At 35.4% G+C, this 72,089-nt stretch overlaps 1 protein-coding gene and 1 long non-coding RNA gene across 3 annotated transcripts; both read left to right on the forward strand.

The window, feature by feature from the left end:
• Window positions 1-1,416: 1,416 nt before the first annotated feature.
• Window positions 1,417-36,739, forward strand: LOC149786635 (coadhesin-like). Of its 2 annotated transcripts, XM_089977150.1 has the most exons (16): window positions 1,417-1,548; window positions 2,301-2,327; window positions 17,841-17,990; window positions 21,481-21,651; window positions 22,946-23,095; window positions 26,887-27,051; window positions 28,134-28,304; window positions 28,845-29,015; window positions 29,666-29,836; window positions 30,504-30,674; window positions 31,325-31,495; window positions 32,099-32,269; window positions 32,839-33,009; window positions 34,725-34,891; window positions 35,850-35,963; window positions 36,586-36,739. In XM_089977150.1, the coding sequence occupies exons 1-16, from the start codon at window positions 1,488-1,490 to the stop codon at window positions 36,670-36,672; spliced, it is 2,289 nt and encodes a 762-aa protein (XP_089833276.1). In that variant the 5' UTR covers window positions 1,417-1,487; the 3' UTR covers window positions 36,673-36,739. The 2 variants fall into 2 exon arrangements, with proteins under 2 accessions (XP_089833276.1, XP_089833277.1); XM_089977151.1 differs by lacking the exon at window positions 32,099-32,269.
• A 16,281-nt stretch (window positions 36,740-53,020) lies between these two features.
• LOC149786636 (uncharacterized) lies at window positions 53,021-60,681 on the forward strand. Its single transcript, XR_016425215.1, has 3 exons — window positions 53,021-53,095; window positions 54,215-54,241; window positions 60,525-60,681. It is a non-coding gene; the product is annotated as an uncharacterized LOC149786636 (long non-coding RNA).
• The last annotated feature ends 11,408 nt before the right edge of the window (window positions 60,682-72,089 follow it).

Below are 72,089 nucleotides of genomic sequence, written 5' to 3' on the forward strand. Positions count from 1 at the left end.
TCTTGTTTCATCAATGCTGCTCCGTACGGACTTACCGATGTATGTCAGATCATCATGGACCATTGTCAGGATCACGGATACAAGCCTTTGGAAAAGAAGAATTTATGTGGAAAGACAAGGCTGTTTGAAGAGGACCATTCTCTACGGACCAGAAGTCAGAAGATGTTTAAGGAAAAGAAGACGACCTATGCAATGCCCTCTATGTAATGGAGAAATGTTAACATAAACCCAAAGCCCCTTTTCAGAGCCACTCATATGCCTCGAAACGAATTGCTTTCTTGCCTCAATTTTGTTTTCTTCTGTTGAATATGTGTTTGTCTATTGTCTGTGTTATATAAATCTAAGTCCCATGGAGGTCAGTCCGGTGCACACCTGTTCCTACCCTTGTTGCAACCTTGTTACCAATCTCGCCTACAGTGGCGTCAGACGCTATACAAACTCCACTTTCCCTTGTCTGTCAACAAGCTCAATATTCCCCATGTTAAATTTCCATTGTCCCTGTACAGGCCCAGGGTGTTTTTCCTTCTTTGCTCTCTTTTGCCCTCTACAGTTTTGCCCTATACAGGCCCAGGGCATTTTTCACTCTCTGTTCTCATTTGCCCTAAATCGCTCCACTTCACTATTTTTATATCTCAAAAAAATATAATTTTAAATGTCACTGAAAACATCTAATAAAGATAAAGCGGTCGACCACATTAACATCAACAACTAAGCCTTAAAAAACGAGGGACAAGCCTGCACCATATCTCTTTGAAGTTCATGATACTAACTACCATGGCAACCAGTGACAAAACTGTACAAATATTGAGTGCTGGTTGCAAGCTGATATTAGGTGACAATCGAAGATTTTGGTCTAGCGTTTTTTATCGAATTTTATTGCAAAATCAATCTGAAAGAGAACTAAACTCATAGTGGATAAACTAATGCTAGTTACAAAGTTCTTATAAGACGTTACGCTCTGAAATCTGGCAGGAACAATCGTCCTAAGGTGTTTCTATAATGCCAACAATTCATTGCATCAATCCGAAAAATACTCTATATAAGATAATGTAACTGGAATATATCCAATTAAAAGTAGTTTAAATCGTGTAGCCAGGTTCTTGCAAAGACACGATCTTCTGATAAGGATAATACACTCCCACGTTTAAAGGTTAAAGTAATTATACTAAAAATGAACCAAGCGATTAAAGGATTCTTTTTTTCCAAGTCATTTACAGATAAAAATTAAACAATCTAGAAGCTTTAGGACTTACAAGATATTAGTTTTACGTTGGTATACTCTATCATGACCCGAAGATATCGTGAGTAACAATTCATTACCAAAGATTAGACACTGAAGACCTCAGACTCGAAGAGTTTGGGAACCACTGTACTGAAATGCCGTAATATATGCTATATATAGTGTGCCGGAAGATAATGTGTGCTATTTAAAACAAAGAATACAACCTAATTATGCTTGGTGAGGGTGGTTATGTTGAACAAGCCAAATGGTTTGGTTGGAAGTATTGATCATTCTTGCTGCATCAAGGGCTGCTTGCTTGGCTTCAAGTAAGTGTACACAAACATACAAATGTTGATTCGAAAGATAAAAAAATCCTCAGATGAATGAAACATGTACACTATTTAACATACATACATACATACATACATACATAGAAATGCATACATGCATGCATGCACAATACATACATACATACATAGAAATGCATACATGCATGCATGCACACATACATACATACATACATACATACATACATACATACATACATACATACATGCATCCATACATACATACATACATACATACATACATATAGAAAAAGCGTCAATCTATATATTAGTCATTATATATTTCTATATATCTGGAGCATTGTATCTTCACACTTTTGATCTCTTCTTGATCTCAAACTTCATTACAAAACTCTGTTAGACCTATCCAACGATTCCTTGATAGCAGAGGACTAAGTTACGTCTGAATTCAAAGAAACAAATAAATTCCAACATATCATTTCATATCACAATCGAATGATGTTCATAAAATCCGTATGTCGCTTGAATAAAACAGGGAAAGTTTTCTTTGATCGATAAAGCTTGGGGGTGGGGTAGTAAACAAAGAAAATGCAATCCTGCAATTTTATATCTATTCTCTCTCTCTCTCTCTCTCTCTCTCTCTCTCTCTCTCTCTCTGTGTACATATGTATATGTGTGTGTGTGTATGTCTATTTTATACAATATTTGTTTATGGTTATATATATATATATATATATATATATATATATATATATATATATATATTACAGATGCTGACACTGCTAAGCGTGTAGTTCGTAAGTATAAATATGGATATTTTATATATTGTTAATTATTTTTTCGATACTAAATACAATTATGGGATCCAGAAATGAATTCGGTTTTGTTAGGTCAAACATAACCCAAATAATGCAAATAGCAGTTGTATAATTTATCGAAAACAAGTAAAGGGATTAAAACAAATTTTGTCACATAAATCTGTAAAATATTGTGCAAATCTAGATCTACAAGAATCTAGCTGACTTTAGTCAAATACCAATTACAGTAAGTACGTCTACCTGGCAGGCAAATGGAAAAGTGTAAGATAAGACAACGGACAGATTATTTAATCGTTATTATGAAATCTGCATGAAAACGGTACTTTTAATTGTATTACAATTATTAAATTAAATTAAATTAAATTGAAATCGGGTATGTTAGACCGATTACAGAAGCCCCACAAGGACACTTGAAAAAGTCTTTCAATTTCAGAAAATTTCAAAGTTATTAGTATTGGATAGGACGTTTCAATTTTGATAGCTGATATATGCCAACTCCTTCTATATCGCATAACTTTATTACTGAATATCTAAAAGTAAAAATAATCATGCCAATAACAAATCAAATTAGCGACATCAATACAATACAACTTGCGTTACGGAAAGTTTCGGCTCACTTGATGTGGTTTTATGGGCTTATGAATTTCTGACCTAAGAATAAAACGTCCCAGCATGGCAGTGGGACCCTGTACAACACAACGCAGATTACATCCATGCTAATGTATTGAAGTAAATATTTCAGACCTTACTAGTGGGGCTAAGTATCCGACAGCCTTTGCATCGTAGAAAACATTTACTTTAATAATTTCATACCTATGCAAATTAACCATGTAAACAATTGTGCAAAGCATAATCTGCTTGCATTGTGGCTTATAATGTTGATTGTGATCATACCGCATATATTGGAATTCCATTTTTGTGCATTAAAAATCGATGAATATGATTATTGATCGCTGCTATAATATGTATTAAAGATATTCCATTGTTAATAGTTGTTTTGTATGTATTGACTGTGACAGATATAGGATGGGGTTATTCTATTAAAACCCCACACGACGAAATGGCAACAAAAAAACCCAGATTGATGCATACAGTATTCTGAAAACAATTATCAATAGGTACACATTTTGGATCATTTTACCTGAGCAGTACAGCATTTATGTGTCAGCCTAGATTTTAAACAACACTGTTTCGTTTAAATGCATCACTGAGATTTATCAAGGAGGCCCTAAAGGTCTTGTATTATTTTTCAAATAGTATCATGATGGTCTTGAGACATTAATCGACTTGGAAGTTATCTTACAGCAGTAACAATGCAAACGTGGCCCATATTATCAATAAATAACCGTAAAAAGTCATTATTTTATATTGTATCTCAAAAATATGAAGCTGCTGACGCTCACTAGACCACTCAGAATGGATAAAGCGAGTAGCGAATTATTCGCTAATGATTATATTTATAATGATTATAATGTAATTAGTAAATACAGTAGTGTCAAACATACATTAATTCAAAAGAAGCCTTTAGGATTATATAATCAGACAATATACTTAGATATTCGCAAGAATATAAACGTTTAGAAGATGAAAATGCGATTGGCAAACTTTTATGAGTTTGGTACGTAGATATTCTCATGACATGACACATAAACTATGGGGTCAGTATACAAGCAGTGCCAGACAGTTTAGGTCATAGGACGCCACTTTGTAGGCTGCGGTCATTTACGAGTTTGTATAATGCTTTGAACTGAAGAAAATTACATTCAAACATAAACGTCTATTTGATGATATACCTCAAAGTTTCTTTACTACAAAGTGTCACGAGTTTGGTCATATATATTTTAGATGAAACTTATTTCAGAGCTAATTGTCAATATATATTGCGGACACCATTGTTCGAACGCATTGATTATTGCTTAGAGCATATAATTTTCATTTACATAAGAAGTTCAAATGCATCAAAACGCAATGAATGACAGTATGTATGCTTGGAAAACGTAAAGATACAACAGAACCCGCCCTTACGAATGTTGTAAATTGCATTTATTTGCGTTAGGTTTTGGTCTAGGTGCTCGATTATGCCTTAAATATGGTATATTGGAGTAAAGTCTCAGATCTTTTCGCGAGTATTGTCGTGTACGCCGCCAGTAACAGCTGCATCTATGAGTATAGAAATACTGTACTAAAGCGCCGTAAGATATGCTGTATATCGTCTGCCAACAACGTCGATCAAAAGGATACAAAAGTGAATGAAATAATGGCCGTGATTTTAGATATGTCAGTTTCTAATTCTAACAATGTAGCGCAGTTATTGACAATTTTTGCAATTAAACAATGATTTCCATTATGTATCAGGGAGCGTACCGCCAATCGCTAGTTTGGAGCACATCTTCGTAGGAGGATGAGTCGACAATGGATGGTTAGACTGGAAACAACCCCGGTTCTTAAAGTCAAAGCGCGGACGTGAAGGAAAACATCCCCCACACGGTTTTTGAGTCACAACGTTTAGTGAGTGTCATGAGAGGGATAGTAAGAAATGAAAGAGCATCAATCCAACATTCTTATAGCTAAACAAAAGACAAAGGCATCTTTTTCAAAACACAACATTTTTTATTCAAAAATCACTTAACACTAAACAACAACTCTAACATTTTTAACAATAATCCAACACTATAACATCAAACAATTTTTCCAAAACACAACATTTTTTATTCAAAAATCACTTAACACTAAACAACAACAACTCTAACATTTTTTAATAATAATCCAACACTAAAAGTTTCTCCACTAGGTAAAGAGGGATAACAGTCTTCCATGGTTTCTAGTAATCTAGGATGACTTCTCTCAAACTGTTGATTTCTATGGTATTATCGAATTCTGCATACAGGATGACGTTCACCGTTTCATCAGGGTCTCGGTCTTTAAACTGAATTTCCACACGAATCTGGCCGGATTTTATAGGGTGGAAATGTCCCTCGTCGCTGCCTTGGTCTGGAGTGAAATCGAAAGCCCACAAAGCGTAGCCTCCTGCATAATCCTCGTACGTAATACCGTGACTGGTATTGGTTCCTAACTGTCCGGTGGCTTCGTACAGGGACAAGTACGATCTCAAGTAATTCTTCTTGGTAAAGTCAGGTTCGAAAGGTCGGGTACACAAGGTCTTGCCATCGCGACTGACTTCGATTTTGGACACGCCAAAGTGTTGAAAGTAGAAAGGATTTTTTTCGGCAGCTCCGTTGAAGGCTGTATTCTCGACGATACCAACGATCAAACGTTTGGGTAACTGTCCTTGGAACAGATGATCTTCGATCATGGATCGCTGTCCCTTGGGAATGGTGAAGGTTTTCACTTCCACGCGTCGTATGGGATACTTGGCGGTCGTTCTGCTCAACGTCTGACTGATGTCGTTTCCCACTTTAGGTAACACTTCCACATGGCGTACGTAGAGTCTGGCTTCTAGGATTTTGGTTTTGTAACCGTCACTATCAGCCAATAAATGGAAAGCGGTACTGCTACGATTCAGTCTCAGGCGGACATCCACCCCGTTCAGCAAATATTTTTCTTGCAACCACATGTCCAAATGCAAACGATCCATCAGTTCTAAACTTGTGTCGGCTCCCGTGATTCTCTTTCTTCGTTCTAGAAATCCATCATTGTTGTCTTTCTTTTCATCAGTTTCCAATATTTCAAACTTGGTAGGTTCGTCAGCTTCCCATACCACACAATCATTGAGATGAGTGTTCTTGGCATCTATTCCGTACGTCAAGAGACTTTCCAGGTAGGCACGATAAGGGTAAGTATCCATGCTGCTACTGACCAGTTTGTTATTCAAGTACAAGTCCACTCCACTGAACAAGGAATGCATGAAATTGTTGACGGGAGCTACTGCTTCATCGTCGTAATATACAAATATCATCATAAAGCTGACATACGCGCGTTATTAGGTCTTACGGTTGAACCGCGTCTTTCTGTTTGAGATCTTCATGCAACATCAAACTGTACATATTATACATGCAAAACGAGCATAAATTTGCACGTTGAATTAAGGATGAACAAAACCGCCGACGTATAATAACCACTATCTCTGCTGAGTTAAGTAGGCTAGTCAGTGAAGCTATATGTCTTAGTTATAGTTTCTAAAACGTCATGGTGATTTTAAAATTTATAATGCAATTATTCCAAAAACATACGCCCCTTGCAAACACTCTAAAACATCACTTATTAAAGATTGTTCCTGTAATCAAGTCAGTATTACAGAGCTCTGGTATTTCAGGAGTTAAATCAGATATTGTTATTTATGCACATTTGACAATGACAGTTTAGCATAGGTCATCAGACGTGAATGCGTTGAAAACCGTAATCCTATGGATTCATGGAAGTCCACTTGTCATCTTAAACCGTGAAGACACCAAGGTTATGATTGAGGAAATAACCAAAGGCATTGAACAGATCCTCGAGACGTTTGAAATCAAATCAACTCAGACACAGGATGGAGTTTTGACACATGCGTGAAGGTTCAACTACATACGTTCACAAATATTTTATTCCGAGGAAAGAATTATATAGTAACGCCAACGGATGTTCCACATCAGTCGGTAATACATGTGGCAAAAATAGCAAAAACTGTTTACAATGGGAAATTACAGCAATATCTGATATAACTATATTTTGGTCACAGAATTTTCTGTAAAAATCAATAATACCACTATCGAAAAAAATTTAAACCTTAACTCCGACATACCACCGTTAATGTGTTGCATGGAACAATGTCTTTTATGCGTTTGCATTATCTCCACTTGTATAAAATCAAACTTAGCCTGGACGTATTCAGATTGATTTGCTGTTGTTAAGAGACATCAATCGATCAGAGTCACGGTAGTGTGGATAAAGATCTTTCCCGGATACATAACCAACACAGCATGTACCATGGTATTATGTTTCCTTGCAGACAATGTCTGCATTAATTTGCCATAACATTTCAGTGACGACCATAACTTTTACTACATTGTAATTAGTGAAAAAACGCAGAGTACAACCATGCTAGAACCCGGAATGTTTTGCAATTCACCACAGAGCAAAGCATGATGACCGTTCCTTGTGTTATTTACGCGAACTTTGAATATTTGAATGTTCTCGTGAGAAGTGAAGGTTCCAACGACGTTCAGTCTAAGACACCGGAAGTTGCTGAATAAGTTTCATGTAGTTTTGTTACAATGCAGTTAATAATATAGAGCAACTGAGCCAGAAATGGTGTATTTTGGCCAGGACTCAGCTGAGGTGTTTCTTAAATCGCTTGATGTTACTGTGAAATAAATCAAACAACGGCTTTCATTTAATCATGAAGTTCGTACGTTTTCTGTGGCCACTCATTGCTGGATCCGCAATGACGCTTTCAATTCCACTGATACCAAAGTTCATGATTATTTTTATACAGCTACACTCAACTCATTTCAAAATCACCGTAGTGATTCATAATATCTTGGAGTTAATGTCCACGATAATGTAAACAATACAAACAGTGTCAAATGCACCAATATTGTCATGTTAACGATGCACCCTCAGTTTACTCACACGTAAATGAATCTATAATTATGGGCACTATGTTGCCTGCCTTCCGGTTCAGTTAGTGCATTTATGTACCGATCGAAAGTGTTTTTGAATGGATTTAACGGCAATGAAGATGAAATCATTGTATATGTAACGGTGACAGCCTTCTGCTGAATCGTTTCAGTATGTTTTAACCCAACTGTTTTGAAGAATCTTCAAGCTAGGTACCACGAATGTGTAACACGATATCGTTAGTCTTTCGAACACTAAAAAAATGAAATCACAAGCAGTTTCTGCGCTTGCTGAATGTTCGAATAACCGTTCTGCAAGTGAAAGGTTAAATCGTTATAACAATAGCTTGGTCGCAATATACATTAACATGCTTAACATGAGCAAGCACCTTAAGCTTTGAGAACAATGCAGAAACAGATCCAAGAAAATCTTTACCTTGAGCTACTTACAATATCCGTGGCCTTCCTAGTTTAAACCAATGAGCACACTAAACCTTTCGACGTTAACGGATCCGTTTCTTTGCATCTGCTGACAACATCTACACTAGTTAATGCGTACTTGTATTAGGTCCTCGTACACTATCATGTGGAAGAAAGAAAAGATGATGCTAATGAATTTCGTTAGGTGTTCTAACATTAAATCATCCACGAAAAAGAAACAACCTTGGTGCTGATAAATTTACCACAACGCGGAACAGATGGCAATGCTGAGCCAAACCGAAAATTCATTATTTCATTTCTTCGTTGTCACGTTTGCACGCGATTACTTAAGTCAGGAGCAAAGGAACGGGTTAGCCTTGTGTATATTTAGACCCTGCGGCTATCGTAACGATTCGTGTTTGTACAAGAGCCCCGCTTCGTTGGGTGTCAAAAGTCACATGTAGACGTTGGAAGCTGTGTTCTAGAACAAAGGACCCTTGTTTCCTTGGGAAGCTACTGGTGTACTGGGGGGAAAACCCTCAGTACATTCTAAGGACAGAAAGCTTTGTAAATGAAGCTTTTGGGGACAGAACTACCGGGTAGTTAAGTCCCGAGTCTCAGAGAGGGGAGACAGAATAGAACAAGGCAGTAGGCAGAGAACAAGCCTAGTCGCTAGAGAGAGAGAGAGAGAGAGAGAGAGAGAGAGAGAGAGAGAGAGAGAGAAGGAGGAGGAGGAGGAGAAAAGGAGACAAGAAGAGGAAGAGTACAGGAAGAATCGTTAGTACGGAGAACGCCAGAAGGAGGACAGGAATTGGCAGAGTAGAACACAGATGCGTAGAAACCAATTACCGGCGAAAGCCATCTCACACTATAATCACTTGATGAAATAGGTTGCTCCATGGTCGAGAGGAAGAAGATTGATTGAGAAATTAATATCGTTTAAATTATTATTAAATTGTTATTCTTTTGAACTTTACCTTTGTGACCTCAATAATTTAATTGTCGGCATTGCTGACTGTGGGTTGTCGGAGCTTTATCTCTCTCTATCACTAATTTCACTTCCTACATAAACGAGCCAGGGTGGTAGTTCCAAAGAAAATTAAATAAAATATTGGGAGCAGCCAAACCCAACTCATAGCAGAATGTCATAAAACGCCACTTTCGTTAGTTCCTTTCGTTCATTCATTCGTTCATTCATTCATTCATCATTCATTCATTCATTCATTCATTCATTCATTCATTCATTCATTAATCAATTAATTAATTAATAATTCACTCATTAATTAATTAAGCAAGTAATTAAATAATGATAATAATAATAATAATAATAATAATAATATTCTAATGATTTCTAATAAGGATCGCCAGTGGATCATTCACATTCCTTTATATGCCACTCTTAACTTACTCCATACCCCATCCGCCATCCCCCCATGAAAACAGTATGTGTTGAAGAAACAATCGTCATGTTTGGCCAACATATCTACCAGCTGGGTGTTCAAGGAGACTGAACGTTACAAGCAAGTTGCTCGCGATGCGTAAGAATATTAAAAGAAAGTGATTGATACATATCAGTATTTAGACTTAAAGAAAGACGAAGCAATGTTTGCTCCCAACACGAATTTGAATATGTAATGGAAAAACTGTCTAAAGACCTAAAGCGAAGAACAAGCAAATGAGAAGGTTCTGGTGAATTGTGTATCCTTCAAGACTTTGCAAACAGGCTGGATCCGCATCTATTCTGTCAGTGGATGCACACCAATGACATTCTGAACCCTAGGACGTTCGCGTGTTGATTCATGAACTTGCATAATATTCATGACGAATACAACACCGATTATGAACTCTGATGAACGTCTTATTCACACCAAATCAATGCTAATTTGCAGCGTGTTATAAATGCCATTCTGAATGTCACCTCTCTGATTACAATCGCATCAACCAACCCATAATTCTACACCAATCACCACATGGGAATCACGTACACTGCTCATTGCAGCAGCATCGTTGTGCTTTCGTTACAGTTGGCCTAATATTCAATCAAGGCCGTTTAGTGGTCTTCATGCCACCTGGAATTAATATGAACTTGACACGTAATCAAGTAATGAAGAGAGTCGAAGAGAATTTCGTTACTCGCTGACAAAGACTAATACATTTTTATACGCTATCACGAAACCAGACTTAGCTCTATTATTTCAATTGACTCTGCATCGTAATCGGTTGACACCACACTGTCGTCGAAAAGAACATGTATAGGTTGGCCTAAACAAAATAATTTAACGCAAAGGATACCACATCGCGTCTGTCACTGTCGGGATTCTCTCAACGATTCAGATTAGTTTAACGTGCGACCGCCTCTGTGGTAATTATGAAAGATCTTCTGACAACGTAGCATTTCAGCGCTACATACTGTTTTAGTTTTTAACAAGAGTGGAACCAGGTTATTTGAGATAAGCTACTCCTGTTAAATCTGTATATCTTACATGCCACAATCTCTGGTTGATTCGCCATCGTTTAACTCTTATTATGCATGATGGGCACATGATTGATTTCCTCGGGAAAACATTGGCAATATAATTGTACATGAGAGATCGGCCTGAAATTAGTATGTAATGACTGAGTTACATGATCGTGCGATACCCGTGCGTGTTGGCAACACTAGAAAATCTGCTTACATGGAATATTACTGAATTGGTCTTGGCGAGATACTTTGTGGCTTGTTTACAGGCGCACCAAACTGCTCACGTACTTACCAGAAATGGTATCATGTCCTTGTTTAACAGCGCACGCTATTCCATCGATGGAAAAGAAATTGAAGAAATTCTTGATAACGTTAACATTTACACAATGATTATCTGATTCTACAGATACAGAGATGACTACGCGAGACCTGCTGACCCAACTATGATCGTGATGCAGATCCTCGACCGTAAACAATTGCGCGAAGTCAGAAACATATGGATGCCTGGTGACCCTTATGCTGACCAAAAGGAGACCGTTTATATGGGTTTATAAAATCTGGATCATCATCATAGCTGTCATATCACAGACTCTCAGGCGTTAATCGCATGTCTAGGAAACGTTTACGTGGCAAATAAGTACTCAGCACAGTCTTACCGCAAGAAAGCTCCGAAAAATTTTTGCCTAATGTCATGAACAAACGAGTTGTACGTGCATCTCACCAAATGTTGTCTTACGTTGTCCTGTATCTAAAAGCTGGCACAGGACTGCAGATTTCCCATCACGATTATTATATATTGTACCCGAGTTATTACTTTTCCTTAGAAGACATGGAGTTGTTCAGATAGTCCGTAGTTGACACGTACTTTCATGCAACCGTGTGTTCGGCTCCTGCTGGCAATTACAGACGCTTTACTGTGCTACTCAAGGACAAGTCTCTGCATGTGGCCGCATGAGAGTCATTGATACGCCAACAAAAATTTGAAACTGGAAATATTAGGTTTTCAAATAATAACGTCATATCACGAAATTAATGTTGGCCTTAACCCTAAGTATCTTATAAAAGTAAGAAGCGCAATACCAAACGATTGCGGGTCAAATTGAGGCTTTCTTTGAAACAATTAACTGAAGCTGACTCCCTACTATTGGCCCAAAACCACGTAATCAGCTTAATACAGTGAAACATAATAACACCACGGTGTCAGTAAACGTATCCATGACTTAAGTGACACCAGTATGAAACACTGGTGGAGTGGCTCCATTAATTGCGGATATCCGAACGTTGTTAGCTTCTTTGGCTCCTGCGGTTCCACAAGAAGCAGTGGGAGCACCACCCGATATAGCATAGCGTCTCGTAAACGAATGAAAGGAAAATGCCTTCATTTACTAGGGATAACTAGTTGAATACCAACAGGTTAAGGTCTTCGACTAACCGGTACTAAGTCAGTCAGGCATGTCTGTGGAGTCTGTATGCGGCATGAACTTGCATCGATGATTGACAACGCTTGGGGAACCGTCATCATCAACCTTCATTGGACAACATGACCTTTTACTCACTGGGTTGCATATGCGGTTGCACATAATCAGCTGATGTATCTTGACTCGTACGTGTTTTGCACCACCAAATAAAGTTGTCGATTATGTATCATGAGGCTGCCAAACGCGCCTACCACAGTTTTATTCAACACTACCGTTACTGCCTTGTCTGTATTTACAAATATGTGGAAATCTTGTTGTCATGCATTTGGGTGCTCACCAACATCACAAGTGCTTGTTGATTTTATCTCGTCATTTAAAATATACATATTAATTGATTGTTATCAGCATTTCGGACATTATTCAGCCCGACGAGTAGCGGATTTGGATCTGAGCATGTTTGCCACCAAGCGGATTTTACTTAGTTTCCCTGGCGGGTTGTTACCTGTGTTGAGTAGGACTAGCTTGTTTCTTTTTTTTTTTTTTTTTTTTTTTTTTTTGTTTGTTTTTGAGGCTGCATTATTTTTGAAGATTGTACTGGAAATGTATCTTGGACATTCTAGGCACTTTTATGAGGCGAAGAGGTGCCGTCGAACAGAACCGGGCAAAAATCAGCGCAATCGGGGAATGAAAGTCTCTGGTTTGTCGGTTGTTTATATCAAAGACTACGTCGATGTTAATACAAAATTGAATGTTAAAAGATCCATCGACAAAACGATCAGATAGCTTTTCATGAATGGAAACCGAATTAAACTGGTGTAAGAGCCCGTTGATGTTGGTGATGCTGCAGCGAAGCAATAGGTAGATATCAAGATCGCAGAACTGCCATCACCACCATGCTTAGTAGCTTCATGGAGACAAATTCAATGGGAATCAGCAGTATGTGTCAATTCCTACTCGAAGTTATTATTAGTAAATGCATTAGGTTGTTTACAAAAAGGCCAGGTATGAAAACACTCAGGGATTGTTTCGACAACGATGGGGCGTGATTTACCAACAAATCAACCCCGGTTGTATTTCCGCTGATTATGTTGAACCAACATTAACTCAACCAAGAAATGAAAATCTCTAGGAAGCACTTTTTCGAGTAATAGTGCTTGGACAAAGACGAGATAAATAGTTTTTAAGATACCATTCAATGGCGTGATTGGTTTGCTTGTGTTAGAACGTGATGTTAGGCCGCCAAAACCACAATTGCCGAAGAAAGACTTAAATATTCATCAAGCAGAGATTTTGTAGCAATTGAATGACCGTTGTGCAAGTATAAATGAGTAATTAACTAGAAGCTCGTGTGCGTGTTGCACCGTATGAGGGTCAGTCTGTCCAGCAATTATACTACGCGACCACATTATTATTTGAACAATTATGATACACCTCAATGGTACTGACGTGAGAAAATAATATAAGCGGAAAAATATAACAGCTACGAAATGAAATCACAAAGATAACGATTTTACTAGCGAAATACAAAGTTGCATGTGCGGTTGTTGGTGGTATATACCGCCTCGTGTCTGCAACCATTGTAGGCAATAGGAATGCTGAAATTGTGACCAAAAGAACCATCAAAGGTACACATATCGGAATTATTGCCAGAGTAATATCAGTAGCAATATGTGTCTCAGGGGATGTAATCTACATTGTCGTTTACTTGATGGGACTGACAAGCTGGAAAAATGTTTACTTTGTAAAACTTATTGCGACTAACCTTAACATACCTACTGAAACTTGACCTCTTTACAGTATCTGAAGCAAACCTACCTGACGCTAAGCAGTATTGGAAAGGCACCCACCGAAACCTAATCTATTCCAGTTTGTGAAGCACACAATCGCAATAACATATTCCAAACTAAGTGAGACGGAAACATGGAAGGAAATATAAGTGCCAGTAAGGCTCATAGGTACAAAATAATATTCCTTGGCACTTATCCAAGTTCTTTAATGCATCAAGAGTGTCGCCTTAAATTAATATTTATTATATCGACAGAACAAACCAATCAAATAATGTTGTGAATATTTACTAAATTATACTCGTGTGTAAATGTGTTGGAATATCAGTGTCTCTTCAAAATAACGTGTAAATTTAGTCTGTAAAATACCTTTGCACCGAAAGCACTGGCGAGAAGAAAAACAAACGCGTTGATGGGTATGGAAAACAAACGTTGGAATCTAACATTTACCACAGTTAAAATCTCTGCCTTCTAGAGTAAGGTAACAAAACTATCATATCCATAGCTTTCCTCCTTCATTTGCTTGATACTCAAAATTATCTTTTCCCTTCTCTCATTCCAGACCTTTTTTTTATATTCCACTCAAAAAGTTTTTCTACAATTTATTTATGTAGAAATAAAATGTTATAAATTCGTTTGAGGCTTGACTACATTTTCCATAACATGACCAGAGTAAATGATGACTTGAGTGACCTGCATCGGATGAAATCACGCTTCTACACATAATATTATTTATGGAGGAGAGTGACGATGTAATGGACCATTTAAGTAAGTCTGTAATATATACAAACACGACCATATTATTATTTGAACCATTATGATAGACCCTTAATGGTACTGACGTGAGAAAATTATATCAGCTGAAAAATACAACAGCTACGAGATGAAATCGCCAAGATAACTATTTTACTAGCGAAATACAAAATTTTATGTATGTATGGTGTTAGCGTTATATACTGACTCGTGTCTGCAACCGCTTAAGGCAAGGATGTTGCTGAAATTGTGACCACAGCAACCATCATCGGTACGCACATCAGAATTTTTGCCAGAGTTCTATCAATAGCAATATGTGTTATCTACATTGTTTTTTACTTGATCGGACTGACAAGCTGGACAAATGTTTACTTCGTAACAAGTATTAGGGCTAACTTTAAAGAACCAATAAAACTATATTCTTTTCAGCGCATGTGGCAGAGTATTGATGTGACCGGTTTGTTATTTTCTTTGAATGATCATTTGTAATTGTTTATTTGTTCATTTTACATTCACTCACTTGCAATGATCGAGGTAAAACAAGTAAAGTCATGCACTGTAGAAGGAATTGGCCTATCTCAGCTATCAAAATCTAACTCGCATAATCTAACAAGCCACAAAAGCGTTAAAGTTTCTTATGGTGCGACGTGGATTATATAGACATTGTAGACCAATCATCAATGTGTTAACATTCAATGTTGACGAATTATGTATGTATATAGCATTGTATGTTCTGTGCCTTTTATGTAATCCTTGATTTATCTTAAAAGATTTGGTTTTCCTGATTTTACTTCTGACGATTAATAGTACAAATATGTTCTCTCCACTAATAACCCCTAACGTAGTACAACTTTGTAAAAACATGTTCTACTTAAGGAATAAAATCAAAGAATCCATCTTCCTGAAAACCATTATTCCAAATGTTGTTTTAGTATAAAATATGGCTTTCATTAAAGTACTATTGAGTTTTGAAAACGAAGTATTCATGGTATTAACAAATAAAAAGATGTGTATGTATTCAGTCTATTTGGTGTTTGACGCAATGGTCAATAATTCAAAGTAAATGACAAGTGCAATCCTGAAATAGTGATGCTTGTGTTTCTCGGGAAAAAATGAAATATGAAAGGATATCAATATTATTTCTCCACATTTTCCTCTTTGTTTGAATATCCTCGGAGAAACTCAGTGTTTAAGCACAAGAGTATTATATGGCTTGAGTAAACATAATGATTTCACGTACCGAAATCTGATCTTTAACCTGTATGTGAAATATACTTACTGAAATCTGACCTCTAACCAGTATGTGAAACAAACCTACTTGACCTCTAACCAGCATGTGAAAAGCAACTACCGAAGCCAAATATTTAACCTGCTTGCGAAACGTACATTCGCAATAACATATTCCATACACAGAGAGGCCATTGTGAAAGGTCAGCAAACAAACTGAGACAGAAACGATGGAACTGAAAAAAAGTGCCAGTAAGGCTCATAGGTACAAAATTATAATCATTGGCACTTATCCAAGGCCGTTAATGCATCAAGGTGTCGCCTTAAATGAATAGTAATATCGACAGAACAAACCAATCAAAGAATGTTGTTAATATTTAGTAAATTATGGTCGTGTGCAAATGTGTTGGAATAAACGTGTCTCTTCAAAATAACCTGTAAGTGTCTTCTGCAAAATACCTTTGCAAGGATAGCACTGAATAGATGGGTATGGAAAACAAACGTTGGAATCAAACATTTACCACAGTTAAAAGATCAGCCTTATAAACTAAGGTAACAACACTATCATATCCATAGTTTTCCTCCTTCATTTGCTTGATACTCAAAATTCTCCTTTCTCTTCTCTCATACCATACATTTTTTAATATTCCACTCATAAAGTTTATCTTCAATTCATTATGTAGAAAAAAAAATTTATAAATTAGTTTGAGGCTTGACTACATTTTCCGTAACATGACCAGAGTAACTGATGCCATGAGTGACCTACATCAGATAAAATCACGCAATCTACACATAATATTGTTATTTAGGAGAGTGACGATATAATGAACCGTTTAAATAAAAGTATGCTATACAAATGCGCAGCACGGTGTTATGGCTAAAGATGTTATTGTATATACCCTGCTTAAATGGGAACCATACATAAAGCACATGCTACCTAAGATAAGAGATAATAGAGTAAACATGATTGAATAGTTATATATTTTTCTTAAAGACACTCATTCCGTTCAAAATGTATTGAATATATTGAATTGGCATTTTTAGTCGAAATTGCCTAATTTCTTAAAATTCACCCTTACGTTTTTACTGGTATGGATCCTGAATAACACCATTTATAATATTACTGATCAAACTTATAACGTATATAAAATTGTATCAACAGACCACTGTTCAGACATGTATAGAATAGAAAATAGATTCTAATCTGAGCTTTATAAATAAGAGGAACACACACACACACACAGATATATATATATATATATATATATATATATATATATATATATATATATATATATATATATATATATATATATATATATATATATATATATATATATATATATATATATATATATATATATATATATATATATATATATATATATATATATATATATATGACACTAAAGATAATATGATGACAAAGCAGCTTGGTGAGTAGGGAGAGCTTAGCGATAGCTGCTATTACTCATTCACGGGTTAAGTTCCTTCTAAGAACGACATTCAGCTTTCACCTGTATGGTTTTATTGGTATGATTCTATATATATGTAATACATATAATCATATATCCGAATATACATCGTAGGACCTACTGATACGCTCTTTCCTGTTTAATATTTGTGGTAAATGTCGCTCATGTAACCAAAGAATTCTCGTATATATCATGTCCGTGCGTTCGTCTTTTTCTTTAAGGTGATGAACATATGATCTAATGGGTAATGAAACTGAGTTGTTGTTTGAGAGCTAGGCGGAAGAACCATGTTTTAACGACATAAAAAACATTTCTTAAATATAATCATGTGTCCATGCATAGAGTGTTTTAACCAGAGATGTAGTTATAGACAAAATGTTACATTTCTAAATACAGATGATCCGTGGTCGCCTTGGAGTGCTTGCACAAAGTCTTGCGGAGGAGGACATATGACGCGGCACCGGATGTGTCATTATCCTAACGGTACCTCGCATGTATGTAACACTCAAAAAGAAGACTGTGAAACGCAACACTGCCCAATAACAGGTATATATTCTTTTTTCTCACAGTTTTGTCCTACACGACGCCATAAATTCTTTGGACGCTTAATGTCGCTTATTTGTTTACGATGTTGCATTTTAGTGTTTATTGCGATATAAACTGTCAGTAGGACAGTTTTGTCCTACACGATAGCATAGATTCTTTGGACGCTTAATGTCGCTTATTTGTTTACGATGTTGCCTTTTAGTGTTTATTGTGATATAAACTGTAAGTTGAGGCAATCACATGACAACGATTCACTGTTCCAGGAAATTTGTGGAGAAAGCTGTCTATATGGAAATGATAGATCAGTTCTTATTGTCGTCAGACCGCTCCCGTGGCCTAGTAGTTAGAGCATCCGCCCCGGATGCCGGAGGTCGGGTGCTCGAACCCCGGCCTAGTCATACCAAAGACTTTTAAAAATGATATTACAGCTGCCTTGCTATCCGCTTAGCATTAAGAGGTTAGGGTTATGATTGGTCGGCCTGGTGTCAGGATAATGTGATTGGGTGGGACATCATACTACATGTCTGCGGCATGATGCCCAGTTCTAGATATCACTTTAGACTGCCACACTGCATACATCGTAGCGGTATGACTGGAAAATTGTTAAAGCGCTAAGTTAAAAATCTAAATCTCGCACGTGCGCTTCAGAGAAGCTGGCTTTTAGCTTTCTCAACCTGGCAACTTTAAACGTTCCCCTCCTTCCCACTCTGTTTCTCTCTTATGTCACCCTAGCTGCTTTAATTGGTCCCATCTGTCTCTTTCTTCCCTCCTTTTTAACACACTCACACACATACTTTAATACTCGCAAACATGAACACAGCACTCGCAAGTGTCAGGATAATGTATATGCTAATATTAAAAGACTGAATGTACTATCCTGCAAAACCTTTCCATCGTCGCAGGTCAGATGTAATGGAGCAAACTATGTCCTGTCCTCTCACTCAGTACACTGCTGATAAAATTTACTGGCTGAAATGAGCTTGCAGACGTTAAGTTTTCATATCAGTCAATCTGTTTGTGTAGAACACGATGAAAGTACTTGTTTGGACCACATATTCCAATTAGAGATATTTAGTGTTTAATTTATATTATTTGTTCCACCTGGATCTATATTTTTCACAAGAATCAGTTCATGAACCAAGATGTCAAAATAATATGAACAACTTATCCTAGTCATATTATTACATTTTGACCAAGGAAAAATACGTTTTAATCGCTACTAATTATTAAAACCTTCATTTATGTGTCTTCGTTGAAGATGTTTTAAACATTACATGTGCATTTTGTAGTGTAGTAATACAGACGGTATCAAAATTGCTAGGATATAGGAGTTCAAATAGAAAGTATACTTTTATTCGAACTCCTCCAGAAAGGTGTAAACATGTTCAGATAAAGAAATATTCGTTAATATTAGTCTAGGTAAAAGCACGTAGTTAACATTCAGGTAAGGTGACAAGGATATAGGGGTTGTAACTGACAGCATAACTATTTAGAAAACATTTCGATATATATATATATATATATATATATATATATATATATATATATATATATATATATATATATATACATATATATATATATATATATATATATATATATATATATATATATATATATATATATATATCTGTGTGTGCGTGTGTGTGTGTGTATAAATATATACATATATATGTATATATGTATGTACATAAGTATATATATATATATATATATATATATATATATATATATATATATATATATATATATATATATATATATAATTTTGTACTTCTTGTTAGTTCTTCACCAAGAGTATATGTTATATATCATTTATATATCATTGTAATTTGGACTTAACCTTCTCCAAAATCAAGTTCGTTTTCTACCTGACCAGTAATTAACCTGTTTTGCCTGTTGTTTAACACATTCTTTATTATAATGCAGTAACATGTTTTATTCTGTAATCGACCCAGTGTTCTAGAATGGAAACTTCCACTAAATACACGAAGTAGTTTCAGGCAATGCTAATAGTGACCTAGGTCAGGAAAAAGGGGTAATAATTTTGTTAACTTTTGAAATTACTCTTTATTTCCTTGACATTTTATTACCAGAATCAATCCTATCGTTCAGATGATGGAATTATTTATTCAAATTATTATTAACTGGAAATACAAAGTGCTTTTAAAAAATGTTCTTGGATCAAAATATTAATCTCAAATTATAGAGAACTTAGACAAGAGCCTTCTAGGATTATATCATTATGATTCATTGGAACGGTGTTAGTAAATCATCACAATTCAGGATACATGTGCATTAGCATATTCAAGACTGCATGAAAATCAACGCCTTCAGCGCTGGACCTTATTTCGAACCACACTGAAGTTCGATTAGAACCTGAATCTTTAGAACTGGTCATACATCTTTTTGGATTATTTCGGATTTAATTTGCATTATTGTGTGTTCTTTTAACAGTTTAACTTTCTTTTTTAGGGAAATAAAATATTTGTTGAATTTTACAAAACGGGTAGGTTCTTTATCCTTGATATTTCTTAGTTTCAGATCATATAGTCGTAATATATATATATATATATATATATATATATATATATATATATATATATATATATATATATATATGCTTGTGGGTGTGGGTGGATGTGTCTTATGATTTGAACTTTAAACTAGTACTTTCTAAATCCATTAAGATTTTTCACATTTTGTAAAGTTAGATTTAAATCACTATGAGGAAATGTTCCATTTTGAATATTTTATTCTCCACTTCCCTGAAGAATAATCTTCACGTGATATCTACCACTGAGGTTGCTGATAGTGAGAAGATGGAAGCTTTGTTCCTACGATGATATCTAACAATGAGGTTGATGATAGTGAGGAGACACTAACACTCAATATACAAAATGAAGAGCCAAGGAGGCTCATGGAAATTTAAAAAATCCCAAACGATCTCCAGTGCTAACTATAAAAAAGGAAACAAGACAGTATCCACAGTAGACCCATAAAATACCTTCAATTAAACTCTAATTCCTATAATTAAGGAACGATGGAAACAAGAAAACATACATTCTGGCCCCAGAAATATACGTTTAAGTAGACTGTAATTACTTTAATTAAGGAACGATGGAAACAACAAATAATTGTCAGGAAGAATTTCAAAATGACAGGACGCCATTGAAAAATGAACATGAAAAGATGACAGGAGAAACATGTGATTTAAAACTGGATAATCAATAAGTCCAATAGCATTGTGGTCTTGACCGTATTTTAATTTTAGTGTCTAGACATTGTATATCATGTAAACAACTGACTTCAGATTCATCCTCAACCCCATTCGTTCATTGCAAAGTTACTTTAAAAAACACACTCCATATACATTTAAAAGAAACAGACAAACTGAAAACATATGATCGGAAATGTGCCCCACTCATAATAGGTCCAATAAATTTGGAATACTAGTTAATCTATTCATCCTTTATAATTTTTTTTAAAGTTCCTTTCTTTGCCCACTGGTCTGAATGGTCTAAGTGTTCAGCCACTTGTGGAAATGGTGAATCTGTTCGACATTGGATCTGCTCTACTCCGCTGCAATTGATCGGGAAACGTTCTACATGCCCTTCACATTCGGAAAGACAAACATGCTCATCAGGATCATGTCTAATTGGTCGGTAAATATAGGACTGAGAATGTCATTTGCTTCACTATCAAACCGAACAAAGTGTACCTTCTGTCTCACTCTCTCTCTCTCTCAACCTCTTCATCATTGTTCCCGGCTTTATCTACCACTGCCTCAACGGCTATTTTTATACGGTTCATTTTCTATAACCAGTTCTAGAATCAAACATTCCTTTGAATTATAAAAATGTTCAGTACAATGTTTCAATGTCTGAAATAGTTATTCTTTCTACTATTATCAAACATTCTTCTATAGAATCTGTGGATAGCACTATTCCGCTCTATCTGGTGTATATTTATAATTCTCTATAATTAATCCTATATACCTTGATTTCTTTCATAGGAATCCGGAATGACTGTGTAGATAGATGATAATTAATTACTGGGTTGTCATGCGCGTCTGTCACGCTACACACGAGTGCATACAACACCGATTAAGTAGCATCATATTATGTGATGTGTGCTTAGTCGTGATGGAACATGGTCTCGTGTGTGCAGGCAAGGCGAAGGGTGTTTTTAACAGCAGACCTGGGTTCGAATCTCCGTAGAGTACGAATTAAAAATCTTTAACCTCAATGATAGTATTATTTGTAATATATATATATATATATATATATATATATATATATATATATATATATATATATATATATATATATATATATATATATATATATATATGTATATATATATAAACATATATATAAACATAAAATGACACCTAAGATAATCATATAGTCAAACAGCTTAGAAAGTCAGGAGAATTAGGCGATAGTTTATGTTACTCCTGATAACGAATTTAAACTTTTACCTCAACTAGAACAAATCCGGGCATGGGAATGAGGATGAATACCAACAAAATCAATTTTTCAGAGCTCACATATATTATATTTTGAATACATCTGTTCCAAAATAGGATTTTTTAGTGCTTATATTGGTATGATTCTATATAAAAATTTCTTACATATAATCAAATATTCGAATACACACTGTGGGACCCAAGGATACGCTCTTTCCTGTCTGTTTGATATTTGTGTTAAATAACGCTTATCAACAAAAAGGACTCTGGTGAATCTCAAGTTCTTGCAATCGACATTTTCATTTAATGGGATTAGTACATGAACCATTCGGTAATGGCGGTATTGTTTGAGAGCTGGACAATCTAATTACGATTCCCGACATAAAACGGCTATACATTTCTTTCATATAATCATGTGTCCAAGCATGCAGTGCTGTAACCGGCGAGGTAGATATAAGCAAAATGTTACATTTTGTAAATACAGCTGATCCGTGGTCCAGTTGGAGTACTTGCACGCAGACTTGCGGAGGAGGACATAGAACCCGGCTACAGATGTGTCATCATCATAACGGTCCCTCGCATGTATGCGACACTCAAAAAGAAACATGTGAAACTCAACAATGCCCAATAACAGGTATATATTCTTTTTTCTCACAATGTCCAGCATGGTGGCATAAATTGTTGGGACGATTGGTGTCGCGTACTTGTTTAAAATATTGCCTTTTATTGTGTATTGTGATATATAGAGTGAGTAGTGCACATCATATGCCAAAGATCATGGATAGCAGTCTATTGCGCCAGGAAGTTTGTGGAGAAAACTGTCTATATAGAAATGACTGATCAGTTCTCGCTACTGGCAGATCCATACTGACGTGCAATGCAGTGATGCCGTCTTTCACTTTTCTCAATCTGGCAACTTTAAACACTAACCCTCCTTCATCCTCTCCAACTCTCGCGTGTCAGCCTAGCTGTTGTAAATGTTCCCATCTCTCTCTTTCTTCATGATTCTTAAACACACACACACACACACACACACGCACACACGCACACACACGCAAACATGAACACAGCACAGGCAACTTCATTTAACAGTTATTTCTGTACATGGTAATTTTAAAAAGACTTTAGAGTGTCTGACCTGATTGCATTATCATGCAAAATCATTGTCTGCGTCAGATGTGATAGAGAAAACTGTGTCCTGTTTTTGCACTCAGTATTCTGTTGATAAGACTTACTGGCTGAAATGGAGCTTGCAGACTTGAAGTGTTCATTTCAGTCATTATATCTGTATTTGTTTGGACCACAAATTACGATGACCGATATTTTATTTTAAAATTTGTGTTAATTGTTCCCCTTGATCTATTTTTATCACACGACTCAGTTCATGCAACAATGTTTCAGAACAATATGAAAACCTTATCATAGTCATATTATTACATTTTGACCAAATACTAATTAGTAAAGCATTCATTTTTATTTTTTCAGAGAAGAGTTGTTAAACATAACATGTTCATTTTGTAGTGTGGAAATGAAGCGGGTATAGAAATTGCAAGGGTGTAGGACTGCAAATATAAGGTATAGTTTTTTACGAACTCCTTCGGAATGGTGCCAACAAATACTGAAAAAGAAATATTCGTGTTAACGGGTCTAGGTAAATGCACACAGTTAACATTCATGCACTGTGATAAGGCTTTGTAGTGCAATACTTAAGTATATGGGATATATACCTTACATACCTTAACAGGATAAATGATTATATATAATTGTAAATTGGACTCATTGTCTACCTATAACGTTTACTTTGATAGACAAATAATACATGGCTAATAGTCTATTTTTTTATGAGTGTCGGTTAAATACTTATTAATAGAGGTAAACATAGTTATTTAGGTCTGGGTCTATGACATTAATATTTCCCATGGAATAAACTGTTTTGCAGCTGTTTACCGCATTCTTTATTATACGTTTAGTAACCGGTTTTATCTTGTAAACAACCCAGAGTGTACTAGAAAGGAAACGCCCACTAAATAGAAACAGCATTTTCAGAAAATACTAATAGTGACCTAGGTCAGGTATAGGGGTTATTAATCTTATTATCTTGAGAAATTACTCATTATTTCCTTAACTTATTATAGTATAATTAATCATATTGTTTCGTTCAGATTTTGATTCACATGGCACTGTTTATGCAGGGTATTATTCACTGGAAATACAAAGTGCTCGTAAATACTGTTCTTGGGCAAAAACATTAACTTTCAATTATATTGAATTTAGACAAGGAAATCGTAGATTAAATTATTATGACTAATTGAAAGACTGTTAAGAAATCATCACACTTCAGGCGAAAGGTACATTATTACTTTGAAGACTACAGCCACATCAGTGCCTTCAGAGCTGGATTTTATTTCGAACACAACTGGAGTCTGATTAGAAATTTACTGTGTTGGTACTGGTCATAAATATGTTTGGATTTCTTGGTACTTAAATGGCAATACTGTGAGTTCTATCAGTTTTACCTTTCTATTATAGGGAAAAATTATTTGTTGAATTTACAAAACGTGTTGGATTATATATAGGGGTGAGTGGATGGGGGTATGTGTCTGCACTTATAATGTGAACTGTAGATTCTAACTTTCTGAATCCGATAAGGATTTCTCATATTTTGTGATGTTAAATGGAAATTATTATGATAAAATGTCCCGTTCGAACATTTTATTCTGCACTTCCCTTATACATAAACTTCACGTCACATCTGACAGTGAGGTATCTGATAGTGAGGAGATGACATATATGCCCCTATATTGACTACCACACCTATTCCGTGATAAACTATACCTTACACTAACGAAATCGACCGAGAAGCCACTCACACACTACATACAAAATGAATTGTCAGGGAGATTCATGGAAAGTTTCAAAATCGGAAAAGGTCTCTAGTGCTAACTATTACGTGTATCTGATTTAATATATATTTATTTTAATTTAATTTGTTTGTTTGTCAGTTTTATTTTTCTTTATTTTTCTTCCAGGCTAGTGTAATGTAAATTTATTCACTGGAGAGGATATTTTCGAGAAAATTGGTTGACCTGAATCATTCTTTTATAAACACCAGGTGGTGGCTTGAATGATGACCTGAATTCAAAATTAGTAAACAAAGTTCTATTTTTCTTGAAAAAGAATGATTAGTTGTTGTCAAGGTCATAGGCTTTGGGTTTGATTTGTAAACAACTTGCTTTTTCTTGTTTTTTCTTATAGAAAATGATTGATTTTCGTCATGCATATTTTATGGCGTACGTGACATAAAATCGATCACGTTATGCCCCTTTGTTTTCGCAATTCAGGTTTTCCATTAGTACGCATTTGTTAGTTTTAATAGATATGTGTAGAGAGATATTTCTCAGTTTTTGAGCCTTAAGATTTGGTATCAAGTTGTTTCCTTTGTTGTTGTCAGATTTTTTAAGTTAATTATCTTCCGATCATTTGGATTTCAAAAGGATTAATTCTTTATTCTTTGGAAATATTTGAAGAGTGATCATATAGCATTTTTGGAAAGACTTTGCTTACAAAGTTTATTCTGATTTCCAACACAGGCGTGTTATTTACTAGGAACTGTAAACGACAACATTGCATAGTTTAAGGCTTATGTCATCGCGTTCGATCTTGGATTCTTCGTCGGGACTGGAACTTGAATTCAGTAAAACATTTTATTATTATGACCTTTGCAATTTAATTCGTGGATTATTCTTGGTTGGACTTGATTCTTGAAACCGTAAATTCTTATATTTTTCATTTTACAGAATGTTTCCAGGGAGATGAATTATTTGTTAAATTTTACAAAGTTTGTTGTTTTGACTTTTTCTGTGTTACTGTTTATTCTAGCCTAAACACGTAACACTAACTATCAAGAAGAAAACAGGACATAATGCATTACAGCCCAATAAATACGTCTCAAAGTATACCCTAATTACTCTAATTAAAGAATAATGGAAACAACAAAATATACGTTGTGGTCCCGTCTATATACGTTTAAGTAGACTGTAATTACTATGCCTAGGGAACGATGGACACAAGAAATAATTATGAGGATGAAATACAACAGTACACTACTCCACTGAAAAATGAACACGTCAAAAGGGAGAAACACATGATTTAAAACTTGATAGTCAGTAAGTCCAATAGTTTCGTGGTCGTGACGGTAGTTTAAGTTTAGTATTGAGAAACTTGATACAATGTAAGCAGCTGACTTTAGATTCACTCTACAGCCCATTCGTTCATTCTACAGATTCCTTACCAACCATAGTCGTAATACATTTAAAAGACATGGACACACCTAAATCATATGTTGAAAACTTTGAACCATCTATAACACATCTAATAAATTTGGAATGCTAATGAATCTCGTCATCCTTTATTTCTTTCTTTAAGTTCCTGCCCACTGGTCTGAATGGTCTTCGTGTTCAGCCACATGCGGTACTGGTGAATCGGTTCGACATTGGATCTGCACTACACTCACTCCATTGATTGGGAAACGTTCTACGTGCACTGAACATTCAGAAAGACAAACGTGTTCATCAAGAACATGTCCAATTGGTCGTTAAATATAGGACTGAACATGTCATTTGCTTCACTATCTGCCCGAACTGTGGCTACCATTTGTCTCACTCTTTCTTTCTCCTTGTTTCCCGACTCTAACACTACATCTTTGGCTATTTTTATAGGGTTCATTTTCTAAACAAAATTCTCAAATAAAAAAGATTTGTGTTTATTTCCGATTCATGTTTTGAAACGAATATATTTTGGGTATATTTTCTACAATAATTATAATAATGCAATCAAACTCTTCATTGAACAGTTCACAAGGGATATTGATTTTTTAAATGAATAAATTTGGAGTTGGACTTGTCACAAATAATTATCACTTTCTGTGTCCATTACTTAACTGGTCCTGCTTTAGATTATTTTCCAACACGAACAGAACCGGTCAAACCGCAACCGGCATTGTTCTACTGTGGGATGTTCTATCATTTATGAATATTGTATCGCTAAAAAATAACGATAATACTAGTGCTGTAAATATTAGAGATATGTAGCTTGTTTGTTGTTTCTCCTAGTGACCATATCACTAATAAATTCACTATGTTTACTAGGATCAGCTAGGACAAAGTGGGTAGGTGAGAAAGATTGTCAGTAACTTCGAGTCAGTCAGTTTATTCTTCCCAAGTTCTTTCCGGGTTCTTCCGCCACCAAATATACTCTCCGCCATATATGGCCTATCATGTGCTGCAAAATGGCGTTAAACCCAAAACACCAATCCAAACACTTGTATAAAGTAAAACATTAAAATATTCGAATCAGTATCTCACCTCCTCCTTAATGGAATCTTCTTCTGCATAAAACTAAAGCATAGAGTGATCTTTACACTTTAGGCAAGACAAGCCACTGCAGTAGACACACTAAAATATATGCAACACAAACTTATGTTGCAAATACCATATCGTTGGAATGATGCTTGCAATAATTAATATATTTATCATAATTGCAGTATTGGAGAAATATTAATCACGTTTTCATGTGTTATTAGGAAATAATAAACCAAGAAGGAATATACGTACTATGTGTTATTAATTAACAGCAATTAACGATTTTTGTACATAATAAATATCTTGTTTTAGACGGACATTGGGGTAGCTGGTCAGCATGGTCGATGTGCCCTGTAACGTGCGTTGGGCAGTCACAAAACAGACATCGAGCATGTAATAATCCTGCTCCAAGCAGTGGAGGTCGGCAGTGTACGGGGTCAGACATGGAAAGTCGGAATTGTCCATTATCTGCTTGTCACGTTGGTAAGATCATATTGTTACATGTCGAAGGTTTTATTTGATGCCTTTATGAGTTTTCTGCTCGGCCAACGTGGGTATATGAGAAAGCTTGCCAATAGCTTCCAGTCCGCCATTTGCTCTTTCCGGGTTCTTCTGCCACCAAATATACTCTCCACCATGTATGGCCTATTATGTGCAGCAAAACTGCTTTAAACCCAAAACATGAATCTAAACATTTGTATAACGCAATACAGTAAAATATTCGAATCAGAATCTAATCTCATCCTTAATGGTATCTTCCTTTATTTAGGGCTAACGCACATAGTAATATATACACTTTAGGCAAACTCAAGATGCGGTTTTTATATCGGTTCCGAATCACTATATCATTGAAATAATGATTCTAAAAAGTGTTATATGGGTCATAATTGCAGTAGTGGATAAATAATAATCAGGTTTTCATTTGTTATTAGGACAGTGTAAATCAAGAAGGAATTTACATACTACTTGTTACCATTTAACATCAGATATTGATTCTTGTACATTATCATTTTCTTGGTTTAGACGGACATTGGGGTAGCTGGTCAGAATGGTCGAAGTGCCTTGTAACGTGCGTTGCGCAGTCACAAGACAGACATCGAGCATGTAACAACCCTGCTCCAAGTAATGGAGGTCGACAGTGCGAGGGGTCAAACATGGAAAGTCAGAAATGCCCAATATCTGCTTGTCACGTTGGTAAGATCATATTGTTACATGTCTAAGGTTTTGTTTGATGCCTTTAGGACTTTTCTGCTCGACCTACGTGGCTATATGAGAAAGCCTGCCAATACCTTCTAATCAGTCGGTTGCTCTTCCCGGGTTCTTCCGACACCAAATATATTCTCCACTATGCATGGCCTTTTATGCGCTGCAAACCTGATTTAAGCCCACAAAACGAATCTAAACATTTGTATAGAGTAATAGAGTAAGATATTCGAATCCGATTCTAATCTCCTCCTTAATGATATCTTCCTTTATGTAGGGCTAACGCACATAGTAATATATACGCTTTAGACAAGACAGATCAGTGCACTAGTCACACTAGGAAATATGCACAACAAAATATAAACCAATTCATTCTCATAGATCTTAGCATGCCGCTTGCAATGTACGGCAGTTAAATCTCCAATTAAAACTGGGGCTTTTATGTCGGTTCTGAATCCCCATGTCATTGGAATAATGATTATACAAATTGTCATATTAATCATAATTGCAGTATCGTAGAAATAATAATAAGGTTTTCATTTATTATTAAAAATGTGTAAATCAAGAAGGAATTTACATACTACTTGTTACCATTTAACATCAGTTACGGATTCTTGTACATAACCAATTTCTTGGTTTAGACGGACATTGGGGTAGCTGGTCAGAATGGTCAAAGTGCCCTGTAACGTGCGTTGCGCAGCCACAAAACAGACATCGAGTATGTAACAACCCTGCTCCAAGTAATGGAGGTCGACAGTGCGAGGGGTCAGATATGGAAAGTCAGAATTGCCCAATATCTGCTTGTCACGTTGGTAAGATCATTGTTACGTGTCGAAGGTTATTTTTTTTTTTTTTGTTTTGTTTTTGATGCATATAGGACTTTTCTGCTCGCCCTACGTGGTTATATGAGAAAGCCTGCCAAAGGCTTCTAATCAGTATGTTGCTCTTCTCGGGTTCTTCCGACACCAAATATACTCTCCACCGTGTATGAGTTTTCATGTGCTTCAAAACTGCTTTAAACTCACAGCATGAATCTAAACATTTGTATAACGTAATACACTAAAACATTCGAATCAGAATCTAATCGCCTCCTTAATGGTATTTTCTTTTCTTTAGGGCTAACGCACATAGTAATATATACACTTTAGGCAGGACCGGTCACTGCGCTAATCACTCTAGGAAATATGCAAACAAAAATATAAACCAAAGCATTCTCATAAATCTCTGCATGCCACTTGCACTGTACGGCATTTAAATCTCCACCTAAAGCTGGGGCATCTGTGTCGGTTCCGAATTCCTACATTATTGGAATAATGACTATTAAATTGGTATATTGATAATAATTGCAGTATTGAAGAAATACTAATCAGGTGTTCATTTATTATAAGGAAAGTGTAAATCAAGAAGGAATTTGCATACTATTTGTTACCATTTAACATCAGTTACGGATTCTTGTACATTATCAATTTCTGGGTTTAGACGGACATTGGGGTAGCTGGTCAGAATGGTCGAAGTGCCCTGTAACGTGCGTTGGGCAGACACAAGACAGACATCGAACATGTAACAACCCTGCTCCAAGTAATGGAGGTCGACAGTGCGAAGGGTCAAACATGGAAAGTCAGAAATGCCCAATATCTGCTTGTCACGTTGGTAAGATCATATTATTACATGTCTAAGGTTTTGTTTGATGCCTTTAGGACTTTTCTGCTCGAACAACGTGGTTATATGGGAAAGCCTGCCAATGGCTTCTAATCAGTCGGTTGCTCTTCCCGGATTCTTCCGACACGAAATATACTCTCCACCATGTATGGCCTTTTATGCGCTGCAAACCTGATTTAAACCCACAAAACGAATCTAAACATTTTTATAAAGTAATAGAGTAAGCTATTGGAATCCGATTCTAATCTCCTTCTTAATGATATCTTCCTTTATGTAGGGCTAACGCACATAGTAATATATACACTTTAGGCAAGACAGATCACTGCATTAGTCACACTAGGAAATATGCACAACAAAATATAAACCAATTCATTCTCATAAATCTAAGCATGCCGCTTGCACTGTTCGGCAGTTAAATCTCCAATTAAAACTGGGGCTTTTATGACGGTTCCGAATCCCCATATCATTGGAATAATGATTATAAAAATCGTTATATCGATCATAATTACAATATCGTAGAAATAATAATAAGGTTTTCATTTATTATTAAAAATGTGTAAATCAAGAAGGAATTTACATACTACTTGTTACCATTTAACATCAGTTACGGATTCTTGTACATTATCATTTTCTTGGTTTAGACGGACATTGGGGTAGCTGGTCAGAATGGTCGAAGTGCCCTGTAACGTGCGTTGCGCAGTCACAAAACAGACATCGAGTATGTAACAACCCTGCTCCAAGTAATGGAGGTCGACAGTGCGAGGGGTCAGATATGGAAAGTCAGAATTGCCCAATATCTGCTTGTCACGTTGGTAAGATCATTGTTACGTGTCGAAGGTTATTTTTTTTTTTTTTTTTTTGATGCATATAGGACTTTTCTGCTCGCCCTACGTGGTTATATGAGAAAGCCTGCCAAAGGCTTCTAATCAGTATGTTGCTCTTCTCGGGTTCTTCCGACACCAAATATACTCTCCACCGTGTATGAGCTTTCATGTGCTTCAAAACCGCTTTAAACTCACAACATGAATCTAAACATTTGTATAACGTAATACACTAAAACATTCGAATGATAATCTAATCTCCTCCTTAATGGTATCTTTATTTATTTAGGGCTAACGCACATAGTAATATATACACTTTAGGCAAGACAGGTCACTGCACTAGTCACACTAGGAAATATGCACAACAAAATATAAACCAATGCATTCTCATATCTATGTCGGTTCCGAATTCCTACATCATTGGAAAAATGACAATAAAATTGTTATATTGATCATAATTGCAGTATTGAGGAAATAACAATCAGGTCTTAATTTATTATTAGGAAAGTGTAAATCAACAAGGAATTTGCATACTACTTGTTACCATTTAACATCAGTTACGGATTCTTGTACATAACCAAATTCTTGGTTTAGACGGACATTGGGGTAGCTGGTCAGAATGGTCGAAGTGCCCTGTAACGTGCGTTGGGCAGTCACAAAACAGACATCGAGCATGTAACAACCCTGCTCCAAGTAATGGAGGTCGACAGTGCGAGGGGTCAGATATGGAAAGTCAGAATTGCCCAATATCTGTATGTCGTGTTGGTAAGGTCATAATGCAGCGTGTCGAATAGTTTTTTCTTCATCCCTTTAGGACTTTTATGAAACAATACTAATCGCATAAACGTATAGCTGAAAGTACTTTATTTTCAAACTCAAGCAAAAACTATTTATTCACTTGATGTTTCTTTTTTCTCGAAGAAATTTATTTTTGCCATGAGCTTCTATATATATATATATATATATATATATATATATATATATATATATATATATATATATATTTTTTTGTATAGCTCCTAAAGATTAGATTCTATAGAAAGTCCTAATAATGATTAATATTATTATATATATATATATATATATATATATATATATATATATATATATATATATATATATATATATATATATATATATATATATATGTGTGTGTGTGTGTGTGTGTGTGTGTGTGTGTGTGTGTGTGTGTGTGTGTAACGGATAATAGTGTTATTGTCGTGAAAACAAACATTTTATTGATCATGCAATCAAATTAATAAAAATAACCCAACTGAAATGAGTACGTCAATCTTATCGGTTTACTTAAATAGTAATGTAATGTGTCATTGAAGACGGACACTGGAGTGGCTGGTCAGAGTTTTCAAAGTGTACCGTTTCCTGCGGTTTGGGAACTCAAATCCGATCGAGAAATTGTTCCAATCCTGCTCCAAGCAATGGAGGTCTTGACTGTCTTGGGTCGTCAGTAGAAGCAAGCATTTGTTCCTTTCCTGCTTGCGTGCCAGGTTAGTGTTTGGGTTGACTACAAGCTTACGTTTTCCCTTTGCTCAAAAATAATTTTTCACCGGATTTTATGATTTTTTACTGCAATTTATATACGCTGTTTACATTTGTTTTCTATTAAACTTGTAAATTCACCAAAATATAGTTTACAAAATTATGAACATAATTAACCGGGTCAAGAATGATGTACAGCACATGCTTTATGTCAAGAACGATCTACAACACATGCTTTTTGTCAAGAATGAGATATCTACAACACATGCTATTTGTCAAGAACGATCTACGACATATGCTTTATGTCAAGAACGAGATATCTACAACACATGCTTTTTGTCACGAACGATCTACAACACATGCTTTTTGTCAACAATGAGATATCTACAACACATGCTATTTGTCAACAATGAGATATCTACAACACATACTATTTGTCAAGAACGATCTACAACACATGCTTTTTGTCAAGAACGATCTACAACACACGCTTTTTGTCAAGAACGATCTACAACACATGCTTTTTGTCACGAACGATCTACAACAAATGCTTTTTGTCACGAACGATCTACAACACATGCTTTTTGGCAACAATGAGATATCTACATCACATGCTATTTGTCAAGAACGATCTACAACACATGCTTTTTGTCACGAACGATCTACAACACATGCTTTTTGTCAAGAACGATCTACAACACATGCTTTTTGTCAAGAACGATCTACAACACATGCTATTTGTCAAGAACGATCTACAACACATGCTTTATGTCAAGAACGATCTACAACACATGCTATTTGTCAAGAACGATCTACAACACGTTTTTGTCAAGAACGATCTACAACACATGCTTTATGTCAAGAACGAGATATCTACAACACATGCTATTTGTCAAGAACGATCTACAACACATGCTTTTTGTCACGAACGATCTACAACACATGCTTTTTGTAAAGAACGATCTACAACACATGCTTTATGTCAAGAACGAGATATCTACAACACATGCTTTCTGTCACGAACGATCTACAACATATGCTTTTTGTCAAGAACGATCTACAACGCATGCTTTTTTGTCAAGAACAAGATATCTACCACACATGCTATTTGTCACGAACGATCTACAGCACATGCTTTTTGTCAAGAACGATCTACAACACATGCTTTATGTCAAGAATGAGATATCTACCACACATGTTAGTTGTCACGAACGATCTACAACACATGCTTTTTGTCAAGAACGAGATATCTACAACACATGCTTTTTGTCACGAACGATCTACAACGCATGCTTTTTGTCAAGAACGAGATATATACAACAAATGGTTTGCTGCATTTACTCTTTAACGTGTACATACCATTAGCTGAGTTTTCATTTCACTGTTTCAAAATTAATACATGTGAATCAGCTAAAATGAACACTGGTTGAAGCTGGCGTTGGAGTAAAGGTCACCTTAATTATTTCGTAGGCAATGTCTTTAAATCAAAGATACGGAAGAAACATTAAGATAAAATTCTTGTAACACATTGCCCGAGATTAAGTCATTAACAAACGATATAGGCGTAAAGATTCAAGCGCATTCTTCTTCCAAACGGTAATGTGCAGACTGGATTTTTAATGTTGATATTTGAAAATAAAAACCGCAGCAGCAGTATCTTTATCAAATTATACATAGTATATATACAATTTATTTATTTGTTACTTATTTATTTATTTTCCAGAATCCCGCGTTTGTGATAAAGTGCGGCTGTTGTCTTCAATCTCTCATAATTATTCCGTTTCCCAGAACGGAGACACGTCATGCACGGACCCAAGCTACCATTCCTCAAGAGTGCTTATACAAGAACTATGCAAAGCACCGTCTACTTCACTTCATTTTGACTCGCAGGTGACCTAACATTTCTGTATAAAGTTGATTAAAAAGTGCATATTGAATGTAAGTAAAGGACAATGCATAAATTGTTTGATAAGAGACTCGTTTCTAATGTGATATATTTATTACATTATGTGCATTGACATTACATGCATTGTCCGCGAGGAAATTCATATATTTACAGGTTGATGTGTTTATACGATTCGTGAATGCGTTAGAATCTCAGCGATGACAAAGTGCTTCCAATGAATAATTTAATGGGATTGTTTAGACATATTTAATTTACTTTAACATTACGAAAGTCTGTATTATCTTTAGTAATTCATTATAATACTGAAGATGTTTTAATGTTTTGAAATTCTACAAGTCAAAGACGTCAAATCAACAATTACTTAAATCAATGTGCAGTTTAAACGAGAAAATGCAAAAATATAAGGATGAAATCTGATTAAGAGTTTACTAAAATGCTTCTTTAGCAAATGTCGCGAGGTTGAGGTTGCCCGGGCGAGGGGTTTGTGAAAATGGTGACAACGTTCCAGTCAAATAATTCAGACGTACAATACGACAAAGTGTGTCAGTGTAAATGAATCATTCGCATTAAATAATAATGCAGTTCACAAACATCTACAAGTAATGAAAACCATTTTTCATTAAAAGGCTGAATTTCACCATAGGTCCGAATTAGCTTTCTGTTGATCGAAACCGGTTTTTAAAAATATCTATTAACTTTACACATTTTAAATGGACTTTTGGCAATAAAACGCAACGCTATCAATCACCGACCATGCTAAATCAATCAATTACAGTAACTGAAGATATTCTGATACCCATTCGTCTCGTGATTTAATCACATAGTGCGAATCGGATTAACATATGTTACGTTATTCGTTATCTATAAATACAAATCCTCAAATTGTATAACTCATTACTGTTGAAAGATCTCACTTCAGTTGCGAAGCAAAAATACTTACAGGTAATAGATGTGTGTAATCAACTTCTGCCCTTTTCACCTGTTGTAAGAAAAGATGACGTCACAGGAAACACAGACTACGGAATTCTTATCGAATGTCATGGAAACCAGCTAAAGGTAGGCAGCACATACTTACAATGAATGACATTATATAAATGTCAATAACGTAATAATTAATATCTATGACAAGGAAAAACAAATGTCTCATTTCATATGAGACCCTTTTTGGTAAATCCAGGTCTTTAAAAAACTCAGTACAATTTTGTTCCGATGTTATGAAGCTTTGCTACCCCCAACCACCACCACATATACACACTTTTTCTTAGTTACTTATTTCATCATACTCTATTGCTTAAGCTCCACACTCCTTGTTCTGTTAAGAGAGGGCAAATCGATACTCTGATATCTTATTTCAGACAAATCTCATATATATATATATATATATATATATATATATATATATATATATATATATATATATATATATATATATATATATATATTGAGAGAGAGAATGGGTAGATATACCCCATGTTAGGCCAATATCGTTCAATCAATCAATAATCAATGACAGATGTTATTCAGTTTTTCAGAAACTTATGTTTAAGTTGTGGAAACAATTGTTATAAAAAAAGGTCTCGATTTCTTACTAAAGGCTTCGCGTATTTCTCTTCTCTTCCTTAATCCTCTCATGTGATTGTTATATGAGTCTTTATCGGTTACAAATATCTGTTTTCAGGTAGCAAGCCAGGACTGTAATCATAATGTCCATTTCCTAGATTTAGATGGAACGGAGTCCGATAAATACTACGTAGTAAAATGGTAGTGAGGAAGAAAAACACCACAGTTAAACCTGTGATTTTGGAAATGAAAATAGTGGGAATCAATCCCCCTGTAAAGCTACATGTTTATTACAATAAAATATTGTCATCTTTATTTCTTTAGCTTGAGAAATATGGTAGGTTGTATCGAGCTGAAGGTTGGCATAACTGTCTCGTGACTAAATTTTAGTATCATTATTGAAAATTTACAATACTTAAATGATCATAGAACATACGTGATTTCATATTCGGATAGGAAAGATAATTTATTTTCATTATTAAATAATGATTAGGGTTGTCTCTGATATAGATTCACGTTTGTAAAGAAAAGCACCACTAGCTATGTACAAAATTATGTTTTCAAAACTAATAAACACATACGTAAAGGGCATTACATTTTCACAATAGGACACTTTTTCTTACAGACAGATCATAATTTGATGTACGCCAGATTTGTTTAGAAGACATATATCACCATTACTACACCCACGTTTCCTTAAGAACATATTACTGAGACAGCAAACATGTCGACAGATTCTAAGTGAAGTTTTCTGACACTAGATTTGATTGTTTTCATGCATAATGATGTTCGATATTCCTGAATATACATCTAAATTCTGTATGAAACTCCTTCTTCAATAAATCGACGACCTTTTCAAAGATTGGTCTTAATCAAGCATTGGTACCATGGAAAATTATATTTATGCAACCATGCGATTCAACTTAATGATTAATAATCTACTTCAGATAGAAAACATCTCATATGTTTCTGATAAACGACGTTATTGTTTATTTCTCTAGTCTTTGAATCTTACCCGACAAAGGTATTCATTTGTTGATAGCGATATGTGTACGGGCAAGAACGTCATATATTTTATTTTGATCAGTTTCTGTAATATTTATGCACGGTGATGAAAGGCCGTATTTCTTTTATTCTAGTCAGGTCCTTTATGATTTTGAACTTAATAATTAATGGTACGTTCCGCTTAAACTTTATATTATAATCCTGACTATCAATTTATGTCAAGTTTCACATAACTTATTGGTTTTGTTTCTATCTGTAACTTGATGCACGACGATATAGTCAGAACACACGGGTTCTTTGTATTTGGCTGAGTACACACGTACAGGCGTACACATTTACGCACGCATATATATATATATATATATATATATATATATATATATATATATATATATATATATATATATATATATATATATACGAGAAACTCAGAATCCGATTTAGTACTGTTAACTGCCCTAAATACATTATATTAAAACTTCATAAAATTACTTTGTAAATGTTGTCCAGAATGTTTTCAATCATGAATTATAACTTCATCATCATCATCTTTATTTCGTTCCATGGAAGATTACATGATATGAGAATAAATCATCTGAATACAATCAATAAATATATAAATATTTAAATTAAAAAAAAATTCTATGTTAGAATACAAATTCTTACACAATATCAATCAACAAAGTGTTCGTCAACTCATAAGTTGCAAGTTTCAGTACCTTATTTACAGAAGATAGCTGCACACTGCATGACAAAGTATGCTACATACAGGACGAATAGCTTGGAGTTTTCTTTGTCGATTACTCCTGATGGTAACCTTTTACCTAAAAGATATTGTAGTTGCAGCTCATCTTCTACATTAAATAACGTAATGTGCAGGCTCAGGGGAAATTTATCAGTAAGGAAATCCCAGAAAGAATTTCCTAAGTTCGACATATAAGGACAACTAACACAACAATGAAGTATCAAGTCTGTATAAACATTCCCACATCTAATAAACATATCAAGCTGTGTTTGTGGAACAGCAGCCCATAGTTTAGCTACATATGTAAATACCTTAGTGTGTTGTCTGGTTTTAGCCGACTGCCACACTGAGGCAGGTCGTAAGTATTCGTGTATCGACGAGAATCTATCAACATCTGCTTGATTATACATACGAACTCTCCAGAGGCTATTTTCAAGACCAACAATTTTTGACCTTACAATTTCTTTCCAATTATGTTTATCTGGAATTTCAGAATGATGTAAATTTTAGATACCCGAGCAAGTCAAACTTCTTTGAGGCATAATATAAATTTGAAATTAACCCGCAGCTTGACATGCATCCGCTCAAAATGAAGTGAAATAACGCAACGTTAAACACAGGTTTACTATGTACATTGTTAGGCATCAAACACAATCTGTGTAAAAACATCAATTTTCTTCTATCAATTTCGGACTGCGCTGATGTCCATCCTAGCATTCCCAGGGCAATGTCTGATCTTGTATGTATTGGAAAACCTTGTAAATGTTTGGCAAAATACCTCAGAGTTTTATCCAATAAAGCGAGGTCACTTTTTGAAATGTTACACCATAATTCACTTCCATAAAACATTGAAGGGAAAATTACCTTTTTAATTACATTTGCAGCAACCAAAGGATTTAAACCATTCGGTTTAATGCCAATATCAAACAGACCGTGAAAAGATTTTTTCCCTTTCTTGCATGCATCGAGTATTGCGTCATGCGACGTCAGCTTTGAGTTAATCCAGTGACCCAGGTGTGTTGCCGAATCGGTAACCGGCAAACATGACGGGCCAAGATACCATTTCATATTGATATAATTCTTGTATTGGGGTCCGAAAATGATAATGTATGACTTTGTGACACTAAGCTCGAATCGCCACTTATTACTGTAGTCGTATGCTATATCTCACAGCTTTTGTAGATTGCTAGGATATATAGCCAAAAGTGAAATATCATCAGCCAGGGTTGGATTTCCCACAGCTAAGGATCCAATCTTTGCTCAAAATACACTATTTTCTAACTGTAGCAGCAAGTCATTTATAAATATTGTGTACATCAAGGTTGACAAAACACCCCCTTGTCTCACTCCTTGGTCAATTGAGAACCAATCTGAAAATTGCCCATTTACAAGAACTTTACTCTGTAAATTTGTATACATGTTAAAAAATATCAAAAGGGATTTACCCGTAATTCCCAACGTGAATAATTTAAAAAGCAGTCCTTCGTGCCACACGGTATCAAATGCCTTTTTTGTATCAAGAAAAGCAGCAAAAACCCGTGAACCCATGTTTACATTATATTGTACTGATTGCAACAGCACAAAACTCGCTGTTGTGCAGCCTAAACCTTTTTGGTAACCATGTTGTTGTGAACTGGGTATACTAGAATTAGTATCTTTGAGCCAAGTTACCAAACGTTCATGAATAATTTTCTCAAAGGTTTTGTAGATAACAGGCAGTAAAGGAACAGGCCTGTAACTTTCGAGGGAGTTCTTTGATTCTCTGTTACCTTTGTACAGTGGTATTACTAAACCTTTTTTGCAATCTACAGGTATGTAAGATTGATCAATCATCCGAGTAAATAAAATTGTCATACACTCGATGAGGTAGCCGCTGCCATAGATCAAATGTTCATTGCAAATTTGATCATGGCCCAATGCTTTTGATTTCTTTAGACCTTTAATGATTTCTCTTACTTCGTTTAAACTGATACTGGTCTGTAAGGCCTCGATATGGCTTATTTCGTCCTGTAGACCCCGATTTAATTCTCTCTCTATAAATTCATAAAAGTTTCCGTCAAAACTATGGTTTAAATTCGGCGTGTGAATGTCCTCATAGTATCTGGCAAAGCCATTTGCGATGGAATCATCATCACGGACACAAACTCCATCAGTTGATAGTTCCTGACAAAAATTTATATTGTTCCCTCTCTTAATGTTGATCATTTTCCAAAAGTGTCTTACATCGCATTCATGTGGTTTTTCAATTTCTTCATACACCTCCCCCATATATTTTTCCACAGCCAGTTTTTGAACGTTTCTAAAGTCTCTCTTCTTATCTTTATATTCTCTGTAAGAATTAAATTGACTACCCCTCGGTCTTCCCTCATTTATCCAAGATTACCTAGCTTGTCTTTGAAGTTTATGTGCTTCTTTGAGTTCATTTGACCAGTATGGTTTGACATGATAATTGAATTTAGACTTTGGAAGGGCGATGTCGCTTGACTGCTGTATTGCATTAACAATGTGCCGGTAAAAGCTATCAACATTGTCCGAAATAGTATCTATATCTAAAGTTTTCAGGCGAAGGTCCAGCTCAGATTGATAGTTTTTCAAGATATCAGCGTTTAGTTTATTCCAGGCTATGTTGTTTCTCATAGACTGTCACTGTACGAAGGGAAGTAAGGATAGGGAGGTGGTCAGATATCACGTGCTCTTCGTGATCTGAAACAATGTGCACACTTCGTAATCTACCTATGCATTGATCCGACAGTACAAAATGATCAATCATCGTTCTTGCTGGTGTGAACGTATAACGGGAACCAGTGCATATTATTGAATGTCCAACACCCACTAGATTATTATATCGCAAGAACTCATGAAATATTCTATCGTTGTAATCTCTGAAAGTGTCTGGTTCAGCTACTGCATTGAAATCACCAGTAAAATACACGTCCCCCAGCTGTGAGTACTGATCATAGAGATTTTTAATCAACTCAATTTGCGCTTTGTAACAATCTATGCCATATAATAGGGTCGGCATATATACACAAAAAATATATACATTTTGCATATCGGGAAATTTGAATTCTATGCCAACAACTCTGTCACTATTAATGTCATCTATAAAGTTAAAATATCACATGAGAGAAGTTTTGCAGAAGATTGCAACTCCTCCTTTACCACATTTTATTAACGTGCTATTAGAGGAAATATCCTCTGCCTTAGCAGTGCATTTGTAATCAGAACGAATAGTATCGCAAAATGGAAGTATGTGCTTTAATAGTTTATGTTCAGTTACGCAAGCTACGTCAACATTATATTTATCCAGCATTGCACTAAAGCTAAGAGCAGAGGACATAATTCCTCTAACATTCCAGGTCAGTATATTAAGATTCATATTAACTTGCAGTATAGGCATATTAATACTTATGCATCGTGAAAGCAGGACTAAAATGACAAAGATGACAAAACACATTAACTTACGACAGAACATAATGGCAAATTTATGAACAATTAACTGTCACCCTAGTCACGGAATATCGCATCCTGCACCTCCATTTGCCTCCTGATCGCGATTGCTAAACCTGTCTCGCCAAGATTGATTCCCATACCACCTTCTTACATAAACACCTTTTGGCCATGTTACATCATTTTCAACAGTGTTGCAGTCTGAATTATATACAGTCAGCTTGGCCGATAGACAATTACGTCTACTGTGGATAAACTTTATGGATAACGGATCTATATCGTATTCTTTCAAGAATTTACCGAGGCCTTCAGCAGTAGATTTGACTCCAATGCCACCCACATAAAAGCGCCTTGTTCTACGTCTAACTACACCTTCAAATACAACATTCTCATTATTGTCATCAACATCCTCATGTCCAACAATACTCTCTGAACCTATTTCTAAACCTGATTTACCAAATGATCTAGGTCTTTCTACCTGACCCCCAATAACGGTAGTATCTTGCCAGGAGGGGTTTTCAAGTCAATACCTTTCACATTACTGTTGCTAGTAATCGGATGCCTAACGTTCTCTATCCTGGTCGAAGTCGAAGTCCCCTGTTCAGAAAGCCGTTCGGTGTGGGTTAACAGTTTATTTGATTCCGAATGGGTGTGCGTACAACATTTGTTACATCAGGATGAACATTGGCTTTATAAATCTGTGGGATATTTCCATCGAAGGGGGCGATATGTCTTCTATCGAAAGTCTGTGAAATTATATCCGAACTTTTTGAGACCAGAGTTTGCAGAGCACTGACCCCACTCTTTTCCAAAGTTGGTTGGGCCGTTACGCCGGTTCGTGACTCCACTGCCATTGTACCTGGTGTATAGTCGTCAGCCTCAACCGACACGGGAGACAAACAGTTGAATTATAACTTGCAATTTTGACTCGGATTATCAACAATTACACTGTTGCATGTGCAAATAAAAACTTAGTACCTGTTTTCCTATGACAGAGCGCGTATTGTTTTCTGCCTTGACACACATGTGTTTCGTAGCATTATTTTAATCGCCTTGGGCTGCACCTTAAAGCAAGGCATCACACTAAAATTTCACATGATATTTTGTCGGTAATATTAAATGCAGAATTTGAGAATAATAAACAATAATTTAACAATTTAACATTTACAGCACATATATTGAAGTATATGAAAGGTTTGATTCAATAATAAATAATCCATTTATTAGCCAATATGTGATTCCGAAACAATTTAGTACTCTGTTTAATTCCATCACCAGTTGACTGGTTCCTTGCCTTTAAAATCGCGAATAGTGATTACATCCCTATACCGAAATCAGTTTTGTAGATTTTTGTTTATTGTCAGCTGTAGACAACATGGATGCATTGCCCTGGCTGGCGCGGTATTCTTAGCACACACAAAAATATACTAATCAACACTTACGTTGTCCCGACCAATGATAAGACTGAATGTTGCATTGGCATAAATGTGTATCTTGTTCATTCATTATATATGTAGATAACTGAATACATGCAGTACGTTTAATAGGTTATCTCAGTGGTTTCCGTAAGAGCCCATGTCTTCCAAACTCATATGCATGCATAAAATAATGCATATGTGGACATTATGTAATAACAAGTATCAAGATAGCCTGTTTTTATCAAGGTCTGGCGCAAAGCTGATAGATTGGATGCCTACATTCATTTTATTAGAGCCTTTGATTACTTGAATCTTATATTAATAATTGTTTATTATAGAGGTTCAGTTTGCTATGATTCACTTGTCGCATGCAAAATTTATCAATACGGGGTTTTGCAGCCTCAGGCATAAAAGAAATCAGACCAACCCGTCTGTTGATACAAACCTCTTCTTATGCAACGAAATAATAATTCCAATTTGTATGAATTAACCGCGCTTTCTGCAGTTGATTGGATGTAGACGGTCATGTGAGACAGATCTGGAACTTTTTACACCTCGATATATTCTGCAAATGTACGTCTGGTTCCCTGTTTTCTGGTCATTCTATGTGACGTTTTATCTATATCAACACATTGCATTATAATAATAACATAAACAACGGACTTTATTTCCTTTGTGAGTGGTTAGGTAAAATTGACGCAGTGATCAATACCCAGCCATGGTCATTTAATCTTATATTATTAGCAGTGCAAGCTGTATTCTAACAGTAAAAAGTGCATAGTACAGTCACTTGAATCATAAAATACAGTCATATAGTAAAGTGTCCAAAAAGACAAAAGAAAGAAGGAAAACAAATTGGTATTTTTTTAAAAGAGATATTTTTGTTTCAAGATTGTAAATAATTCTAATAAAAAAGCTTTATTAATTGATAAATATTTAGAAAGGGATTTTCAAACACACACGATAAATGGCTTTTAGATGAAAGTATATTCTATCTGACAAAACGAAGCAGGTTCAGGCTGTTACTAAAAAAATGTAATACATGTTCCTAAGGCTGACTAACACCATAAATTCCAAAGTTCATCTGCATGACGGAGAGTCCAAAACAGAGGCGATAAATAGAATGCATCATTACTCAGCATTACAAACGATCACTGGCATGCAATATGCATAAACTTGATTCATGACTCAATGTTATGTAACCCCAAAATAACAACAAAGCACTCAAACGTTGGATAATATTAAACAAATTCATTCCAAAGACAGGTGACAATATATTGCATACAAATAAAAAATAATTTATTCTCAGAGACAGGACTTTTCACACAGTTCCCAATTGTGACGAAACAAATACCAATCAAATGTATGTAACATTTTAAACTTAGACTGATGGTCCAGGGGAGGTAACTGTTCTACTCCAACTAATAGTTTGGCATCGAGAATTGTGAATAAGATTACGAAAGATTCTGAAGCCGCGAGATACATGAAATTTGATAAAATTATATATTCTGTCTAACAAGAAAAGTAATACATTCATAAATTTCATGTCAAGTCCAGTGATAAGAGCACATTTAGGGATGAAATAAGAAATGTTAGTTTACTGTATTGCTGTAATATTTCGTTATGCCTTTATTCAGTAGTTATACTCATTGTTTACTTGCAGTTGCTCTGCATTAGTCAAGAAACAATATAATAAATTGTAAATGTTCATGAGGCTACTAATGATACTGAAATGCAATGCAGAAATGTACAGAATTGACATGGATTCACACATTACGGCTACATCGATAGGAATCGCACCACTGATTCGTTTCCCATAGAAAATAACGCTTATATAATAAAAATAGAAATAACCTCTCCTTAGATTGGCATACAGATCACAAATGCTTCCATTCTTTGTGTTAGAACATTTTTAGCTGCATTTTACAGCATCACGTACCGTTGCAGGATGATTGCCTGGTCTCCACTTAAAACATAGTCTGGCACTATTTTGTCAATATGCAATGAAATATAGGATATCAAAATAAACGTCCATATTTGGTTGCTAACTATAGCAAATATATTGAAATCTTTGACATCTCTAACAGGAGAATGTTAAATACAATTACCATCCAGTGCATGCATCTGAAATTATTTTGTACTATTAAATCGGCATCAGCAGACTGGTTCACTGGCTTTAAGATAATTGGTGGTTAGATACCTGAAGTGCTTACAAAACGACTGTCTTTAAGGCAAATACTCTCAATTAAATCTGTATCAAAATCTTCAAAGCAAAAGTGTGTTTATCAGATCGTTTTTAACCCTAATTCCACTAACCATTTAAATAAAACGACTATAAAAACAGATAGGTTTGTCACAGCCTAAGATCCAAGATGGGTTTGTGGTCAGACGTGTCATTTACACACCTTTTACCATTCAAAACCGGTCCCGTATGTTTGTTAATTTTTACTATGCCCTTCATTCCTTACATTTTCAGTAATTATATACAAAACATAATGGCACGATAGCATTTAACTCTGCAGACAAATGTAAGCTTAGGACTAGGAATCATTATTAAAATATTTAGATTATCACAACAGTAACAACCCCAACATGCGAACCTAGCCATGTAAATTTATTTTAGAGAAAAATGTAATGTCTTTTTAAGCATAAAATGCAATCGAGTATGCACGAATTAATATTATTTTAATAAGAGAAAAGAAAAGAAAATAGAAAAAAGGAAAAGGAAGAAAATGATGAATCAATTATTGCATAGTTAAATGAACAGTTCATTTATACTTATACCTAACCATTTGACCCTTATAAATTTTTCATCCACTATGACTGAAAAGCGTCAATATTAATCAAACGCAATGAAACATAATACACTATTTTATATATTTTGATACATTTGGAAATAATGCATATTAATTGTCAACAAGAATCTGGTGCACGCTGAAGACAGAACACATTGTCACACATTGTGTGAATTAAAACATCTTTGACAAAGCAAGCCGATGTACCATTAAAACCATTTTACTTAGTGATTCAATAATGGACGAAGTATACAATTAATTAGCTTGAATGAATTCAAAGTATAATCATGGAAAAGGTAAAAACGTCACATCTGACCATTATTTCCTACATTAATTAGTTTTGAAAACCATACTGAGAACTGTCGCAGTGTAACGTCAAAAAATAACATTTGTTAATCATAATTTGATTGTTATCGTTAATGAGGAGTCATCCGATGCTACAATATAATGACTTCCAAAAGGTGCGATGGTTGTTTGGTGTGGGGTTTAACGTCAATGTTAGCACACGATATGCTATGCATGGCGGCCAATATTAATGGTGGAGGAAGAACCTGGGAAAACCCCGGCAAGAACCTCCGACCCACGAGATGCTATTGGCAAGTTTTCTCACATACCTACATTGGCTGAATCCTAGACTCGAACCCATAAGAACAGAGGTGATATGACAGTGATCCGTAACGGATAGCGCTTTAGACGACCCGGTCACTAGGGGCCCTCACGCGATAGTTTCTTTGGCTTGGGTGGATATGACAGGAATTGCCGTGGTTCCCGTTCTTGCTACTGTCAATATCTCAAACGATGGATTGAAGCAAAAGATAGCCTAAACAACTACTCATTAAAATTCTCCACAGTTGCTTATTCTCTTCTTGCAAATGTAAGTTTCCAAATGTAGCTCCAGCCGCACGATTCGCCAGGAATGACAGTAGTGAACAATTGGGTTTTTCAGACACGTTCACGACCGAACCCAGCATTACTCTTTTTCTTTTAGTCGCTCCTGTAGTAAAGAGATGGTTGAGAGTGTTTACCAGCATATTCATTACTTCTTCTGCTTGCAAATAGTTGATCATTTTTGAAGCTTCAATCCAAGAATTGAAACTCCGTGAATAACAGTTCTGACATAATTTCAGTTCTTTCAATCAAGGATTTCTCACGTTACATGTCCTTTGGTTAAGAATGTTTTCGATATCGTACACCCCATCTTCATTCTTGGTCATTAGCTGCAACTTGGGGAAGCAAACGGTGCGAATTAAAATGAACTTAGTTGATGACGAATAATGTCATGCATAAAATTAGTTTGTGTAGTTTTTTATACAATTTATTTTCTTGGATATGTGTGTATTTGTGTTGAAATGTCCGTGTTTTCTTCAGATAAATAAATGTCTGGTCAGGCTAGATACAACGAAGAGTTGAAAGAAATGTTTGATGCTACAGAAAACATCAATATTTAAAAGATTTGTAGGTTTAGGGGGGATGTTATTAAGATAAAAAGGGCCTGATAACAACATGTCCTAGTATACAGGTGTCACATGTTTGCATGGGGATTTAGGTGCTGCTGGTGGATGAGATTAACAAGGTAGAGATAGTTCTTCTTGTGGATTTCCGATCATTCCAACACATCACAAGCTTTACATTGGACTATAATGAACATGCCATGTTTATAATATACTTACCATGCAATAAAACGCGTAATGTCCTTAATATGGGACTCGTAACAATTAAATCCACCATGGAAGTTTCAAATCAGATATCAGACTATCTAGTCAATGTAAACATAAAGGTAAAGTTGTAAATGGTCAATGTAAACATAAAGGTAAAGTTGTATATGGTCAATGTTAACATAAAGGTAAAGTTGTAAATGGTCAATGTAAACATAAAGGTAAATAGTATATGGTCATGAAGCTTTATGGTACGTTTCAAATTAGAGTTTATTAATAACAAACAAAGGTAGGACATAGTGATCTACTTTGCACTCAGAATATGAATTAGTACTGTTAACTGCTTAAATAATGTTATATTAAATCTTCACAAAAGCGCATTTTAAATATACCCTAGAATGTTTTCAGTTATGAATAACAACTTGAAATCGTGGCTCGTGATTTCATCACTTGTTTTACTTTGGCATGAGCAAATTAAACACACAGTACTCGTGTTTCTGTGAAAGTGCGTACATTTTATCAAGCCCTGAAATTAAAGACTTTTGCAGCATTTTATCGTACTCGTTTTCCAAAACAGGTAACTATTTTTTTCTTCACCATATAACACAGCCCCATACTATGAGTCCATATGATATTGTATCAGTAGGAAAGGAAATACATGATGTCAAAATAGAAGTCAGTATTTTGTTGTCAATTATAGTACATACATTGAGGTCTGTTCAGTGGAAAACATAATCCATTTCTAGACAAGGCGTACATCTCAGACTCTTTAGTAATCTAGTGTTATTCCCCACCAGGTGACTGGTTCTCTGACCGTAAAATAATTTGTGGTCGGATGGTTATACTGAACATCAGTTTTGTACATTTTGGTTCTTTGATGATCTTATACATAAGCATCCATTGCACTAATTTTGGCGGTATTCTAAGCTAACACAAGGATAATAATCTTCACTTAAGTAATGCCGACCGATAATAAAATGACAATATTGTATTGCAAGAAATATTTGCCATGTTCATCCAATATAGATGTAGATAGCTGAAAACAAGCATTCATTTTAAATAATTGTCTCAGTTTTTCTTTATTCCCCGTGTTTATATATATTTCTACGAAACGTCAATTCCCGATGAGCTTCATTGTTAAGTTTTATGTTCCGAGGTAACTTCGTAGTGAAGGAACCAAAAAGCGATGTTGCGAAAAACATCCAGAGAGCTGCTAGTGTGTAAAGTCAAGCCAAATACGGCATTCATTGTTCGATGGTTCGCTTACCGAAAAATCATCCGATGATTAGGAAAATTACTTTACAAAGATTCCAAAGGGTTCGTGTGACTTGAATGGTTAGGACAGGAGTATTTTGGCAGCCATTTCTGCTACTTTCGGCATTTCAGAGACGGATTGGAGAAGAAGATGGCCAGTACAAATACTTATTAAAATATTCCACAGTTGCCTATATACTTGCTGCACATTTAAGTTCCCAATAGTCGCTCTAGCATCGCAATTCGCCATGAACATATATGATCGAAGAAACAAGTCTTATTTTGGGGACACATTCCATTCCACCACACCGACTATTGCTGAATTATTTCTGGTGCAACTGTAGTGAGGAGAATGCTAAGGATTACACGAGCAATATTGGCATATTTATGACCTCTTCTTGCATTAGTCATGGATTGAGAAGCTGCAATACAAACATCGAAACTTCGTGAACATTTCCAACGTACTTTAAGTATTTTCGTTCAAGTTTTTTCCCACTTTGCGTGTGTTTTAGTTAAGAATATTTTCGATAGCGTAAACGTCGTCAACAGTCGTGATCACCCATTGCAACTCGGAGAAATAAAATGTTCAATTAATATTTTCTCAATTAACATCTTTCAAAATTATGGACACGTGGTTCGTGTCTACGAACGTGTCCTGTGACAAGAAACAATCACTGGACTACTCAGATAATACGCGTGAGGCACACGAATGTAATCGTCAAAGTTATAATAACTCAATGCAGTGATCCTAAATGTTTAGCTATCACCCTGACTTGAGATTTTGCCCATGGAATTTTAAACAAGACCACATAGTAATCATTGAGACTGGTGGTATGATGGGCTTTTTCTTTGATTAAATGAAAGTTTGGATAATGTAAATAATACTAGCATGACGATGATCTTTTCTTTTGTAAACAAACGTTTAATGTATTCTTCATTTTCACCAAACATATTATCCTAGATTACGAGAAGCGTTTCATTGGAGTCAGATACCATCCTATATCCTCTCGAAGAATGCGTTACATCAGTGTCTTGTATACTCCATGACTTTATTTCATTAATGACTAAGCCACCTGTCACCTTTGTTACACATGGCAGTGTATTATGGAGGACGGTTAGAGAAAACATCTCACTGCTTGATCAACTATTTGATCAATTTGCATATAATATCTGGGTCCAGCAATGAATACGATCATGGGCTGGACTCCCAAATTGATGAACTGACATTTAGTCAATCACCCTGAAAACGAAAGATGCGGACATGACCCGAAGATTTTAGAAGTCTGAAAAAATAACGTATGAGAGAAGATATGCAGAAGTACATATGTCTAGAGCTAGATGACAGATGAAACAACAGTCACATATATTTGTAAGTTAATCGTGTTCTCTTCATTTTTGAATGACATCTTACTCTCTCTCTCTCTCTCTCTCTCTCTCTCTCTCTCCTTTTATAATGGAGAGTTTGAAATTTCCACTCACTTCTCACAGAGGGTCTGAAGCACTTTCTCCAACGTCTTAAGAACACTGTTTGACCAGGAAATTATACAATCGTATGTCATTCGCGTGGTTTGTCTATTGTGATTAAATTTAAATTGTCTTAACGTCCATGTTTATGGCTTGAACATTATCATGAATCATGCCCAACTTAATACAAATTTATGTTCACGTAATGAACGTTTATTTCGAAAGATTATAATAGGATCACCGCCTTATAGATATGTATCCGTAAAAAGTGCACGACACTGCTTCTTATCCTGCACATCGTACCAAGAAAAGCTTCCAACTGTTTCAAATCCCTCACTTTGTATGGTAGTTTGTCTTTTAATTACTTCTTGTGTGGTATTACAACACTTGCGTATTAAGTAAACATTCATATTTGCGATGTTTTATTTATACATGTTTTGAAAAGTCCATAAGCATAAATGTTATTTTCACGCATGCACTTGTAACGGTCATGACAATGGCAAATAGTAATTTTCCCAATGTCTCCAAATGATTTTCCGTCGCATCCTCGAGGGCTCGCTCTAAAAGGAAGCCTTGTTCACTTTTAATCCCTCATTTTCGTTCCCATTCATTTACTTATTTATTCAACTATATTTTATTGTGGCAAGCATATAAAACGAACTCAACTTAATAAGCTCAAGTAAAGAACTCTGTTGCTGGGAAATTACATGTTCAGAAATATGTGTAAAGATCGAAAAAGAAAAAATAGTGTAGCACATTGACACAACAACATACTTCAATCAACGGGAACACTTGTATTGACAACCAAGTCGACAGGCTACTGCCCTTGCTTCATTTTTCATTGCTTCTCGACTAGGCTCAGGGTATTTGAATTGCTTCGAATGCATTTCAGTCACTGTGATGTACGTGTACTATAATTTCATATTGGTAAACTCATCAGCTTGACACATGTGTTCACTCACTAACTTATTGCCCTTTATCGATTTCAGCTGGCTTGAAATCGACTCAGTCACTGACGTTCAAGGATTCAATTGTAACATGTTTATTTTTTATTCGCAAAAAGACTTTAATACAAGCGTGTATATTTGCAAAACCACGTGATATAAATCTAGGTGGCGATCAGATATAGAAAAACGTGTTATATAACATGATTCATAGTAGGATTTTATTCAACTATCTGCATGAGCAAATTTTTGACAATAACACTATAACACTAATCGCAATTCATTAGGCATGTAAAGGTCACCTTATCTCCGAATATGCATGCATTTTCAGCAAACATATATACGGGGTGGGGGTGAGTGGGTTGGGTACTAGACTTTCCAACATCAGCACTGAACACAAACAACAGAAACATATCAATGTGATAAATGGATGAAATAATCATAGTACGCAATAGTCATACATAATCCAATTATTTATAATTTATGTTAGTGCCCAGAGTTCGTTTAACTGAAATGTGTTCCTCGCAGTTTTTGAATACGCACCAACCATTTTTAACTTCATGGTCGTTTGCATAATCACCAGTCCAATTCCAAAATGTATAGCCTTCTTGGTCTGATGTATCCGGTTCCCTCTTTACCACTACAAACCAAATACGGTTACAACCGAGACCTACATATAATATTTACCTTTAGAATAAGTAACCAGTAAGTAGAGCATGATCGCTCTTATCAGCCCTGCTGTTCAATGCAATATTGACGACATAGTGCGAGCATTGCACAATCGTGCATACACACATACATACATACATACATACATACATACATTAATTCTGCACATAAAATGTCATTAATAATTATACATTCATTTCTCGATAGGAAAAAGTAAAAAATGGCAAAATAATATGCACAGAATCAAGTCATGCATACTATTTACATACACATTTAGTACAATTTCAGTCTTTTGCAAACAAAAAACATTTAAATATAATTTCTTGAGGAATTGTAGCAGTTCCCTTCACACCATCACATCCTTGCATTACAGGCAAAAGTAGCTGAGGTAATCAATATTAGTGATTAATTAACTACTACAGCTAATCGTTAGTTTGTTCCTGTTTGAGAGCCTCCTTTACTTAGTTCCTATTCTGATGCATAGTTTCTTTACTTTCGTTTCGTTTCGCTATGTTCTCCTTGATATGATGTTTGCCTGACTGAGTGTAACAGACTAATCTTGTATTTATTTTGCTGTGCGCACCCTTTGCTTCTGTCTTTGTTTCTTACCGCACGAAATTTGTTCCTATTTCCTTATCGTGCGTTATAATGGTCTACTTTAGAGCAGCATGCGCCATCTTGATTTGGTTATATTTTTGAATTGTGAATCTTGTCACTCTATATAAGATAATGTAAGTGGAATATATCCAAGTAAAAGTAGTTTAAACCTTGTAGCAAGGTAATTACAAAGACACGATCTTTTGATAAGGATAATACACTCACACACGATGACCAGTTTAAAGTAACTATACTAAAATGACCCAAGAGATTATAGGATTCCTTTTTTAATGTCATTCACATATAAACATTAGATAGTCTAGAATCTGTTAGACAAACAAGATAATGCTTTTAAGTTGTATTCTCCATCATGACCCGAAGACAGATTGAGAAGCAAGTCATTACTATAGATTAGACACTGAATGCCTCATACTCGAAAAGTTCGGGAACTACTGTACTGAAATGCCGTAAGATATGTTAGATATGGTGTGCCGGAAGATAATAAATGCTATTTAAACAAAGAATATAACCTAATTATGCTTGGTGAGGGTGGTTATGTTGAACAAGCCAAATGGTTTGGTTGGAAGTATTGATCATTCTTGCTGCATCAAGGGCTGCTTGCTTGGCTTCAAGTAAGTGTACACAAATATACAAATGTTATATTAAAAGATAAAATTATCAGATGAATGAAACAAATACACTATGTAACATGCATACCAACCTACATACATACATGCATATATCTACACACACATACATACATACGCACGCACGCACGCACGCACACACGCACACACATACATACATACATACATACATATAGAGAAAGCCTCGCTGTATATATATATATATATATATATATATATATATATATATATATATATATATATATATATATATATATGTCATATCTCTCTATATGTCTGGGGAATTTGATCTTCACACTTTTGATGTCAACATTTCCACATATGCTAATACAAAGCTCTGTTAGAGTTACGCAATAATTCCGTGAAAACAGAGGACTACGATACGTTTGAATTCATCGTAGAAAATAAATTCCAACATACCCATTCATATTATAGTCGAATGATAATCACATAATCCGTGTTTCTTGAATTAAACTGTGAAAGTGTTAGCTGATTGATGAACATTGGCCGGGTAAGTGTGACCAATGCAAATGCAATTCTGCAGTGATAAAGTTATTGTATATATATATATATATATATATATATATATATATATATATATATATATATATATATATATATATATATATATATATATATAGATAGATAGATAGATATATAGATAGATAGATAAATATATATATATATATATATATATATATATATATATATATATATATATATATATATATATATATATATATATATATATATATATATATATATATATATACATATATGTATATATATATATATATATATATATATATATATATATATATATATATATATATATATATGTACATATATGTATATATATATGTATATATATACATCTGCATATATGTATAGATAGATAGATATATAGATATATATATATATATATACATGTATATATATAGATATATATATATATAGATATATATATATAGATATAGATATATATATGTATATATATACATATATATATATATATATATATATATATATATATATATATATATATATATATATATATATATATATATATATATATATATATATATATATATATATATTTCACAGATGCTGACACTGCCAAGCGTTTAGTTCGTAAGTGTAAATATGGATTTAATACATATTGATAATTATTATTTCGATACGAAATACGAATATTGGATTCAAAATTGAATTCGGTTTTGTTAGGTCATAAAGAGCCCAAATAATCCAAACGACAGTTGTATAATCTATCGACAACAAGCAAAGGCATTAAAACAAATTTTGTCTCATAAATCTGTAAAATATTGTGCAAATATAGATCTATAAGAATGTAACTGACTTTGGTCAAATACCAATTGCAGTATGTACGTCTTGCAGGCAAATGGAAATGTGTACGATAAGACAATGGACAGTTTATTTAATCGTTATTATGACATCTGCATGAAAACGGTACTTTTAATTGTATTAGAATTATTAAATTAAATTAAATTAAATTGAAAACGACAATGTTAGGCGGATTACAGAAGCACCGCAAGGACACTTGAAAAAACTCTTTTAATTTCAAATTTGAAGTCAGTTACATTGGATAGGTTATTTCCATGATGGCTGATATAGGCCAATTCCTTCTATATTCTATGCCTTTATAACTGAATTACTAACAGTAAAAATAATCATGCCAATAACAAATGAAGTTAGCCACATCAATACAATACCACTTGCATTAAAGAACATTTTGGCTCACTCGCTGTTGTGTTATGAGCTTGTTAAGATTTGACTTAATACTAAAAATGCCCCAGCTTGGCAGTGGGACCATGTACAATACAACGTAGACTGCAAGCTTACTAATGTTTTCAAGTAAATATTTCAGAGTTTACTAGTGGGTCTAAGTATCTGAGAGCTTTTGCATCGTAGAAAACATTTACTTTAATGATGCTATACCTTTGCTAATTAACCATGTAAACAATTGTGCAAAGCAGAATATTTTAGCATTGAGGATTATAATGTTAATTATCATTATACCACATATATTTAAGTTCCATTTTGTGCATTAAAAATCCAAGAATATGATTTGTGATCGCTACTTTATTATGAATAAAAACTATTCCATTGTTGATAGTTTCTTTCTATGTATTGACTGTGACAGATATAGGATGGGGTTATTATATTGAAAGCTCACACGACGAAATGGCAATAAATTAACAGATTGGTGCACACAGTATTTTTAAGACAATTATCAATATGTACAATTATATGATCCTTTTACGTGAGTATTACAGCATTTATAAAGCTTAATAATAGATTTTTTAAATTAAAAAAGCAACCTGTTTTGTTTAAATGAATATTTCAAATGCATAAAGGAGGCCCTAAAGATCTTGTATCATTTGTCAAATAGTATCATGATGGTCTTGATACACTAATCGGCTTAAGAGTTATCTTGAAGCAGTAACGATGCACACTTGGCCAATTGTATGAAAACAAAAACAGTAAAAATTCATTATTTTAGATCATGCCTAAAAAATGAAGTCGCTGACGTTCACTAGACCACTCAGTAAATATTTTAAAGTTCCCGTAAAAAATGAAGGTTCCAACGACGTTCAGTCTAAGACACCAGAAGTTGCTAAACAAGTTTCATGTGGTTGTTTTACAGTTAATGTTATGGAGAAACTAAGCAAGCTTATTGTATCCTGGCCAATAATCAGTTGAGAGTGTTTATTAAATCGCTCGATGTTACTGTGAAATAAATCAAACAACGGCTTTCATTGCCCACAGGCATGCTTGTGATTAGTCATGATACTAGTCAGAATAGTACCTGCCTAATTACAATCTCATCAGCCGACCAATAATTCTACACCAGTTACCGCAGGGGAATCACTGGTCATTGCATCAGCATCGTCGTGCATGTATTACAGTTGGCATACTATTTAATCAAGGCCGTTTTGTGTTCTTCCCGCGATAAATCGTATGTGTTTTTGTCGGACAGTCATGCCACCTGGAATAAATTTGAAAATTGACATGTAATTAAGCAATGAAGAGAGTCAATTGAGAATTTCGCTACTCGTTGACAAAACTACGTTAACATGAGCCCTGACTTAACGCTGTTGTTTCCAGTTGAATCTGCATGTATTGGTTGACATTACAAGGTCGTCAAAAAGAACATTTACAGGTTGGCCAAAAGAGATTCACATCGAGAACAGAATTTAACCTATAAGGTATCACATCGCGTCTGTCATTGTCGGGAATCCTTCAACGATTCAGATTAATTTAACGTGCGACCGCTTCTAATGCAATTATGAAATACCTTCTGAAAACGTAGCCTCCTAACGCTGCATACCTTTTGAGCTTTCAACAACTGTGAGCCAGGTGATTTGATATAAATTACACCTATTGCGTATGTGTATTTTACATGCCACAATCTCTCGCTGATTCGCATTGTTTTACTCTTATGGATCAGGCTGGGAACATGTCTAATTTCCTCATACGAGCATTGGCAATATAATTATACATCAAAGATCGGCATGAAATTTATATGTAATGATATACATACATGATCGTGTGATACCCGTGCATGTTGTCAAAGCGAAAAAGGCCGATAACATGGAGTATTACTGAACTGGTTTGGCGAAAGTCTTCGTGGCTTGTTTACAGGCACATCAAACTGCAAGCGTACTTGTCAACCATGGTATCATGTCCTTGTTTAACAGAGCACCAAATTCAATCGATGGAAACAAAATTGAAGAAGTTATCGATAACATTAACATTCCAACAATGATTATGTCATTTGACAGATACAGAGATGACTGCGCGATATCCGCTAACCCAACTATGATTTTTATGAAGGATGCATCCGATCATGCAGATCCTCGACAGTAAATAATTGCGAGAGGTTATAATCATATACACAACACCGACGTATATGGTGTGATCGTGCGCGATTCCTCTCAGCCATATGTTTCGATTGCAGAGATGTCAGCAAGGTTCATTTCGGAGCCAAACCCACGGTCACTTATTCGGTAAAGGCAACGGCAATTATGCAGTTTGGAGAGATGGATGTGCTGTTATATAATAATAATAATAATAATAATAATAATAATAATAATAATAATAATAATAATAATAATAGTAATAATAATAATAATAATGAGGACTTTGTCAGAAGAGGAGCTTAAGTATCTTGCTGGTGTGTACACATGGGTGAGGTCAGATAGGTATGTTGGACTACAGTCCGACAGTGAAATGTAGCACAGAGAACAAATCTTGTGTTTGATTCTGGATCAAATGGATACCCAGTGTAGGGTACAGAGCAGCGGAGAGGTGTGCTCTGATCGTGGTACTCTAAGTATGATCCGAGCTTGTTACAAGTCATCCATGATTTCACATCAGAAATGCACCTCTCTACACCTTGGATGGTAGCATCAACTTCACTTGGGTGGCTAGATGTGTATATTTGCGTGTCATCAGCGTACAATTGATGAGACACGGGATGATGATTTATGACACTTGAGAGCGACTGAGTGTGCAGAATGAAGATAACAGGTCCACGCACAGACCAATGTGGAACACCACAACATAGATCAACTGGGTTGGAGTGTATTTCATTTGCAGATAAAATTAGTGTCCTGTTGACCAAGTAGGACTTGAACCACAGTAAGGCTGTATCATGAATGCCAAATACATGCTGGAGACGGTGAAGTAATATGTCAAGGTCTATTGTGTCAAATGCTGCAGACAAATCAAGGAGGGTGAGGACTGTAATCTTTCCGCTATCCAATGCAGAGCGAATGTCATTACCACTTTTTAGAAGAGCAGTTTCAGTACTGTGGCACAGGCGATATGCAGATTGTACATTGCTAAAAAGACTGTTTGAATTTAAATGAGATACAAGCTGGGATAGAACAACCTTTTCTAAGATTTTGGAAAAGAATGGGAGATTAGAAACTGGGCGGTAGTTCTTTAAATCGTTATGGTATAATGTTGGTTTCTTCAGCAGAGTTTTGAAAAATGATGGAAATTCCCCAGATGAGAGAGAGGTATTAATAACATCAGCTAGTGAAGGCAATACTGGATCTAAGCACTCAATTAGCAGTGATGTTGGAATAGGATCAAGTTCACATGACTTTGGTGCACTCTTCATCACAATTGTACGTACGAAATCCATAGAGACAGGTTCAAATGCTGTTAATGGTTGCCGCTCAAATTCTGTATCCCGACTGTATAGTGACAACGAGTCAGTTGAAATTGTGGTGTAATGCTTATCCCTAATGGTTTGAACTTTGTCACGGAAAAAAAAATTGCAAACATGTCCGGAAGGTCGACTGGAGAGAAGGTAGTTGGAAGTGGTGTTAATTTGTTCCTTGACATTAGCTTGTTAGTAATCTCGAAGAGCTCTTTGCAGCTGGAACTTTCCATGATCTTAGTAGTGTAGTGGGCTGATTTCGCTGCATGAACTATATTTGTGACATTCTTCTTAGCGACTTCATAGATTTGCTTATGAATAGTGAGTCTGGTGGAAAACCAGAGCCTCACCGCTTTACAGCGGTCTCTTTTAGCAGTACGAAGCTGGTCCCTAATACTGCTCTACCATGGAGAATACTTTTGAATTGATACTCTGCACTTGGTAGCTGGGGCATGTTTGCCAAGCAATGAACGCAGACAGTTATCGAGTTCTTCTGCGGTAGGAGGTAAGCAAGTTGTTAGGTAAGTTTAGATGTGCATTAATTTGATTATATTTATCATACGGAGGTTTCTCTTAGTAGCAGATAAAGATGGAGGGCTAGGGACTGATACGTCAAGATGACATATAATGCAGAGGTGATCTGACGCAAGGTTATGGTATACCAGGGAGGACCGTAGAATGTTATCATCAGGTCTATGAAGAATCCAGTCTAAAATGTTACCATGTTTCTGGATGGGTTGGTTAACTGACTGTTTGAGGTGAAAAACATTAATGGAATCTATGAGTTTTTTGATGCATTTGAGTTTCCGGGACCGTCAAAGTAAAAGTTGAAATCTTCAAAAATAATCAGGTTGCCACCTATATATATATATATATATATATATATATATATATATATATATATATATATATATATATATATATATATATAGATATATATATAGATATATATATATATATATATATATATATATAGATATATATATATATAGATATATAGATATATATATATATATATATATATATATATATATATATATATATATATATATATATATATATACATACATACATACATACACATATATATATATATATATATATATATATATATATATATATATATATATATATATATATATATATATATATATATATAAATTTAATTTTTATTTACTTATTAGTTCTTCTCCAAGTTAATATGTTATATATTAATTTATCATTTGTAATTTGGACTTGAGATCTCGAAAATCAAGTTCGTTTTGTACCGGACCTGTAATTTGTTAAACAAATAGTAAATAGGTAATATTTTTTCTGTAAGATTGGGATACTTAGCAATATAGGTAAATCTGTTTATTTAGGACTGGGCCTATGATATTGGTGTTCCCCATTCAATAACCTGTTTTGCCAGTTGTTTAACATATTCTTTATTATAATGTAGTAACATGTTTCATTTTGTGATCCACCCAGAGTGGTCAGAATGGAAACATCCACTAAATAGACATGACATGCTTCATAAAGGAAACGGGATTATCTTGTTATCTTGACAATTATTTATTTCCTTTATAGTTTATCGTTCAGATGATGGAAAGATTTATTTAAATTATTATTCACTGAAACTTCAAAGTGCTCTTAAATCATGTTCTTGGATAGAAACATTCATTTTAAATTATGGAGAATTTCGACAAGGGCATCTTGAATTATATTATTGTACTTAATTTGAACGTTGTTAGTAAATCATCACAATTCGGGATACATGTAACTTAGCACATTCAAGACTACATGAATATCAACACCTTCAGCTGGATCTTATTTTGAACCAGACTGGAGTTTGATTATAATCTGATTCTTCAGGATTTGTAAAACATCTTTTCGGATTATTTGGGTTACAAATTTTATTTTCCATTTTAGGGAAATAAATTATTTGTTGAATTTTACAAAATAGATAGGATTTTGCATATGATTTAAAACTGGATCATCATAAAATCCAATAGCTTCGTGGTCTTGACCGTCTTTTGATTTTAATGTCTAGAAATTGTATAAAATGTAAGCAACTGACTATAGCCCATTATTTCATTGCAAAGTTACTTTAACCATCACACTCCATATACATTTAAAAGAAACAAACTGAAAACATGTGATGGGAAATGTTTCCCAGTGAAATTACGTCCAATACATTTGGACTGCTAGCGAATCTTTTCATCCTTTATTTCTTTTTTTAAGTTCCCTTTGTTGCCCACTGGTCTGAATGGTCATCGTGTTCAGCCACTTGTGGTAATGGTGAATCGGTTCGACACTGGATGTGCTCTACTCAGACACAATTGATTGGGAAACGTTCTACATGCATTCCACATTTAGAAAGACTAACGTGCTCATCAGGATCTTGTCCATTTGGTCGGTAAATATAGGACTGAGGATGTCTTTTGATTCACTATCCATCCAAACAAAGTGTACCTTTCCATTCACTTCTATTTATCATTGTTCCTGGCAATACCTACCACTGCCTCATTGGTTATTTTTGTAAGGTTTGTTTTCTATAATATTTTCCTTTGAATTGTAACATTCTTTAATTCAGTGTTTGAAACTAGTATATGTTGGGTTAATTTTCTACAGTAATTACAGTACTGTTATCAAACTATGTCTTGGGTAGCCACAAGCTTTACTGAATTTTGAAATGAATAAATGTGGAATTGGTCTTGTCAGAAGTAATTGCCGCGTTCGTTTTCTATCCGTTACTTAACTGGTCCTACTTTATATCCTTTTACATCGAGAGCAAAACCGGACAAACCGCAATCAGCATTGTTCAACTATGTGATGTACTTTCGTTTATAAATATGTATAGCAAAATAATACAATTATAAAGCACTGATACTGGAACCATGAGACCTATATTTCCTGTTCGTTGAGTGTCATGTTTTCAGTTCACGCCTTTGCATAATTAGGCTAGTTGAAAACAGAACGCTGGTGTTTAAAATATCTGTGCAGGAATCAATAATTCATTCAAGGAAAGAATTTCATTAAAATCAAAATATATAAACATCACTGGAAATACTTAGGAAACCTATAACAATCTACTCTCGTTTTAGTACCTGCAGATGTTTGTACAATAACATTTATGTTTTGTTTAAATTTCTATAAAGTTCACAACTTTATGCCCCATGTTATTTCAGTCGTTTTCGTCGAACATTTAAGTGTAAGTTCTGCATAAATAATAGGAAGGACTCATATCATTAGATGCACAACTCCTTATTAATCATCAAGATCTACATATGTGATGGATTCACAGGTAGCCATATCATTAATAACTTCTATTACCTCTCGAAGATCTACTCAAAGTGGGAATGTGAGAAAGGTTACCAATAGCTTCCAGGCAGTCGGCTGCTCTTCCCAAGGTTTCTTCCGGGTTTTTTCCAACACCATTATAATATCCAATATTGAATTGTATATCATATACTGCAAAATGTCATTAAGCCTAAAACACCAATCCAAACACTTGTAGGTAAAGCAAACAGTAATATATATATATATATATATATATATATATATATATATATATATATATATATATATATATATATATATATATATATATATATATATATATATATATATATATATATACTTTAGAGAAGACAAATCACCGTACTAGTCACCTAAAAAGTATTCAAAAACTAAACCAATGCATTGTTTTCAGTATCTTACATGATATGGCAGACAAACCTTCAACTAAAGCAGCCGCCTTTACATCTCTTGCAAATCCCCGTATAGCCTGATGAGTATGATGCGAGCATACACTTTGCCAAAGATGCTCAGGAGGGAGATCCCTCTGTAAGTATTATAGTCACTGCTGTCGCCATTCTTTTTGTAAAGAATCTCAATCGTGTCGTCGCGCATGACTTGGGGAAATGCTCCTTCCTTTCAACAAAGGCAATGTAGCTCATTCAGCGGCTGAAGCAATGTTGCTTTCCCATGTTTGATAGCTTCGGGCAGGATGCTGTCACTACCTGGTGTGTCGTCGATTTGAAGGGAGTGTATTGCTTTGCTGAGCTCCTCGTAGGTGGGTACTTTTTTGAGCTCCTCCATGGTGTGCAACTTATTTGTGCTGCTGTGGGTCGCATCGGTGACTGACGTTTCTCGGGAGTATAGCTCTGAGTAGCGCTCCACCCATATGGACATATGTTGCTCACAGTCGGGGGGGGGGTGACCCCTTTCACTGTAGGTCTTAGAACCATCATGATGCCACTGTACATACCTTGGATGTTTCCGGACTCGGCACTGCGTTGGATTCCTTCACACAGTTGTTGCAAGTTCTCGTTCGCGCACTGTCTACGATGCGTTGGATGTTTCATCGGGCACTTCTGAGACCAGCAAGTATCTGTTCATTAGCGAATATTTTGTAAGCTGTGAATACTTTTCGTTTGTCTTCGATTTTTTCTTCCATCCTTGACTGGTGTGCATTGAACCAGCACTGGCTTGGCCGTTCCTTTTTGCCAAACGTGGACATGGTTCTGCTGTAGATTGCACACTTTGTGGCGTTCCACTTGGCTGTGGCATCATGCTCTAGCAGGTCATGTAGAGCCTGGTCCAGGGAGGACGCATTCTTATCCACCTTAGAATGGACCGACAAGTGTACAGTGTTTATGCGAGGACGTCCTTTTCGTTTTGAGCGGTGTAGTATGTGTGGCTGTAGGTGCACCCTACTGCTCACGAAGGCGTGATCGGAGTCGCACTGTCGTAGGTTCTGGTGTAGAGGACGCTGTTAAGGGAAGAGCGCCTGTTGATCACCCAAATCGAGCTCATGTCAGCGATGAGACCTGGGGTGTTTTCATGACACTTCGTGTTGTGGCTTACACTTAAGGAAGGTGTTTGTGATACACAGGTAATGGTAGGTGCATATCTACAGCAGTCTCGGGCCGTCCAGTGACATGATATCCAAGGCAAGTAGGCCAAGACTCGTGGTCCGCAAGTACTCTGGCATTATAGTTGCCGAGGAGGAATAGTGGTTCGTATTTGGGGCATCCTTTGATCGGTTCGTCCAGTTGCACAGAGAACTGATCCTTTGTGTCTTCTGGAGAAGTGAGGGTGGACGTAAACTCTGAGGATGTTGACATGACCTGCAGCAGTAGTGAGGCGGATGGAATAGAGACGCTCCCTGTGCCCCCTGTGGGAGGCTCAATCGAGGGCTGAAGGATGTTTTTATGGCAAAGTCCATTCCATGCTGCCGGTTTTCCTCAGGTTCTCAACCCTTCCAGAAAAAGGTGTATCTTACCTCTTTGAGGAAGCCGCTAGAAGCCAGCCTGGTTTCCTGGAGGGCAGTTATTCTGATATCTAGTCTGGTGAGTTCTCTATCGATGATGGCCGTCTTCATGGTGTCGTCCACTTCCAGTCAGAGATGCCTGCACACATGGTGCGCACGTTGCAGCTTGCTAATCGAAGAGCTGCAATTTTCTTTATTGGTGTCTTATTTCGTCTGGTGTGGAAAGACAGATTGTCATACTGAACAACACACTGAGCTCCAGGCACCCACTGGAGCAGGCAGATGATGATCGGTCAGCACGGCTTGAGGCGGGTGGTAGTCGGCCATTGGGACACGATGATCCCTGACGCGTGGCGCTCCTTCCCTATGCCAATCGGGTGGGCTTATAATCATTTAGCTGCCGGTTTCCGTGTTATTTCCTCGCTCAGTAGCGAGACTGGAATGACCTTTCCAGGGCGCAAGCCTGTGCGTGGAGTATGGAGATTCTCGGCTGCCCAGACGTTTGGATCCTCCTCTCGTCTTTGCGTGTGGTGTCCAAAGGAATGCTGAGCATGACATTTGGCACCAGTTCTGATGCAGTAACTGCCGGAAGGAAGTCGTAGTTAAATGTATACCGTTTCAACAAGTTTACTTCAATTTGTTACGGATGGTGAAAAATATCTTATATAGACCTAGAAATCGATCCGCCATAACGACATCTGTTATTTCACGTAAATGTATGTAAGATAAAATTATATCCCGAATATTTCATTGTTATAATAGTAATTGTATGTTATTGTGTGACTAATAAGAAAATGTAGAGAACTATTTAAAAGAAAATATGTCGGCTGCAAAAGGATAATTGTATATGTGCATGAATGTATTTCTAGTCTTCTTGGTTTAAACGGATTGGTTTAAATGTTTAAAGTGGGCGTATCCAGTTGGTTTTGTTCTTGTTGCAGTTGTACGGTTTAACGCCGTATTTTGCACAAGATAGACTATACATGTCGGCCAGTATCCATGGTGGAGGAAGAACCCGGGAAAACCGCGGAAAGAACCACCGACCTACGAGACGCTACAGGCAAGCTTTCTCACATACCCACATTGACCGAACCTGAGACTCGAACCCATGGAAACAGGTTAGATGGCTATGGTACCTAACTGTGAGCGCTTTAGACCACTCGGCCACTTGGGGCCCCACAGTATGGCATATCCAGTAGGATTCTTTTTTTCCCTGATTTCGCAACTCCAGTTGCAATAAATGTCATATCTTATGCGATTGGACTTCTGTACAGCGTTGTCGTCATCCAATCAGATATATGAAGATTGGTTCTTTTGTGTCGCTTTTTCAGCTTCTCTGACATAATGAAGGCTGCAGATCTTACATGTGATGAGGTAAATTACATTCTCTGTTTTGCACGCTTTGTTTGGACCGTGTATATTAAGTTTTACCCTAGTCACTGTGCTAGAAATCGTACTGTCGACATGAATAGAAAATCTGAATGATTTCATGTCTAAGGCAAACAAATTCCATCCTTCAACAAATTTTACTACGGAAGTCTCCAACTCAAACCACGATTTCCTGGGCACAACAAACAAACTGATACAAAATAAATTCCATATAGACATCTATTTCGTATCTCCTCCAAACCAGTTCTCGTCCAAAAAACTGCATTCGGAACATTTCATAAAGCCGGGCAATGAGGATGCGCAGAATCTGCTCCGACGATATCAAATCTTAAGAATTTAATGAACACGAAGACCTGAATCCGTTAGCAACCCAAACGTCTAAACAAACAAGCCGCAATGACCAAATAAAATACAGAGAGAAGTAAATGACTGATAGGATACCATTTACCCTGACCTACCATCCAGACAAACCCAAAGGAGATAAATGATTGAGAGAAACTCACCCATAGTGGAATCATTTGAAGCACTAAAAGTAGTCCTCCCAAACAAACCTTTAGTATCAAGGACAACCCAGTCATGGCGAAGCTAACTATGAATCACTAACCATGACCACCCTAATAATTCTAGTCCCAGTAGCGATAATATGTGCAAAACCTCACAACATATGATTTCTAGTATTATTTGTGTTGTTGTTGCTGCTGCTGTTGCTGCTAGAGTTGTTGTTATTGTTTTTCTCAACCTCAATTATACAATGAAAACTAATAATATCTTTAAAAGTCATCTCCTCGGCTCAGACATTGACTTGGCTTTGATAAGTTTCTATGTGGAGATATTCAACAAAATATTGTTCTTGTTATCTATGAGTATTTATCCTCGCAATATCAAACCATGAATGAACTCACAGATAATTAATTACCACAACCAGAGTAGGTCACTTGTATGGCTTGGCTCGGGTTCATTCCAATGTCAAGACTCAACCTGGCTCTGAGGTCACTCACTCTAGCAACTGAACTCAAAACCAGTGGTATCAATTTCGCCTTGCTCAGCGATTGAAGAGCTAAAATATTTTAGCAGCGTTAGGCATACATAATGTAACAACAAACAAACATTACACCATGTAACTGCTACAGGAAAACAGCTGCTCTTAATTTTCTACCACATCAGGAAAATAATAATTTAAAACCAAGAATATTTAGGTCATTTTATATCTGTAAAACGTATGGTTCGAAAATATTTTCAACACTTAATCTATATACACTCCAAATAAAAATAAAAACTGCAATGCCACACAACGAGAATGCCATACTCAATTTTAATCCGGCAACATAAAAAAAAAAATGTATACAAGAAAAGACAGAACTAGATAGTCGTGTTAATAGCGCCATTTTATTGAAGAGGTAGTAAATGCGTAGCCCAATCAATTAATGTCCATATTCTTAATTAATCTGATTATCTGCGTAGCCCAATCAATTAATGTCCATATTCTTAATTAATCTGATTATCTGCGTAGCCCAATCAATTAATGTCCATATTCTTAATTAATCTGATTATCTGCGTAGCCCAATCAATTAATGTCCATATTCTTAATTAATCTGATTATCTGCGTAGCCCAATCAATTAATGTCCATATTCTTAATTAATCTGATAACATATTGTGTTAACATTTTAATATAGGATAAGGTGTTGATGTGTTTTTCATAGACGACAGACATTAAACCGGTGTAAATACTTTGCTATGAAAAATCAACGAACATCCCGTATATTATATGTACAACTATCAAACTACTAGACTCGACTGTTGCTGGACAGAAAGCACTGGATTTATTACCTTTGCCTACTGCATATGCCAATTAACATTTGTGCTAGAAATACGAAAATGAGCATCTTTGACGTGTTAGTCTCACTGGATAATAAAGCTAGCATCTGTTTTTTGCAAGTCATGGAGCAATAATATATGGAATTAATAGATTGAAAAGAATTGTAAAGTAGTCAAGCCAAGCTCTATAATGGTTATGCTGTAGCAGAGAAATAATACGGATGGTATATTGTATATGGCATCTTTTCAAGAACCAGGGTAAAAAACATAACTAGTACGACTTCAGACTATGTTATGGTCAACAGTAGAACTTTAAAAATATGCTCTTTGTTAATTGGGTTACATCAGAGTTGGGCAAACTACGGCCCGCCAAGGGCTTTCATGCGACCGAGGAACAAGTCATGATTCGCACTAACTCTGTTTATGTTACTCTGTTTATCAAATAAATGTGCTTCTTTTGAAGTTTACGTTTAAGTTTTCAAAATATTAACAACATATTGACAACTGAAAATTAATTATGATGTTATATAACTTACGGCACATTTATTTTTGTAGCTATCCTTGCATTTTACGCTTAACAAATATGTTGCGGGATACGTTCAATTTTATTTCAAACAACTATTAAGTTAGCTACAAGATGCAAACAGTGTGCGTTCATTATAACCTAGTAATGTATTAAGTTCGTAAATTGTAATGAAAATCATTTCATATTATAGCCTATAGAGTTTGTTTTTTAAGGTGATATTTGGATTTTTTTAATTATCTGTTCATGGTATTAGAACCAATATACATGTCTTTTCAATTCATTTTTAATTCAAGAGACTCTGCAAATTATGTTTACATTTTTATATTTTAATTAATTGCAGTGGTCATATATAGTTTGCCTAGAGATCCTGATATATGTTGACCTGTCCTCTATATAGTTAACTGTTCTTCATAATGCAGTTCATACTACAGCACGTGCGATAGCGAGAAATCTCCCTGAAAAGCAATTCATGACAAATACGTGTGTAAAGGCGAAAATGCGATGAAAATTTTCTCCTCAATATCCAGAATGTTGTATTTTTAAACAGATATTTAGACACCATCATAATTATCCACACAAGCATACAAAAAGTCATGTTTAATACCCTTCTTCAAAGTTTATTAAATACTGTACTTTAACCAATTATGTCTGTTTACGATAGAGTGCAATGAAACATGAATTAATCGAAAAACTTTCGTGCCTGATAATGCCTTTGGGAACAACGTGTAATATCCATAATTTATCCTCACACGGGACAATATCGCCAAATAGGCTGGATACTCCTATAAACACGTACTTACAAACCCATGCTAGAATGCCGTATCCATCACGATTATAGTAATCATCACGGTTTACAAATAGCAGAGATTCTGAAACATTTGCCTCTCACTACGATGATATGGCTCACTTTTCTTTGGGTCAGTTACGGACTCTGTTGACGTCCATTACACTACTTATTTTAATAGGTTAACTTTGTGGATCTGAAGAAATAATATCCCTTTGTGATCATGTATCGCAACAGATTGGAACAGAACTCACTTATTGTTTCGTATGTCGCAATTTATTGGTTGACATTTTGATAACTATTCATGCTCAGGGACGGTATTAGAGTGGCGAACCATGCAATCAGATCCGTCAACACACCCCACACCCCGATAATTTCTCCTCAACATTGACGCCCTAAGAAATCGCCTAGTTCGCCGTTATAGCCGAGCCGCCTCTGTTCATGTTGTTGCAGTATAGTTTGATTTTCAAACAGGTTACATATCACACATATGTTAAACTGGTGGCGAAGGAACCTTGAGAATGGTTAGATATGTTTGTATTTTTTCTGTACTGTTTAATATTAGACCAATATCAAAATAACCTTTAACGTTATCTCTATAATTTTGATTTATTTTAGTTCAGACCATGATGGCAAACACAACACCACTGACGACAAATTTCACCCAGCCACAATCAAGTAAGGTTTAAATGGCAGTTATGATCTTTTCAGTTGGTCCTGGTGTGACGGATAGCACGATTTGAAAATGTAATTTTTTCATGTATTTTCTCTTTGCGCATCAGACACTTGAATACTCTTCAGGAAATGATGTTTCAAGTTCCATATTATATTATGTAGGCTAAAATTCTACTTCAAAAAGGCAATTTGATGATAGAGGTCTCTTCGATTTTAAAAGTTGAATAATCACACCGTTTAATTCTCTAACAGTTTGATAATAGGTATACGAATGTCTAAGGTAATGTCCATACATGGTTAATGCTTCTTTCATCTGACTTAAAAATGTATTGTTTTAATATTACACATCTTGCACCTTTACCATCTGACTCTCCTATATCCAGTATCAAACAGATGCGTCTCTTAGACTCGACTGCTATGATTTCAGTTATTTTAGATCACAGATCAAAAACTACAATCTCAAATATATAAAAATGAAAGATGAAAATCCCCGTTATACAATCTTAATATAATATTGCTTTGCCTATTTGACTTTCAAAAGTCCAGTTTCTTATTACATATATCTAACTATTTTCAAATAGGATATTTGAGCCACACATATATTAGAAATATCCATATTTAACATTCAAATCTTCAATATCCAAAACCGTTCCGGTGGCCTAGTGGTTAGAGCGTCCGCCTCGGATGCGGGAGGTCGTGGGTTCGATCCCCGGCTGAGTCATAGCAAATACTTACAAAAACGGTACTACCAGCTGCTTCGCTTGGCGCTCAGCATTAAGAGGTTAGTGTTAGGACTGGTCGGCCCGGTGTCATGATAATGTGACTGGGTGGGACATCATGCTACATGTCTGCGGCATGATGCCCCAGTGTTAGACATCACTATAAACTACCACATTGCAGACATCGTAGCGATATGACTGAAAAATTGTTAAAGGTACGTTAAAAATCCAAATCACATCACATCACATCAATATCCAAACATTTTACTTAATATTTTTGTAGGAAATGTAGAATTTGAATATTTAATAGATCACATGACTATTGCCTTTTTTACATTTACGTCCAAAAAGTTTAGCTTTCAGGTTTGTAACATATGCAATACCATGTGATTCAGTTTTTGATAACGCTGAAACTGGAAACTATGCCTTGCTATGTTACATGCAATGGTATAATAAGCGTGCAGATTCTTACTTTACAGCTATTTAGACACTTTTTGTCTGCTCGTTTGTGTCATTTAAGACCTGTTTGATTAAAGAAAATTTATATTTGCAAAGTTCTCATAGAACGCTACAATAGGTTGACTTCATATCGATTTTCCAAGATTCGTGTATGCATTCGAGTTCTGTAATGCTACGTATTTCCAATACACGCCCCGTTGTGCGAATACGGGCTAAAAAAGGACATAAAGGTCCAAATTGTGTCAATACAGGACCAAAATTCTAGGAGGCTTTTCTACAAGAAGTTCAGATTTAAGTCTAAAGCGCTAAAGTCTTTGACGGTCTGTAACTTCGATCAGATTGAGATTATGTTCATTAAACTTTTGGAAGAACAAGTAATAATAATCTTAATGGTGTAATATCAGGAATCTAACTTCGCTAATTGCTCACATTTCACGTTATGTTTCAGTTTCGTGTTTTGCGTCCACAGATGACCCGAGTGACTGCGAATATACCTTCCAGCAAGTAAGTTGTTCGGCCCCGAATAATTACTGTATCAATGACCTAACTAACAACGCGGACGCCTCCAGAGTCCTTATCAGAAGGTATGGATGATTACAGAAATGTTTTTGTTCTCATACTAAAAGAGCACAAATGTTTTAATGATTGCAGCTTGCAACTAAATTGATTTTCTCCTAGAGGAAATATACAAATTAAAGGCAGGTCGAATTCCTTTTCCTGTCGAGAGGAATACATTACGAGAAATGTTGTTCATACGTTTATCCAAAAGTCCTAAATCTTTTAATATCGAATAATTGAAGTAAATACTTTCAGCATACGTGTATATTATTGTTCATATCTAAGGTGTATGCTGTGAAATCCATGTCAGTTTTTATCTCAGCGAAGGTCAAATACCCCGCATTAGTCTAAACTATCGATTGGTGAGGCGTCGGTGCGTCATCTTTTAGATCTATACGTATTTACTACTACTTTCTGAAGAATAAATTGCTCATGTATCGTTTTATTCACTTACTTCATCAGTCTACAATATCCGTATCGTCTGAAATGAAATAATTTTACTAAAAAAAACAATAGTAGGTCAAAGAACTATTATTGTAATTGTATTATATGCATTCTCTCTGAATTTTAATGATAACGACAATACTGATTGTGTTCTAGGTGGTTATAATTATAATTGCTCTAAAGCTTAGCATTAATATGCAGCAGTAGTAGTATTAGTAGCATTAGTAATATTAGTAGTAGTAGCAGTAGTAGTTGTATTAGTAAAGGAAATATTCTTATCATAGTCGGGCTATCTCTATAATCAATGCAGACAGGCAAACGATAAAAGGAAATATTGAATCATGCATGCTTTTTCTCCACCCAGATGTGGTAATTATGATGAATGTGTGAATGACTGGTGGCAAACCTACTCTGACAATGAACGATGCAAGAATTTTAATCAAGATGCACCTTATAATCTGGAATTTAGTTGTAAATACTGCTGCGTAAAAAATGATTGTAATAAGAGAATTAATCCTCCTACGGAGACGAATTTCGTGAAACATTAAATCGGTTCTTTGTCTCACCGAGGATAGAATGTTCTGTCTACCTGTTCCCAGAAATTATGGAAACCTGCTAATAAACCTACAATGAATATGGTGACATTGTTTTCTTTATTTCTTAAATAATTCTTTAGGCAGCTACAACACTCCAAATGTTCAACTCCAAGGTCACCCCCGCAGCTCTTATACAAGTATCAAGCAAAATTTCAGACCTTTCATTTCGCAATTTTGTCTTCTCCCTTATATTGATATCACATTTTTTAAATATAAATATCCTGCCATCTAGTTTCAAAAATCAACCCTCAAATTACGTCAATGAAACATAATCGTTATGGGTTAAGAGAAGTTATAGTTCAAGCTGTTTTCATCCAAAATTTACAACAAACGTGTGTATATACCAAATATAAACAAATAAGAGAAGGGAGTTATATTATATAAATAGATGATTCCTATACTATAACTCAGCAGTGGCATCTCACGTTGTAGTTAACGGAACAAAAGTTGTTTTCTCATGACATGGTTGCCTTAACGGCACGACGTGGGAGAGGGTATAATGTAGACATGCACTTTAAAGTCATTGATGGATCTTAATCACAAGATGTCGTATTGTTGAAATTGA

This window comes from Sinohyriopsis cumingii, chromosome 12 (assembly GCF_028554795.1).
Source record: "Sinohyriopsis cumingii isolate HCF-2022 chromosome 12, ASM2855479v2, whole genome shotgun sequence".
Lineage (NCBI taxonomy): Eukaryota > Metazoa > Mollusca > Bivalvia > Unionida > Unionidae > Sinohyriopsis > Sinohyriopsis cumingii.

What these genes read in the sequence shown, in the direction of transcription:
- LOC149786635 (XM_089977150.1), top strand. Translation starts at nt 1,488, where the DNA reads ATGGTTTGGTTGGAAGTATTGATCATTCTTGCTGCATCAAGGGCTGCT. An exon ending in ATCAGGATCATGTCTAATTG is followed by an intron (nt 21,652 to 22,945) that starts GTCGGTAAATAT and finishes TTGTAAATACAG; the next exon opens with CTGATCCGTGGTCCAGTTGG. An exon ending in AATATCTGTATGTCGTGTTG is followed by an intron (nt 32,270 to 32,838) that starts GTAAGGTCATAA and finishes GTGTCATTGAAG; the next exon opens with ACGGACACTGGAGTGGCTGG.